General features: G+C 40.3%; 2 protein-coding genes across 2 annotated transcripts in view; one reads left to right on the plus strand and one right to left on the minus strand.

The window, feature by feature from the left end:
- Nucleotides 1-10,540: 10,540 nt before the first annotated feature.
- Nucleotides 10,541-34,969, minus strand: dera (deoxyribose-phosphate aldolase (putative)). The gene is made up of 9 exons (XM_088347266.1): nucleotides 34,831-34,969; nucleotides 31,390-31,487; nucleotides 27,466-27,613; nucleotides 25,804-25,899; nucleotides 21,868-22,002; nucleotides 20,128-20,256; nucleotides 12,758-12,870; nucleotides 11,015-11,164; nucleotides 10,541-10,947 (listed from the first exon to the last, which is right to left on the minus strand). The coding sequence occupies exons 1-9, from the start codon at nucleotides 34,859-34,861 to the stop codon at nucleotides 10,891-10,893; spliced, it is 957 nt and encodes a 318-aa protein (XP_088203392.1). The 5' UTR covers nucleotides 34,862-34,969; the 3' UTR covers nucleotides 10,541-10,890.
- A 16,710-nt stretch (nucleotides 34,970-51,679) lies between these two features.
- The window catches only part of hmga2 (high mobility group AT-hook 2), a 47,417-nt gene continuing 27,007 nt past the window's right edge, over nucleotides 51,680-72,089 (plus strand). The window contains exons 1-3 of the mRNA XM_088348123.1: nucleotides 51,680-52,060; nucleotides 56,979-57,065; nucleotides 58,798-58,848. Coding sequence (XP_088204249.1) covers nucleotides 51,959-52,060; nucleotides 56,979-57,065; nucleotides 58,798-58,848 — 240 coding nt within the window. The 5' untranslated portion in view covers nucleotides 51,680-51,958. The remainder of the gene's footprint in view (nucleotides 52,061-56,978; nucleotides 57,066-58,797; nucleotides 58,849-72,089) is intronic.

Genomic DNA, 72,089 nt, shown 5'->3' on the forward strand with positions numbered 1-72,089 from the left:
GTGCGTACTACAGCGACAAACCCAGCCATAAAGTTGCCTGCCCCATTTGTCACAACTTGAAACACAATAAGGCGACTCATCAAAAAAAAACATTGTATTAAGTATTAAGGATTGATGATCAGAATATATAACAGGCAAACACTTTCAAATTAAGTTTATTCTAAATCTACGTATAACATTCATTGCATGTATACGACATTGCTGTTTTCCATCTGTCATCAGTATGTACCTGTATTTACTCATCTTCATTCATGTAATGTTTGCGTTGCGTCGTCTGGTACAAGCCACGTGAAAGTTTTGTAGCGTCATCAATTTTGTTAGCTTCTTTTGAATTTTTCTTCTGGGGTTTTGGCTTGATTCCTAACCACTTCTCCATTTTTCTTGTGCTCTCTGTGCGTCTACTTTGGAAAATGATATGCAAATGCACGACCTTATTATAAATCGACTTCTAACATTCATCGCATATATGTATGTGACATCGCTTTTTTCCATCTGTTATCAGTATGTACCTGTATTTACTCATCTTCATTCATACAATGTTTGCTTTGCGTCGTCTGCTACAAGCCACGTGAACTCCTCTTTCCACGATCCTTTTATTGAACGTTTACGTTTTGTAGCGTCATCAATTTTGTTAGCTTCTTTTGAATCTTTTTTTCTGGGGCTGAGGTTTTGGCTTGATTCTTGGTAAGGATATGTAAGAGTGTGCGGTTTCCTCATGCGTGAGAAGATAAGCAAGACATTGTAGGTCAGCCTTTAAGCATATTTATTCCTCAACAGCAAGTAAACAAGAACACGGCTCCATTCAATACAACATGGCGATCAACAATTAGCAAAACGAAAAATAGTTCGTGCGTAATGACGTCACACAATGGACTTTTGGTAAGAGCGCTACTAAATTGATAAATCTTAACAATTCCTAACCACTTCTCCATTATTCTTGTGTTTTATTTGCGTCTACTTTGGAAAATGATATGCAAATGCACGACCTTATAACGTTCGGGATAGTCCGGAAGCAGAAAGTTATTCTATGCAGGCTTCTGATTGGCTGCCGAGTATGCAAATTGCCAAACGAACCGAAATTCCGAAACCGAACGAAGATTTTGAAATCGGAATAAAATATTTTATTTGTAGGGAATTTTTTTTTTAAAAAGTTTTGTTGTTTTTCTTGAAAAACTTGTCGGCCACCCGGGCGCGCCCCGGGCGCCTGGGCAGACGTTATTTCAGACACTGCGATGGGGCAGGGGTAGAGGTAAGATCATACCTAAAAAAATTCAGCCTGACCCGACCCGCGGGTATATAAACCCGAACCTGACGAATGAACTTGATTTGATAAACGAGCCCGGAGTAAACCCCAAGATTTAATTTCTTGCCAAAGTAAACACGAAGCTTTACTCCGGCCGTGCGTACTACAGCGAAAAGCTCTGCGTTTCAGCTGAACTACGCAGCTTGGGGTTTACTTGGGCCCGAGTCCCTCGAATTAAGTGTGCACTGCGAGTGCAGCGCCTACATGAAGGGTTTGGCACAGAAAACAGAAAAGAAAATCATACTCTGCAGATTACAACCTGAAAATAGTGTAAGATATGGGCAAAAATATTCATTGTTCAGAAACTTGATGACAAAAACCCACAGAACAAACCCTAAACACCCGGAAACGCCAGCCAAGCACCCAGAGCAATTTGATTGGGTGAACGATAGGACTTGGCGGATTTTTGATCCTTACACGATATTTGTAGTATTTGGCAGCGCAGCTACAACATTTTTTTTAAATTCAATCATCTTTTATTTATCTATTCAATCACTCATCCCGAACTTCGGGGAAGTTTAGACAAACATGGCAACACATGAGGAATGGAAAACTGACCGGGAAAAAAAATCCACCAATACAATGACAAGAAGACTAGAAACCTCTGTGATGAAGGTGATTTTAAAAGTATGTCGATTTCCCATCAGACGATCGCGTTCCTGCAAACATGCACAAAACTTCATCCTTCTTGTACAAAAGAATGATGATTGAACTTCTGTTTTTCTTTTTTAAGGGAAAAAACTATCACAACGCTGCTTCACTTCATCTACTCGGCATCTGGGGCCGTCTACACATTTCAATCGCCGGATACAGGAAGCAACACTAGGAAGTGGGGGGGCTTCCATGATGTGTGGACAAAGATCTACTCAAAGCCACTTCTGCCATCTGATGGTGATTTATCATATTGAAATCATTCCCAGAGGTTTGATACTTACTGATGAGCAAGTTATTGATGAAATAACACAAGACAAACATATTTTTACCTTTTGGTATTTAGTGACAATCAGTGTTCCCTCTAAGCAGCAATTGCGCACTACTCGCACATTCTCAGGGCACAAGAAAATCGAGCCAGCGCACAAAAATCAGGGCTCAAAATTATTAATCAAGAAGCGAATTAAGTCAAAGTTACAGTGCATGAAGGTCAAAATACACAGGTTCCCCTGACGTTGTGTCCTAAATGCGGTATTTTGAAGTCGAGTCGAAGTAGAACGAAGTTGAGTAAAGTTAGTAGAGTTTGTCGAGAACCGGCTTCTTCGGCTCGGCTCACTAAAATGAACCGGCTCTTTCGGGTCCTAAACAGCTCTTCGGGTTGTTTTTGCTTCTTTCATCCCAACATGACCAAATATGATGTAAAATTATGCACAAAAATGACTTAAAGGAAGTGGGGAATAGAACAAAAAAGAAAAAAATACCAAAATGAAAAAGTAGTGAAAAGCTGAGGAAAAAAAGAAACAAAAGGAAGAGAAAAAAAAGAAGGAAAAATTTACAAAAAAAGCCAGAAAAAAAGAAAAGAAAGAAATGTAGGAAAAAAGTAAATAGAGAGCAAAAAGAAAAAAGTAACAGCTCGGAAAAAATAAACACAATGAGATTTTTTTAAAGGAATTTTTAAAAAAGTAGAAAAAAAACACGGAAAAAAGGAGAAAAAGTTTGTGTTGCATTCAATTAATTTCCAATTCTATCGAGTGAATCTTGTTGCCAACATTGTATTTCCACTAAAAAATGTGATTAAGTACAGTTCTTTATCTTACAACCGACTCAATAAGCCCCAAAAAATTTTAACATTGTGCGACAAAATATATCAGGGAAAAAAAAGAACAGAAAAATAATTTTGCATTGCCGGAAACTCAGCAAAATGTAACGTGATGTCAAGTTTTGGACATGTTTGATCATGACTCAGTTGCCACACTTGGGATTGCCGTTGCTCACTGTTGTTTCAAGCGTTGCTCACCGACTTTGTGTGAACGCTCAGACCCGTAAGGAAAATTACAGGGAACATTGATGACAAGGGCAGCACGGCGGCACAGTTCATGTCATGGGAACCTGTCGTGGGTTCAAATCCAGCTCCAGACTTCCTGTGCGGAGTTTGTATGTTCTCCCCGTGCTTGCGTGGGTTTCCTTCGAGCACTCCGGTTTCCTCCCACATTCCAAAAACATGCATTTCAGGTGAATTGGCCGGTCCAAATTGTCCCTAGGTGTGAATGAGCGAATGAGTTGTCTGTCCCTGGCAACCAGTTCAGGGTGTCCCCTGCCCACTGCCCGGAGATGGCTGAGATGGGCTCCAGCCCCCCCGCGACCCTAATGAGGATAAGCGGTACGGCTGATGAGATGAGACATTGGTCACAATGCTTCTGAATAAGTTCAGTGACACAAAACAGGATTTCTGCAGAATACCCCGAGCGGCTGTGACCCCCCCCCCAACAAAACCATTAAATTGAACCTAATGAAGTAAAACGGCGTGAGTGCTTGTGTGTGAAAGGGGATCCGAGGAAATGGGCCAGGGAATCAATCAAGTAGGGTCCAGCCTCCTTTCTTATCAAGTGTCAGCGCGCTGACCGATGCTTCAGATTCCAGATGATCTACATGCCTTTATGTAAGTGCGACTAATCCATCAAGAAGCCGAGCGGTGGGAGCTCACTCCATCATTGCTACAGAAACCACACCTCACAGGGAGATTTTTGGAGGAGGGGGCACGGGTGGCCGTCGGGGTGGACCGAAAGGGAAAACAATTTCAAAGTTGTCAGTTTGCATCATTTATTTCCATCGTTCGGTCTCCATCGATCAGAAAAACGTCTGGATTCGGGTGAGGACGAGCTGAGCTTGGAGATAAAATGCAAATTTGGGTGGCCGCCATGACGCGCGGACAAAAACCAAGGTTTGTAACCCTTTTCATTGTCGAATTCAAGCACTTTTTAAGGACCTTTGATGATGACATTTTCATTTGGACAAAAACCAAGGTTCATAACCATTTTCATTGCGAAATTCAAGCACTTTTTAAGGACCTTTGAAGATGATATTTTCATTTGGACGAAAACCAAGGTTCATAACCATTTTCATTGAGAAATTCAAGCACTTTTTAAGGACCTTTAACGATGACATTTTCATTTGGACGAAAACCAAGGTTCATAACCATTTTTATTGAGAAATTCAAGCACTTTTTAAGGACCTTCGAAGATGACATTTTCATTTGGGCGGAAACCAAGGTTTCTAACTATTTTCATTGTCGAATTCAAGCACTTTTAAGGACCTTCCAAGATGACATTTTCATATGGACGAAAACCAAGGTTTGTAACCCTTTTCATTGAGAAATTCAAGCACTTTTTAAGGACCTTTGAAGATGACATTTTCATTTGGACGAAAACCAAGGTTTGTAACCCTTTTCATTGAGAAATTCAAGCACTTTTAAGGACCTTAAAAGATAACATTTTCATTTGGGCGAAAACCAAAGTTTGTCACCCTTTTTCGTTGTCGAATTCAAGCACTTTTAAGGACCTTTGAAGATGACATTTTCATTTGGACGAAAACCAAGGTTCATAACCATTTTCTTTGAGAAATTCAAGCACTTTTTAAGGACCTTCGAAGATGACATTTTCATTTGGACGAAAACCAAAGTTCGTAATCATTTTCATTGAGAAATTCAAGCACTTTTAAGGACCTTTGAAGATGACATTTTCATTTGGACGAAAACCAAGGTTCATAACCATTTTCATTGAGAAATTCAAGCACTTTTAAGGACCTTTGAAGATGACATTTTCATTTGGACGAAAACCAAGGTTCATAACCATTTTCATTGAGAAATTCAAGCACTATTAAGGACCTTTAAAGATGACATTTTCATTTGGACGAAAACCAATGGTTTTTAACCCTTTTCATTGAGAAATTCAAGCACTTTTAAGGACCTTTGAAGATTACATTTTCATTTGGACGAAAACCAAGGTTCATAACCATTTTCATTGAGAAATTCAAGCACTTTTAAGGAACTTTGAAGATGACATTTTCATTAGGACGAAAACAAAGGTTTGTCACCCTTTTTCGTTGTCGAATTCAAGCACTTTTTAAGGACCTTTAAAGATGACATTTTTATTTGGACGAAAACCAAGGTTCATAGCCATTTTCATTGTCGAATTCAAGCACTTTTAATGACCTTCGGAGATGACATTTTCATTTGGACGAAAACCAAGGTTCATAACCATTTTCTTTGAGAAATTCAAGCACTTTTTAAGGACCTTTGAAGATGACATTTTAATTTGGACGAAAACCAAGGTTCATAACCATTTTCTTTGAGAAATTCAAGCACTTTTTAAGGACCTTCGAAGATGACATTTTCATTTGGACGAAAACCAAAGTTCGTAATCATTTTCATTGAGAAATTCAAGCACTTTTAAGGACCTTTGAAGATGACATTTTCATTTGGACGAAAACCAAGGTTTGTAACCCTTTTCATTGTCGAATTCAAGCACTTTTTAAGGACCTTTGATGATGACATTTTCATTTGGACAAAAACCAAGGTTTGTAACCCTTTTCATCGAGAAATTCAAGCACTTTTAAAGGACCTTAAAAGATAACATTTTCGTTTGGACAAAAACCAAGGTTTGTCACCCTTTTTCGTTGTCGAATTCAAGCACTTTTAAGGACCTTTGAAGATGACATTTTCATTTGGACGAAAACACCAAGGTTTGTAACCCTTTTCATTGTTGAATTCAAGCACTTTTAAGGACCTTATAATATACATAGTTACAATTAAATTATATTGCATACGGCAACTGTTCCGCCTTTGAAAAACATATAGCTGTCTTGTGGTTAACATGTTAACTGTTTGTGGCTTAAATGAATTTTAGCGGCAAATTCAGATGTCATTTATGTTTTTCGGGCCTTAGAGTGTCGAAAATAACATTTGGATTAAAAGATTGAATGTACTATGCTTTGTAGCAATCTATATCATTAAAATGAGTCCAAATATGGCATTTTTTTTCCATACAGTACTTTCTTTTTTTTGTCTTGTGTGTGGGTTTTCTCAATGTTATCTGGTTGATTAACGGTAGTCGGGAAAAAACACAGCTACGGTGGGTGCTTTGCGAGTGGCGGCCAGGCTTTGGACATATTTCAAACTGCTCGTCATCGTTTTGTTTGACGCAACGTGGCTCGTTTTTCTCGTGTGCTTCTCTTTCAGCACTTCAAGGTCAAGTCTTCCGATATCTCGACGAGGGAAAAAGGAGAGAGAATTAAGTTTGTTTTTGGAGATCTTTGAAACTCACTCCTCGTTAATCCCTCACGCGCACTTCAGTTGGCTAATGAAATTAAGGAGACGCCTCCATGGCGGATTCACTGCACGTTGCAGGGGAAGGTTGAAGAGTTCGGGAAATAGATTTGATCGTGAGCCGCGTTTAATACATATATATTAAAAAAAACGTATTTATTTTTAAGAAAAAAAATTAAAAAGAACCATATTCAGGGATCAGAATGGAGATTTTCATTTTCAGCTGAAATAGCCAGCGTCCAGGAATAAACCAGGGCGGAAACCCCCTCCCAACCCCCCCCCCAAACCTGGGTTTTAGGCAATTAACTTGTCCAAAACCATGCTTATATTTATCATTTAAGTAACATTTTTAGAAGATTAAAATAATTTGCCCACATAACTGATTTTTTTGTAAATACTGCAAGATAAGTTCAAATGCAGTTCAGTCCCTGCAGCTTGTGCGACAATGCGGCCAATTTTTCTAACGGCCGCCAGGGTGCGCCAGAGCAATAAAGGAAAGAGTGAGACAGTCGGATTTTGAATTTGTTTGCTACGCAAGAGAAAAAGTGAAAAAGTCGGAATGCCTTTGGGGTTCAAAAACAGCGGAAATCCGCGGATCCGCGGAAAATTCTGATCCCTGCATATTTCACTGACTCTTGACCAGTTCTCACGAGACAAACATCTGGCAAACGATGGCGGCCATACTGGTTGGGTGTCAACTGGTATGTTTATCTTAATATTATTGTGATTGAAATTTAAGTCTTGGTTTTAGGGATAAACCAGAGAAAAATAATAAAATACCATTAATCTAGGGCAGGGGTCGGCAACCTATGACACGTGTGCCAGCATTGGCACGCGAGGGGTTAACCCAGGGGTGTCGAACTCATTTTAACTCGGGGGCCACACGATAGAACAAGCATTCTGTCAGGGGCCGTACTACTAGATTAAAGAGAAAGAAAAAGAGAGATAAAGAAATAAGAGAAAGAGGGAGGGAAAAGGAGAGGGCGGGACAAAGAAAGAAAAAGAGAGAGAGGGAGAGAGCGTGAGAAACAAAAGATAAAACGTCGTGAAAAGAATGGGAGAGGAAGAAAGAAATCCAAAGAGAAATAGAAAGACAGAAGGAGAGGAAAGAGAAAAGAAAGCGCGAAGGGTATGAAGAGAGAAAGAGAAAAGAGAGAAAAGGAAAAAGGGAAGTTAGAGCAAAAGAGGTTAAGAGACACAGAGAGAGAAGGAGACAAAGAGCAACAAAGGGAAAAAGAGAGACACAGAGAGTGAAAGAGACGGAGTGGGAGAAAAGAGGTGCAAAAGAGAGAGAGAGAGAGAGTGAGAGAAATAAATACAGTGTCTTTGTTCGAGGCACCAGGCTTTGGCAACATCAAGTTGACATATTTCAACCTGCAGCTTGTTTTTCCCTTGCGCTTCTCTGACTGTTGTCTCGCGGGCCGGATTCAATCCCTTAGCGGGCCTGATCTGGCCCGCGGGCCGCCTGTTTGACACCTGTGGGTTAACCAGTGGAACGCGAGCGCAGGGCAAAATAATAATGATTTTGAAAATACGCATTTTTACCTGAAATTTAGACATTTTCAGTTGAGCGCCGTGTCATTTAGAGGCTTTACGTTAGCGCCCCTCCTCCTCTGCTCCGTGTGTGTTTGCGCGGCGCCTCGTAGTGGAGAGATCCGTGTTTTAACCCAGCCAACAAAACACAACAAATCAAGACGGCTCCTACAATAAAAACATTGCATTCTTTTCAGCCGTCGTGGACAGACGAATGAGGCTTTGTGCAGAACATGACCGTGCAGTTTTGTGCATTAGATAGAGATAGATAGATACTTTATTCATCCCCGAAGGGAAATTCACACTTCCAACACTCTACCCCGTTGTTTATTAACAGATGAACATGATGCCCTAGGGGTGCTTGTAGCGGAGTGGATGACGTCACACGCTAGTCCAAAAGTTCGACATCCCTGCGGCAGATGGAAATCTTTTCTTTCTGTCCAGGGATACACCACCTCGTGTTAGCAAATCCGCCTCCTCTCCAATTCCCCCAGGCTTTCGTGGGTCTGAATAGCAGCGCTGAAGCCGGATAGCTCCGGGTAGCTTTGCCGGCTACAAATTAGCGTACGGAATGCTAAACGTGAGCCACGTTTCCGCAAAACACAGCAACTGCGCTCCCTGTGCGCTTCGATGTTTTCCACCAGCACTCAATGGTCTTATTTGGTCGTGAGTTCGCATTTACCATGATTACGGATGGTACCGAAGACTTATAACGCCGCTAGCCGCTTAGCTAGCTCCGGCTCTTCTTCCACGATAGGCCCCTTCATCACGCCGGCACGAGAATTCTTTAGGGCAAGGAGTTGATTCCTTGAATAAACGCATTTTTGTGTGCTAAAACCCATGTCCATAGGATAGAAGTAATCCATAGTGTAGTTGTCAAAACGGGAAGAAAAACACCAAATATAGAAGCAGACAATAAAACAAAAAAATCACAAAAAGTGAGAGATAACAGGGGAGCTGCTGGGAAGGCAGCATGAAGCATGAGTCTGACATGGCGGAGACATTAAAACGCGCAAAGTCCAGGTACGGCAAACAAACACAGACCCTGAAAACCTTTGTCACTGCTAAAAACACCACCTTGGAAGCAAGCTATCACATTGCTCACTGCATAGCAAAGCACAGAAAACCGTTTGCTGATGGCGAATTTTTTTAAGAAGCGTGTCTGTGCGTGCCTTCGGCTTTGCTGCTGTTATTTTAAGTTTTGATATTTTCTTCGAGAAGATATCATTGATGAATGGTATATTAGATGTCCATATCACTTGTTTTTTGATTGTAGTTCATTGTTGATGAAGAAAAGTTGATTCTTGTGGTAAAAAGTTGAAGTCAGTGTAACATTTCAGCTCTGTTGGATATAAAACACACTGAAAAAACACACTGGCACACTGATTTACAAACACATTTGAAAGTGCTGACCCCTGCTCTAGGGTTTTTTAAGGAATTCAATACAGGGTTCGAACACTTTTTCATAGTCAAATTCAAGGCCAATTTTCCAATATTCCAGTACCTTCAGAGGAAGAAATCCAGCACCGATCAAAAGAACGTTTTTTTTCCTTGTTGACTTTTATAATTAAAATAAAAATCGCTCTTTTGCTGCTACCACGTACTTTACGCTATTTTGAGCTTTTCCGAAATCTTTTTCAATGGGCTGCTATAAACTGACATGAATTCTGCCATTCTGCTTCAACAATGTTACACTTGTTTAAAGGTCGGTCCTTCAGCAAACCTCCGCACTTGCAAGGCAAGCATTTCTGACCCTGGCTCCCATTCTGTTCCTGACCTGTCCTGTATCCTGTATCTGGTATCCTGTATCGATTCCCTGTCCCTGGCCTCTCGATCGTCTCTGATTACCTGACTTGTTCCGATCTCCCGTCCCAGCTGCCCGACTTGTTTCCGTCCACTGACCACGCTCCGATCTCCGTCCTGGCTGCCCGACTTGTTTCTGCCCACCGACCACGCTCCAGTCTCCTGTCACATAAGTTTCTAAAGGTTTTGGGGAATAATGGAGTTTCATACCAAAGACAAAAAAGAACGTACTGTATGTCTAAAAAGCAACAAAAAAAAGACAAATTTGGACTCATTTTAATAATATTCAATGCTCTGAAGAGGAGTGCATTCAATCTTTCAACCGACTGCTGATCTTTTGCTTATTTTACTTTATATTTTGTGCGTGTTTTTTAGAGGATCAATGTTTAAATTGCTAAAAATACAATTGTAAGGTGTTGATATTTTTTTACATTTTATATAAAAAAAATGTTTAACACCGAAAAGTTAATATATTTACGTTTTATTTTATTGTTTTTCATTTTAAAGGGATTTTGTCTTGTTGTGTCTTTTAATCTGTTTGGTGTGTAAAGAGCTGTAAAAATACAAAAATTGTTTTGTATTTCACATTTTTGTTCGTAGATTCATATTTCACGTGTTTTTCAGGGATCCCCTGTAAAACATATACATTTACTAAATAATTTGTTATTTTATTGATAACATATCATTAAAAAATACAAAAAATCTGAGTCGAGCCAAAAAAGCCGGTTTTCTTAATAGAGCTGTCCTCTTGGGTGACTATACAGGACAACGCCATTTCGACAAACCACCAGAGCAGGCATGACGTCATTTTCAAGCACTTTTTAAAAAAAAAATCTTCATTTATTTGGATGGCTTCAGAGTCAGACTGCTAAATAACATGGCAACAATTTCAAGCATTTTCAAGGATTTTAAGCACCCTGGTCATTATGGTCAGAATATTGACAGACATGGCAGGTTTGTGTGTCACGTCATTTCAGGTCCATTATCTCCAGCATGTTCAGGCCATCGGAAGCTCATGGTAGGCTGGATACCGTCCGGTCACGTGATGATAAATCTGCAAAAACGACATTTATCGGAATATCATTTTTAGAGACTCCATTTTCGATCCCTGGAGCGCTCACCTGTCTTTCTATGTCGGCTAAGAGGCTGCTAGCTCCAAAGCGGAAGAGGTGAGGATTCAGCCATTCGTTGCCCAGCTCCTCTTTGATCAGAAGAAGCCACACCAAAGACTCCTTGGCTGTTCTGATGCCCCCTGCTGGCTTGAAACCCACCTGAGGGCCCGCAAAGAGCCGTGAATCACAAAAGACAGGAACCAGTGTTCCCTCTAAGCTGCACATTCTCAGCGCATAAGAAAATCGAGCCAGCGCACAAAAATCAGGGCTCAAAATTACTAATTAAGAAGCGAATTAAGTCAAAGTTACAGTGCATGAAGGTCAAAATACACGGGTTCCCCTGACGTTATGTCCTAAATGCGGTATTTTGAAGTCAAGTCGGAGTAGAACGAAGTTGAGTAAAGTTAGTAGAGTTTGTCGAGAACCGGCTTCTTCGGCTCGGCTCACTCAAACGAACTGGCTCTTTCGGGTCCTAAACGGCTCTTCGGGTTGTTTTTGCTTCTTTAATCCCAACATGACCAAATATTATGTAAAATGATGCACAAAATGACTTAAAGGAAGGAGGGAAATAGAACAAAAAAGAAAAAAAATACCAAAATGAAAAAGTTGTGAAAAGCTGAGAAAAAAAGAAACAAAAGGAAGAGAAAAAAGAAGGAAACATTTTAGAAAAAAGCCAGAAAAAAGAAAAGAAAGAAATGTAGGAAAAAAGGAAATAGAGAGCAAAAAGAAAAAAGTAACAGATCGGAAAAAATAAACACAATTAGATTTTTTTTAAAGGAATTTAAGTTTGTGTTGCATTCAAATCATTTCCGATTACATCAAGTGAATCTTGTCGCCAACATTGTACTTCCACTAAAAAAATTTGATTAAGTACTCTTCCGTATCTTGCAACCGACTCAATAAGCTCCCAAAAATGTTAATATTATGCGACAAAATAAATCAGGAAATAAAAAGAAATGGAAATCTTGTGAAAGAATTGTAAAAACAAACGACGTTTGTAGGCCGTACAACCTTTGCAATCGTACATGAGTCAATTCATTCAAAAGAGAAAAATCATTTTGCATTGGAAACTCAGCAAAATGTAACTTGATGTCAAGTTTTGGACATGTTTGATAATGATTTAGTTGCCACACTTGGGATTATGGTTGCTCATTGTTGTTTCAAGCGCTGCTCACCGACTTAGTGTGAACGCTCAGACCCGTAAGGAAAATGACAGGGAACATTGGTAAGCAACATTCTCCACAGCCCAGCCAGTGGATACCTTTTGCATTAAATGTAATTTGTATTTGATTGTACAAAATCCTTTATAGTCAAAGGTATAGAATCCTTCACCCCCCCAAAATTATTTGTCATGTTGTTTCAGAGTTCAAACTTAAAGCTGAGAAACTAAAAATATGTTCTAAGAATCGATCACATGTGAGGCACAATCGTATACCATTTAACTTCCTGTAGTAACAGACACTGATAAATACTGTATCCTCTACATTATGCGGTATACGAGGCAAACCGGGTTATTAGGCGCACTATCACATTTTTGGCCATTATCTTACAGAGGCGAGTCAGACTCCATTTTGCTCTCTCTTTAAATGTTCTTGCAACACCGAGCTACTGCCATGATACGCAAGATCTGCTTTGCAAACTTTCCATGAGTTTTTTTTATTTCTATTATTTGGATCCAGGCTGATGCTCCTAGTCTGGAATTACGGTAAATGAATCTAGTCAAAACCGTGTCCCGATTTGGACCCCCTTTACCTTGTGTCCCGTACGCAGGAAGTAGTCCCTGATGGCCCTGGCCATCACGATGGCAACAGGGTAAGTCGCATTGACTGATTCCTTTCCAGTTGACGTCTTGATGAAGTCGGAACCTGGCGAGAATTCAAGGGAAGACATTACAACACAAAAAAAACACGATTGATTCCTATCAAGACCAGGAAAATGAAAAAAATTATGGTAATTAAAGTCGTCTGGTGCAGTGTTTCTGGATTCAGAAGTGAGTCATGGACCCGTTTTCAGTGAGTAGACGGCGATAATGCCCTATTCGATCTCTTAGTCCTGTTGAGTCAATTGGCGCCGTGTTAAAGAGGGACCACATCTCATTTCACTATGATTTGGCTTGTTTCATTTCCTTTTTCTGCCAAGGGTCCCCAAAAAGTGAGTGATAAGCAGTGACAAAAAATATCGAGTCGAAGAAGGAAATGATTGCAAAATGTGAAAATATTGTACGAGAGTCTGCCGTTGAAGCACTATTATCAAAGCCCCAAAAATTCACAGATTTTTGCTTATTTGCACTGGCTCCCTGACAAGTTAAGATGTAATTGATGAAAATTTGTTTCTTACATACAAAGGTTTGCATGGACTTGCTATTGTAGGCTTATATGAGAGTATATACGGTACTTGAAGTCGTTTTAGTTTTGCTGGTCATTTAGTTTTTTAGTTTTTTAAAAAAAGGTGAATATATATTTTGCAACATTCATTGCAGCCTGGTCATCCTGGAAGGGAGGATTACCTCAGGTTTTGAGTTTTTCCTTGCCCTCATGTAGGTTTTAGATCAGGGGGATGCTGTAATAAGTCAAGCCGTGTTTATATGTGACGCTGCACAGACCACAGATTATTGCCAACAACAGACTATTATGACACAATCCCCTGATCTGAAACCTACATGAGGGCAAGGAAAAACTCAAAAACCTCAGGATGAGCCAAGTCAAGTCATGCTTATTTGTGACACCCTTAATCACAAAGAGTCTCAAAGGGCTGCACAGACCACAGATTATTGCAGACCACACTTTTGAGACACCATCCCCTGATCTAAAACCTACATGAGGGCAAGGGAAAACTCAAAAACCTCAAAAGGAGTCAAGTCATGTTTATTTGTGACACCCTTTATCACAAAGAGTCTCAAAGGGCTGCACAGACCACAGATTATTGCAAACCACAGACTATTATGAAACCATCCCCTGATCTAAAACCTACACGATGGCAATGAAAAACTCTAAAACCTCAACATGAGGAAAATGAAGTGACGTTGAGAAGAGACTGCACATGATGTAATCCCCCTTCCAGGAAGATAGGAACATATGGAAACTAGGGCTGAACAGACCACAGATTATTGCAAATGACAGACTACTATTACACCATCCCCTGATCTAAATCCTACACGAGGGCAAGGAAAAACTCAAAAACCTCAACATGAGGAAAATGAAGTGACGTTGAGAAGAGAGTGCACATGACGTAATCCCCCTTCCAGGATGATAGGAACATGTGGAAACTAGGGCTACACAAACCACAGACTATTGCAGACTACAGACTATTATGACACCATCACCTGATCTAAAACCTACATGAGGGCAATGAAAAACTCTAAAACCTCAACATGAGGAGAATATCCTTCTTATTGAATAAATGTGAGATATTTTTTCTCTCGGCTTCTCATTCGAGTAGAATGGTGGGTCCTTAAGTCAGTTGAGAAACAGTTCTATGGACAACGATCATGACTTTTGGAACGGGTCAATATGCTTTTTGTATTCTAGTTACAATCCTTACTTTTTTTTACACAAATTACTATTAATTATTCTTCCTGTTCTCCATTTAAATCCCAAATATCAGACACATGAGTGAAAAGTTTACTCTTGATACTCCGGTCAGACAGGAACAAATGTGACTGCTGATGCTAACAGAGGACAGCCGTACTCTCATCAATATAGTTCCTCATTTCTTTTCATCCTTCGCAGCCAATTATCAGCTTTCCCGATAAAAATAGAAGATGAAATGACACTCTTTTAATAAACGATCCACAAACTAAAGGGTGATAATCACTCCTTCTGCCTCCCCTGGAGTATAATGACTGTTCATTACTGAACGGAGCAAGATGAACATTTTCCAGTTCATTAAAGAGACGCTGTATTTCTTTGCATGCGGGTCTTTTTCTTCTTTTATAAAAAAAAAAAAAAAAAAAAAAAAAAAAAAAAAAAAAGCATTTCTCCCCCCTTCGACGTGACATACCGTATTTTCCGCACTATAAGGCGCACCCCGAAAAAATAGTTTTTGGTCCTATATTTGACATATATAAGACGCACCGGATTATAAGGCGCTACAATGGGGACGTGGACAAAACAGTCAGATAGTTCAGTCCAACTTCTTACCCCCTTAACATTCCCAAAGCTTGCAAAGAAGCAAATACGTGTCTCAGACATATACGGAAACAGTGTCCGTACGATGTCACTCAAATGCATCGTTCCAAATATCATCCGGAAGGTTAAAGTCTCGGGATTCAAGAAATGCCAACCATTCCTTAGTTTCTATTTTCTTTTTCGCTCGCAACTTTACTGTGCATATGACAATAAACACTTGGAATTGAGTTGAATTTAAAAATCGACACTCCATTCCATCCATTATCTGCACCGCTTATCACAGAACATCGAGTTTAGTCTGAAACAAGATACAGGGAAAATATATAGCCGGAGTAGCTCACCGAAGTTGTTGTGTTCAATAATAATGTGCAACCATGGTCCTCTTATATCCGTGAGTGTAAAAAATCCAGGAGAGTCAAATATTTACAAATACAATACAGAATATGATTGACACATCTTTTTCGGCCAATTGCAGGCTTTGTTTTGCCGCTTTAGCCTATGCCAGCCTGTAAATAATAAAAAGGATCCGCCCCCTTTACCTCCGAATAACTTTAGCCAATAGTGATCCATTCAAATGAGGATTGACACATTGGTTAGCCAATGAAACGCCGGTAAATAAATCCCAGCATACGCCGCGGACGACTTCGCCATCGGGGGAAAATCTAGTCGGCGGCTGCTGCATTGGTTGCAAGACTTTGCGACTTAATATTGATCCATATATAAGGCGCACTGTATTATAAGGCGCATGGTCAGCTTTTGAAAAAAATAAAGGCTTTTAGGTGCACCTTATAGTGCGGAAAATACGGTAATCCTTAAAGATTTGTCATGGGGTGTCTTAATTACCAGATAATGGATAACGGTTATTAAATACCGGCAGCGGTAATGAAGCTCCATTCATTTGTGCGTGATGGGGGGGAATGGGGGTTGTACTGGCGGAAGAAAATAGCTCGCGTCAGAGATTAATAGGTGAAATTATCATTCAATTTCAGGAATCTCATCCGCAATTCAGAGGAACAAGAGGAGATTAAGAAGGGAGAGCGACGACAAAAGCGATGGGTTTTAATAATGATCTCCTTAGTACACCTTCTTCATAGCCAAGTTTAAGCAATTCTTAAAGCAAACTTTTATCAATTTCTCCGGTACCATTAAAAGAAGAAACCAAGTGTGAATCACTATCGGACTACAGTGTTATTGCTACAGTGTTATTGTTACTGTTTACCTGACTGCCCATTTTGCACATCTGGTTAGCTACTCCTCTTGCACTCTTTGCACTACTGTAAAATACTATACATAGCTATAATTATTTAGTATATTATTAGTACTTCCAATACTTCAACTCAATACAACATTGTATTTATATCTGTACATTCAAGGAAACTGTGCGGGTCAGATGTATCGACATTTCGTTCTGTACTAGAATGACAATAAAGTAGATCTGAATCTGAATCATGTACAGTAATCCCTCGGTTATCACGGTTAATGGGGACCGAGACCACCCGCGAAAACTGAAAATCCGCAAAGTAGCGGCGCCCCTTCAAAAATACTTAAAAAAAACGTATACAGGTAAACAGTATACCCCCCCTCTATACAGTACACCATATAGAATACAGGTAGAGAGAGAGAGAGAGAGAGAGTGAAATTTATGTTATAACAAAAAAAAACTGTAAAATATGTTGTATGTACACGGAATAGGACTGCGGCGAAACCACTACGAAGCATTCAGTATGATTGTATTAACCGCTCTCAACCACAGCAGCCATCGTAGTTTAATTCGCTAGTTAACACTACCGGTTACATATTGAAAATATAAACAGTGAAAATGTGATATTTGATGAGTGTTTGTGAAGCGTTCTGGGAAACAACAGTTAAAAAAAGGGTCTGTGTTTATTTTAATGAAAGAGAAAGAGCTACCTTCTGACAATAACAACATACTTTAGCCAGCGGCATCGAACGGCTTTTACAACAAATACACAAAACCACACACAATTAGCCGTGTTTAGGTAGTACAAACAACCGCTCGCTTTTGGTATAATAAAGTCAAACTTGAGATGAAATGTGACAAGAGAATATACTTACGTCGTGTCGCCGAGTTCCTCCATGATAAACTAAGCGCCACATAAGAAGGGGGTGAGGTGGGAGGAGTTACAGGAGGAGGGGGTGAGCAAAGCGGTAACTCACCATGACTAAGCATTGTGTCAGGGCCTCCCCCTCCCCTTCACAATAAGAGTGTCCACACCGTATCCTCAGTTGACAAGCTCGCGCTCAATGGCGTCAAGTCAATAAATGCTTTTATTGAGATGGTAAGGTATATTTTTCAGACCCGCGAAGCTCTGAACCCGCAAAAGTGGAACCGCCAACTAGCGAGGTTCGACTGTATTTTGCAGGTCCACAAATATATATGAGAACCACTGTCAGAGCCATTATCCAAGGTGTGCAGGCCGTTACATCAGGCGTAGCAATGCAACAACATTTGACAGTAAAGCATGTGTGATGGTCTGGGGCTGCTTTGCCGCCTCAGGACCACGTTGGTGCCCTCAAACTCAAGCCCTCTTGGATCATGCAGCAGGGTAACAATCCCAAACACACCAGCAAGTCCACGTATGAATGGCTAAAAAAAATTAAAAAAAAATAAATGAAGGTTCTGGAAGGGCCACGTTAAAGTCCGGGAATAAAACCAATTGAGATGCTGTTAACGGGCAGCTTATGCCAGGAATTATTTTTTACATAGGGCCAGATAGGTTTTGAATTTTGGGAGGAGGCCTTAATAAATAGGATCAACATTTAAAAACAAGTCATGTGTTTTTATATAGCGCGTTATCACAAGGAGTCTCAAAGGGCTGCACAGACCACCGACTATTACAGACTACAGACTATTATGACACCATGCCCTGATCTAAAACCAACATGAGGGCAAGGAAAAACTCAAAAACCTCAGGATGAGTCCAAGTCAAGTCTAGATATGTTTATTTGTATAGCTCTTAATCATAAGGAGTCTCAAAGGGCAGCACAGACCACATACTATTGCGAACTACGGACTATTATGACACCATCCCCTGATCTAAAACCTACATGAGAGCAAGGAAAAACTCAAAAACCTCAAGTCAAGTCATGTTTATTTGTGACGCCCTTAATCACAAAGAGTCTCAAAGGGCTGCACAGACCACAGATTATTGCAAACCACAGACTATTATGACACCATCCCCTGATCTAAAACCTACACGGGGTAAGGAAAAACTCAAAAACCTCAGGATGAGTCAAGTCATGTTTATTTGTATAGCCCTTAATCACGGAGTCTCAAAGGGCTGCACAGACCACAGATTATTGCAAACCACAGACTATTATGACACCATCCCCTGATCTAAAACCTACATGAGGGCAAGGAAAAACTCAAAACCTCAACATGAGGAAAATAAAGAAACCTTGAGAAAGTCATTAGCTGGTATCTATTAACATGTACTCGTTAGCATTCACCCGTAGAGAAATTATTTATTTTTGAACTTTTTAAGGACACTACGCACTCCACTTTTAATGCATAATTCTTTTTAGCATAAAATTATAGTCAAGGAACACTGGGTTGTCTCTGTGATATTAAAAATGGTTTGATGATATGAAACCTTTGTGAGTGATAAATATGCGAAAAAAACACAGAAAGTACTTCTTCAATGCACTGTCCGTGTTAAATAAAAATGACAGTAGTACATAGCTTCCATTTTCAGTTGCAGGAAGTTCTTCCATTACAATTAACCACTAGGAAACGCTACCTTCATTTTTTGCATTGGCCCATAATAAATACTTCTACACATCTTTTTAATATGTAACATGCACCTGCCCTTTTGGCCGCGACCTGTAGGAGGACGATGACGCTTTATAGGCCATCGCCATACAAACTAATCCCAGCTGCCGTTAATCACGAGGGAAAAAGAAATGAAATAGCAAAGCAAAGCCACCGGGGAGCAGGGTCGGCCTTGTTTTTAAGCAGATTTGTTGAAAAACATGGAAATAACTTCAAGCATTTACAAGCACTTCCCCCACAATTTCAAGCACTTATACTCCTTGTAATTACATGGTAGAGGGATTCTGAAAAACTGAAGCATGGTTTGATTGAAAGTGGGAAAATGTAATCGACAACGTTTTTAGGATAAAATAAAAGTGTTGTTTTTTTTGTAATGGATTTTCAAATATCAACTTTTAGATTCTAAAAAAAATTATTTACCTTTTAATTGTAACGGAAAGTCGTGTAAAACACCTGATTGTGTAATATTTGACCACTAGATGTTGCTGTATTGAGTAGTGCAACTGAAAACGACTGTTATAGATTTTTTTGCTAAGGGTACCCCCAAAAACCTGTCTTTTTTCTTCTTTCCTTTTATTTTATTTCTCTTCCTTTTTTGCTTCTCTCCCTTTCTTCATTTCTTTTCTTTTCTTTTTTATAGTACTGTATTTGCGCTCTTTTTTCCTTTCTGTTTTCACTTTTTGTCCTAGCTTTTTCCCTTTGTTATTTTCATCTTTCTTTTTCTGCGGTCTATTTTTTTCCTGTCTTTTCTTAATTACTGTCGTTTTTCTTCCATCTTCTCATTTTCTTTGTTTTTACCTTTCCTTCTTTTTCTTAATTATTTACCTTTTTATTGTTTTCATTATTTTCTTTATTCTTTCTTTTCTTCTTTTTACTTTCCTATTTAATCTTCTTTTCATCTAGTTTTTCCTTTTACATTCTTTTTAGTTGTTCCTTTTTTTCTTCCTATTTTTTATCTTCCCCCTTCTTTCTTTTCATATTTATTTTTTTGACAATTTTAAAAACTAACCTTTTTTTCTCACTTTGCAAAAGACTGGGGGGGAAATGGTCACTTGGTGTCTCTGTATATTTGTATTCTTCCCTGTGCTTTGTAGCGCTCCTTTTCAGTTGCACCACTACACAATGCAGTGACAGCAAGTGGTCAAATAACACACACTGTCCCTTTAAGAATGACCTTCTGTGCATGTGCGTGTGGAACTGACCGGCCATCATGGCGACCAGACTGGCCTTGTAGACGTTTGTGAAGGTGCCCAGTTCGCCCACAGCCAAGATGGTCTTCATGTGGGCGTCGCCACAGGCCTCTCGGAACTGGCGGATCTCCTCGTACATATCTGTGGGAAAATATACCGTAAATTCCGGACTATAGAGCGTACCTGATTATAAGTCGCACCCACCACATTTTAAGAGGAAAACCGATTTTGCACATACACAAGCCGCACCTGTATATAAGCCGCATGCGCCCACATTTAAACACAAACACAAAATGAACCCAAACCCGACTTCAAGTACCGCGATTGAAACTAAATGTCCTTCAATAGAGTCCACAGTCCAAAAATCACAGCCGGCAAAATGAACGGAAAATGATACCGGTACTTAAGGTTTGATGCAGACCTGCAGAGTCCGGGTCCCGTTGAAAGTAATCCAAGGAAAAAAAGTGTATATTCCAACAGTAAGGGGGGGAAAAATATATCAGGTGAACACATTTACTCACGCGACTCCTTTTTCTTTCACCAACTTTTTACCCCCTCTTCTTTCCTTGTCTGTCCCTCACCTTTAGCGATCCCCAGTTAAACTCGGCACCCCGCGTTTGTTCCGCCCCTCATTTTTCGTTCACACGTGCAAAACATATCAGAATAAGTGTCTCAAATAAATACAAATAAATACATTACAAAAATATACAGTTGCAAATACATATTATACATGGGTTGCACATATTTACAAAGAAAGACGGTACACCGAGAAGAGAGTTTTCAAAGATTTAATAATAATAATATAGCTTTGACAGGGCAGTAAATGGTAGCAACAATCCGTTAGAAAAATGACATAAATTGGCCGCATCACTGAATAAGCCGCAGGGTTGAAAGTTTGGGAAAAAAGTAGCGGCTTATAGTCCGGAATTTACGGTAAATGGAAAAAGGATTATATTTCGTGAATTCCGGACTTTGGAGTGTGTCAGTATAATTGCCCATTTGAGGCTGACAGGAGCTTTATTACGTAGACACTTTGTTAGCTAGCTAGCTCATTTTCATAGCTCTCCCACACATCAGTGGTCTCTTTAGACCAAACAAGAACTAATACTGTTTCTTGAAAATTAAAACCAGAAATAAGTTTGGCTTATGTTTATTATAATCAATTGAATTACTTCCAGGTACATTGAATAGATTAATAATGCTTATGATTGATGATTTTTTGAGTTACTTGCCTTCAAGTTTAGTTCGATCTCAAAGTGTCTGTAATAAACCCAGCTGTTACTAAGCTTTGGGTGTTGTGCCATTTCATTGGTGGTTGTTTGCATCTATTTAGTCATTTATTTGTTTTTTAAATAACCCGAAGCAATTTGTACTTCAACACAGTTGGTTGTCCGCTCTTGTGTTTAAGGTTTTCAACCTGATAGCTGCTAACTCCCTGCGAACCCACTGATAAACCCCAGCCGATACCCGTCAACCCGGGACCCCTTCATCACCACCTTGAATTTACATAAACACAAGGTTTTCATTTTGTTATGTGTCGTCGTTGCAACATGACTGAAAATCAAAACTCAACATACAAACAAGGACACGGGACCCCAACAGGCAGCTGTGGAGATTCACGGGAAGAACCCGTGACCATCTACCTCTTGAAAATAACTGGACAAATAAGTAGCCTGCGGTGTTTCGAATCTAAAGAAAACGTAGCAGTTTATAGTCAGGAGCATTTACAAAAAGAAAATATCCTGTCTCTACCTTCCCAGTGTCCAGTCAGAGCAAGCGTCCTGTTGATAACTATGTCGATCTCCGTGGCGCCGTCCGCCACTGCCATGCGGACTTCCATCAGCCTCGTCTCTAAATGTGTCTGGCCTGCTGGGAAACCTGTAGCCACTGGAAGAAATAGTTTAGCGATTTGGATTTAGTGCTTAAAAAAAGTAGGGAAGGGTTCAAAAAAATTACGATTTTCCCAAGCTTTCAAGCCTGCGGCTTATGCAACTATGCGGTTAACTGATGCGTTTTTTCTAATGGCCACCAGGGAGCGCCCGAGCGGCAAAGGTAAGAGACAGGTGGAATATATGTGTCGAATAAGACGCAAGTTGAATGTAACTTTGCCTTTGTGCATGAATAAAACTGGCATGAACAATTTTTATGCGTGTTTATGTACACTTTGTGTGCTTATGTACGTTTTAGTGCATGTTTACGTACATTTTTATGCATATTTATGTACGCTTCATGTGCTTGTATACGTTTTTGTGTGTGTTTACGTACATTTTTGTGCGTGCTTACGTATGTTTTTGTGGGTGTTTACGTAGATATTCATGTGTGTTTATGTACGCTTCATGTGCTTATGTACATTTTGTGCGTGTTTGCGTACGTTTTAGTGCATATTTAGGTACGTTTTTGTGCGTGTTTATGTATATTTTTACGAATGTTAATGTACGCTTCATGTGCTTATGTATGATTTTGTTCGTATTTACATACGTTTATATGCATGTTTATGTACACTTCATGTGCTTACGTACGTTTTTGTGCGTGTTTGTGTAAGTTTTTGTGCATGCTTATGTACGTTATTGGGCGCGTTTGTTTTCCTGCGTGTTAACGTACGCTTTATGCATGTTTATGTACGCTTCGTGTGCTTATATATATTTTTGTGCATATTTACTTAAGTTTATAAGCGTGTTTATGTACACTTCATGTGCTTACGTACGTTTTTGTGCGTGTTTGTGTAGGTTTTTGTGTGTGATTACGTACGTTTTTGTATGTGTTTATGTTTGTTTTTGTGCATGCCTACATACGCTTTTGTGTGTGTCTGTATGCAAGTTTTTGTGTGTGTTAACATATGCTTTATGCAGGTTTATGTACGCTTCATGCGCTTATATACATTTTGTGCGTGTTTGCGTACGTTTTAGTGCATGTTAAGGTACATTTTTGTGCGTGTTTATGTATTTTTTATGCATGTCTATGTACGCTTCATGTGCTTATATATATTTTTGTGCATATTTACATACGTTTATATGCGTGTTTATGTACACTTCATGTGCTTACGTACGTTTTTGTGCGTGTTTGTGTAAGTTTTTGTGCGCCGTTGCGTACATTTTTGTGCGTGTTTACGTACACTTTTATACAGGATTATCTACGCTTCATGTGCTTATGTATGTTTTGTGCATGTTTACGTATGATGTTATCCATGTTTATGTACGCTTCATGTGCTTACATGTTTTTGTGCATATTTAAATTTGTATATACGCATGTTTCTGTACACTTTTTGTGCTTATGTACATTTTTGTGAGTGTTTGTGTAAGTTTTTGTGTGTGTTTGCGTACGTTTTTGAGCGTGCTTACGTACGTTTTTGTTCGTGTTTGTTTTTGTGCGTGCTTACGTACGCTTTTGTGCGTGTTTGTGTAAGTTTTTGTGTGTGTTTGCATACGTTTTTGAGCATGCTTGCGTACGTTTTTGAGCGTGTTTGTTTTTGTGCGTGCTTACATACACTTTTGTGCGTGTTCACGTACCATGATGCAGGATTATGTACGCTTCATGTGCTTATGTACGTTTTGTGCGTTTACGTACGTTTTTGTGCATGCTTGGGTATGTTTTTGTGCGTGTTTACGTACATTTTTTTTGCGTCAACATACATTTTTATGTATGTTTTTATTCATCTTACGTACATTTTACGTGTGTTTACAAACGTTTAACAAATGTTTTTGTGCATTTTAGGGCGGTAGTAGCTCAGGAGGTAGAGCGCTTGTCTTGGGATCAAGGCATCCCAGTTCGAATCCCGGCTCGTCCGTTTTACATGTCGAAGTGTCCTTGGGTAAGACACTGAACCCCTAATACCCCCAATAAGCAGGTGAGCGTCTTACATGGCTGCAATACAAGGCCGCTATTGGGAAATGTGGAGCACATTGTAAAGCGCTTTGGGAAGTCATTGACTTGAAAAGCGCTATAGAAATGCAGATCATTTCATTTCATATGTTTCATGCGTGTTTTTAAGTATGCTTTCTGCGTGTTTACAAACATGTTAATTGTTATTTTATTGTTTACTGTTTACTATTTCTTTTTGTTACACTTCAACTGTAGGTTAGATCTGTTGCTGTTGAAATGAAAGAAATATTACAAAGTTCTATAACACAACCAATCTCTATTTAACTGACTCGAATACCGCTCAGAAAATTTCAAATTCTTTGTCATACAACAACTTTTTTTTAACGGGAATACTTACTTACCTTGGTAACATGTTACTTTTACTATATAATAATTCAATTATTAACTCTTTAATGAAGAAGTAGTGAGCAACCGTGACTAATTACTTCATTAAAGTAACGTTCCCAATTCTGCACTTAACACATTCAATGAGAATCTTTTTCCTCATTGTTCGGGAACAAATGTGCTGTGTTTAGAAAAGATCCCTTGTAATCAGAAAATCTAGCCAGCGCACAAAAATGAGGGCTCAAAATTACTAATTAAGAAGCGACTTAAGTCAAACTTACAGTGCATAAAGGTAAAAATACACGGGTTCCCCTGACGTTGTGTCCTAAATGCGGTATTTTGAAGTCAATGTCGAAAGAAGTTGAAAAGTAAAGTCAGTAGAGTTTGTCGAGAACCGGCTTCTTCGGCTTGGCTCACTAAAAGGAACCGGCTCTTTCAGGTCCCAAACGGCTCTTCGGGTTGTTTTTGCTTCTTTAATCCCAACATGACCAAATATTATGTAAAATTATGCACAAAATGACTTCAAGCTCGGAAAAAATAAACACAATGAGATTTTTTTTATGGAAATTTTAAAAAAAGTAGAAAAACCACGGAAAAAAAGAAGTTTGTGTTGCATTCAAATAATTTCCAATGATATCGAGTGAATCTTGTTAATGAAATGAAATGATCTGCATTTCTATAGCGCTTTTCAAGTCAATGACTTCCCAAAACGCTTTACAATGTGCTCCACATTTCCCAATAGCGGCCTTGCAGCCATGTAAGGCGCTAACCTGCTTATTGGGGGCATTAGGGGTTCAGTGTCTTACCCAAGGACACTTCGACATGTAACACGGATGAGCCGGGATTCGAACTGGGATCCCTTGATCCCAAGACGAGCACTCTACCTCCTGAGCTACTGCCGCCCCAACATTGTACTTCCACTAAAAAATGTGATTAAGTACAGTTCTGTATCTTGCAACCGACTAAATAAGCCCCCAAAAATGTTAATATTATGCGACAAAATATATCAGGACATAAAAAGAAATGGATATCTTGTGAAAGAATTGTAAGAACAAACGACATTTGTAGGCCGTACAACCTTTGCAATAGTACATGAGTCAATTCATTCAAAAGAGAAAAATACTTTTGCATTGCCGGAAACTCAGCAAAATGTTACTTGATGTCAGGTTATGGACATGTTTGATAATTAATTATCTTGCCACACTTGGGATTACGGTGGCTCACTGTTGTTTCAAGCGTTGCTCGCCGACTTTGAGTGAACGCTCAAACCCCTGGAAAATTACAGGGAACATTGCTTGTGATTATAATATGAAGGGTTATAATGTCGGCTAAATCATACTGAAAAACTACAGTAAACAAATGATTTTAAGTTGTTATTCTTTTATGATTGGGCGAAGAAACAAAAAGTCACCGCTTTAAAGTAAAATGGCATTTGGTATCAAAACATTTAGAATTTCCTTTTTATTTTGTTGTGTCGCAGCTTACCGGATGCAACCGGAAGATTGGCGTTTGCCGCTTTCAGAGATTTGACGGCGTCGGCCACGCGTGACGGATACACGCAAACTGCGCCGGTTGTCACTCCTGCAGAAATAGAGGAGAGGGTAGAGAACGATTTGAGCTGGTCTGTGTCTCCCCCTGCAGGCTGGAAGCAGAACTGATGCGCTTGATCAGTGGTGTTTTTAGCTGGTCCTTACTTCAGGACCCAAATCAAGTAGGGCACACAAAAAATCGCCTTTTTACCTTCCTATTTCTTTACTTTTCCCTCTTTTTTTCTTGGTTTTTATCTCAAGTTAGTTTTTTTCTAGTTCTTTTTATTCAGGTTTTTTATTCTTTTTTTAATGTTCTTTCTTTTTTATTGTTGTCAGTTTTTCTTTGTTCTCTCTCTGTCTCTTTCATTTTTTTTTCTGTCTTTCTCTTTCTCTCAGTCTCTTTCTTTCACTTTTTCTATTCTACTTTCTTTTTTTCTATTTCTGTCTTTTTCTGTCTCCTTTATTTCTCTCTGTCTTTCTCTTTATCACTTTCTATCTTGTTTTATCTCTTTTTACTTTCATCTTTTTCTGAGTGTTTCTCTTTTCTTTCACTTTTTCCATTCTACTTTCTTTCTTTCTATTTCTGTCTTTTTCTGTCTCCTTTATTTCTCTCTGTCTTTCTCTTTATCACTTTCTATCTTGTTTTATCTCTTTTTACTTCCATCTTTTTCTCTGTGTTTCTCTTTTCTTTCCCTCCGTTTCTTTCTTCATCACGTTTTCTATCCGGCTTTATTTCTCTCTTTTTATTCCTCTTGTCTTTTTCTTGCTATTTCTTCCTGTTTTTCTTTCTCTCTCTTTTTATCACATTTTCTGTCTTGCTTTCCTTCTCGTACTTTTCTTTTTTTTTATCTCTTTCTATCCATCTTTTTCTCAGTCTGTCTCTCTTGGTCTCTTTTTCTGTCTTTTTCCCCACTTTCTCTTGCTTTCTCTATCATTCTTCATTTTTTGTCTTTCTTTCCGTCTAATCTCCGGCCCAGTGAGAGTGTTTTTCCTAGCATGCGGCTCCCGGGCTAAAATGAGTTGGACAGTCCTGCATAACACACAGGGTTGGGTAGGGTTACTTTAACTGGATTACTTTGAATTACTTTTGGATTACTCCAATATCAAATATGCTAATAAAAGACAAAATAAACTAATCATGAGTAAAATGACTAAATTTTGTGCAGGCTTGGGGAGTAACAAAATACATGGAACGGCAAAAATGATGTTTGCAAGCTGTTTGGATTTATTTTCATTTTCTGTCGCATTTTATGTTCGTTTTCCCGGAGATCAAGGAGCTCAAAGCCAGGAGAGAAAGCTTACCACGTGTAGTGAGTCATCATTGTATTCATATTTTGATTCTTTTGTCTTTTATTAGCATATTTGGTATTGGAGTCATCCAAAAGTCATTGAAAGTAATCAAGTTAAAGGAACCCTACCCAACCCTGATAACACACCACAGCACATACACACCTTGAGCAAATACGTTTAAGCCTACTTTACAGTTATTCAAACTAAACATGTCAGTAAAACTACAAACCAAAGAAAGTGAAATGTTTATAAGATTTACCTTAAGTAACCCATTGCAAACTACACAGTGTCCCTTTAAATAATACATAAAAACTAACAATTGTTACACCTTTATCATGCATGTGGATTTCCTTGAGGAGCTCATACTGGATGGGCTGTGTTGCCTTCATGCACAGCCGGTGGACATTGGACGGCGTGTCGTCTCCTGCGAGCGTGGTCAAGTCGATGCACGTGACGGCCTTCAGCAGCCAAGCCGCCTGCGAAAAGAAAATGAAGTTATTAAAGAGGAAGATGCTTTCCTTAGCTAACAAACTTGGACCTCTCCACCTGCTAAACCCGCTCAGAAGAACATGTGGGTCTTTGGCACTCCCTAGTGGCTACCTGGCACATTTAAACAATGTTTTATAATGAAAGATACAGTACAGTGGAACCTCGGTTTTCAAACGCCTCTCAGTTCGAACAAATCGGGTGTCCGACCAAAAATTTAGAGAAATTCTTGCTTCGCTGTTCGGTCCAAAAAAAAAACGGAGTTCGAACGCCGGTAATGCGTGAGTGCGTACGCTAGAGTGCGATGCTAAGCGGCGTACGGGTGTTTTAGCCCCTTATTATGCCTCCGAAGAAAGAAAGTGCAAGCAGCAAATTTGCTAAAGGTGAAAAAAGAAAAGTAGTGCGTACAACTATTGCATTTAAGAGAGAAATAATAGCCAAATATGAAGGAGGTATGCGAGCGCCTTCTGCTGACCACCACAAAGGTAAGAAATCCCATTTATAAGATTACGATAATGCGAATGTACGATTAGCCTGGGTTAGCTTTATGTTTACATTAAACATTCAAGGTAAACATTCAGGGTGTTGGAACGGAGCCCCCTTTCCAATGAACCGCTCACCACTTGTTGTGGAGACCCGGGTGCTAAGTGACTCGTAAAAGACCTGATTTTTTTTATTTTTACACGTTCATGTTTAATGCGAACGTACGATTAGCCTGGGTTAGCTTTATGCTTACGTTAAACATTCAAGGTAAACATTTAGGGTGTTGGAACGGATTAAAACGATTTACATTATTTTTAATGGGAAAAATGATTTCCGTGATCGAACAATTCGGTTTTCGAACAGGGTTCTGGAACCGATTATGGTCGAGAAGCGAGGTTCCACTGCATATGGTTTCTGTAGCATTGAACTGGAAGGTAACTGTAGTTTTCCATAAGGTCCACATGATGGCGGCAGAGTATCATGTCAAGTAGATGGGGTCATTAATTTATACAGTCAGTCATGTTTATTTGTGACACCCTTTATCTCAAGGAGTCTCAAAGGGCTGAACAGACTACAGATTATTGTAAACTACTTTTTCTCTCTCTTTCTCTTTCCCCCCCTCTCTCTTTTCTCCCTTTCTTCTCCTCTTTCTGTCTCTTTTCCATTCCCTCTCTCCCTTTCTCTTTCTTTCTCTATTTGCTTCTTTGTCTTGCCTTGTCTTCCCTATATTCGTTTTCTCTTCCCTCTCTTTCGCTCTCTTTTTTATTTCTCTGTGTCTCACCCCTTTCCCCGCTTTCTCGTTTTTACTTCTCTTTTTCTCAATATCTCTTCTTTCTTTTTCTTGTCGTTTTTTCCCTCTTTAGTGGTTTACTCTCAGTTTCTCTGTTTTCCCCTGTTTCTCTAAAATATATTTTTTTTTAAATCACAATTTACAGAAATTGTTTGTAAAAAAATAAAAAATAAAGTACAGGACTTTAATTTCTAATTTAATACTTGAGCCTGTAAATTTTTGAGTGATAAAAAAATAAAGGTTTCCTATTTGATTAATGGTCAGCGACAAGGGCAGCAAAATTTGGGGGGGAAAAAAAATTTGATTTTTGATACCAGTATTGCAATTTCGATGTGATTTTCGGTTATTAAAGAAAATTACATTCTCTGTGCTAGTTTTGTTTTTTGCAATTAGAGATCCCTCGGTTTTTGCGGTTAATGCGGTCCGGAACGATGCGCAAAATGTGGAAATCCGTGAAGTCAGGTTGCACCTTCATAAAAGCCCCCAAAGGGTTAAACTTGCCTCCAGATGACGTCATTATAAGAAAGATATTTAGAGAGCGGCTGGCTAGCTGCATGCTAGCATCGGGTGTCCTCGAATTGAGCCAGGTCCACGCATTGATTGAAATACAAGAGTCACGAATTGCAGCACTAGGTCATCCATTTCATGGTTCATGGACCCGGCGTTGGCATGATACAGGGTCCAGAGCGGTGGCTTAGCAGAGTTGTTAGCCTAGCCTTACCATTAGGCAGAACCTGCAGCCTATTTATTGAGTTCTCTCTTGAAAGCAGAAGTTGCAGGTTTCCTGTTAACCTATACAACGCCACAAAACAAGAACTGAAAACAGCTGACAAGCAGCAAGCAGAAGTTGCAGTTTCATGTTGACCTATACAACGCCTCAAAAAAAGAACTGAAAACAGTTGACAAGCAGCAAGCAGAAGTTGCAGTTTCACGTTGACCTATACAACGAACTGAAAAAAGATGGCGAGCAGAAAGCAGAAGTTGCGGTTTCATGTTGACCTATACAACGCTTAAAAAACGAACTGAAAACAGTGTACAAGCAGCAAGCAGAAGTTGCAGTTTCATGTTGACCTATGCAACGCCTCAAAAAAAGAACTGAAAACAGTTGACAAGCAGCAAACAGAAGTTGCAGTTTTATGAAGACCTATGCAACGCTTAAAAAACAAACTGAAAAAAGATGGCAAGCATAAAGCAGAATTTGCAGTTTCATGTTAATCTATACAACGCTTAAAAAATGAACTGAAAACAGTGGACAAGCAGAAAGCAGAAGTCGCGGTTTCCTGTTGACCTATACAACGCCTCAAAAAAAGAACTGAAAACAGTTGACAAGCAGCAAGCAGAAGTTGCAGTTTCACGTTGACCTATACAACACTTAAAAAACGAACTGAAAAAAGATGGCGAGCAGAAAGCAGAAGTTGCGGTTTCCCATTGACCTATACAACGCCTCAAAAAAAGAACTGAAAACAGTTGACAAGCGGCAAGCAGAAGTTGCAGTTTCATGTTAATAATAATAATAATAATAATAATTTCCTTGTATTGTCATTCTGTGTAACAATGTACACAGAACGAAATGTCGATTGCACCTGACCCGTTGTAGCGAGCCGATGCAGCCGCAGCCAACAGAGGGCGCCGCCGACCACTTTTTAAGTCTTAGGAATGACTCGGCCGGGGCGCGAACCACCGACCTCCCAGTCTCAAAGCGGGCGCCTTACCATCTAGGCTACTGAGTTGACCTATACAACACTTAAAAAACGAACTGAAAACAGATGGCGAGCAGAAAGCAGAAGTCGCGGTTTCCTGTTGACCTATACAACGCCTCAAAAAAAGAACTGAAAACAGTTGACAAGCAGCAAGCAGAAGTTGCAGTTTCACGTTGACCTATACAACACTCAAAAAACGGACTGAAAACAGATGGCGAGCAGAAAGCAGAAGATGCGGTTTCCTGTTGACCTATACAACGCCTCAAAAAAAGAACTGAAAACAGTTGACAAGCGGCAAGCAGAAGTTGCAGTTTCACGTTGACCTATACAACACTAAAACAACGAACTGAAAAAAGATGGCGAACCTATACAACGCCTCAAAAAAGGTCTAAGTCTCTTACTTCAAAATGTCATAGACTACTGCTAAGATTATCTGATTTTAGACTTGTATTGCGGTGGTCTCCAGAATATATTCTGCCGATAAAACCTTCTCGAGAAGCAGTTCATCTCCAGCATCTTAATTTACTAACATTCTCCTTACTCGAAATTCAACAAACACCCAAATGACAAGATCAGAATCCATGATCCTTCTTCATTATGTTGAAAGAAGGTGTCTGGTGACAATAGTCGACAATGGAATTGATGGTTAAACTATTTCTATTATGGACTTTTTTGTTGACAACGCCGACAAGTCGTTACGGCTCTACCAAGTCGGACTTTTGCTTCGAAAACGGCTTCATGAGGGATTATATTTACAATTTTTCCTTTCAAACAAATGCAAAAATGCGTTTACCTGCCACTGTTTCTTGGGCAGTTGAAGTCCTTGAATGCGTTGTGCTCGCCGATGCACGGCTTGAGTGTTCACTCTCACGTTTGAGATCCACTCCAGATCTGATGAACAAAGGGCGAAAAAAATCAATAAAAATTTTAAGAATTTTTCCCAGGTATGACAAAATGAAAACAAATCTTTATGAAATGTTATATTTTTTTTAGTAAAAAAAAAAAAACAATACAGGTGACTTATACAAGCCTTAAATATACTTGAACAAACCCTAAACATACAAAATATAGCACTGAAGCAACTTACCAACAAATTCAACTTATTACATACGATCGTCCGGAACGTCTTGTTTGTAAGGAAGGCAGCATCTGTATATGGTAATTTGTAACTACCGTAAATTCCGGACTATGAGCCGCTACTTTTTTCCCCAAACGTTCAATCCTGCGGCCTATTCAGTGATGCGGCCAATTTTTGTAATTCGAGTACAAAAGGTAAGATTTAGACCGGTGGAATATATGCGCCGAGGAAGACTGCAACTTCACTAAAACTGGCCGCATGCAAAAGGCAACTTTTTCGCAAGTCTGCCAGTGGATCCCGACAGCGCGGGGCAGCATCAAAAAATCCACCATTACCAACGGGTTCCGAAAAGCCGTGACGGAGAGGAGGGCAAAGAATCAGGAGTGGCTGGAACGTGGGACGACGTCTATATGACAAAGTTTCTTTCCGTCACTGGGGAAGACGACTTTGATGGCTTTAGTTCTAAGGAGGAAGATGAGGACGGTTTACCCTGATTTTTACAAGTACGGTATGTTTTTTTAACGTTTACTGTGTTGCGAGCGTGTTGCTACCATTAACTGCCCGGATGAAAGTTATATTCATCTCATCTCTCATCTCATTAGCCGTACCGCTTATCCTCATTAGGGTCGCGGGGGGGCTGGAGCCCATCCCAGCCATCTCCGGGCAGTGGGCAGGGGACACCCTGAACTGGTTGCCAGCCAATCGCAAAGTTATATTATTATTATTAAAGCTTTGAAAACTCTCTCGGTGTACTGTCTTTCTTTGTAAATATGTGTAGCCCATGTATAAAATGTATTTGCAACTGAATATTTTTGTAATGTATTATTTTAGAGACTTATTCTGATGTGTTTTGCACGGGCGAATCAAAAAGAAGGGGCGAAAACAATGGGGGCTGACGGGAAGTGGATTAAAGGCGAGACATGTTCCTGGACGCGGCGGACAATAGTGGATATATATCTTTCCCACCCTTACCTTTGGAAATATACACTTTTTTCCTTGGATTACTTTCAACGGGACCCGGACTCTGCAGGTCTGCATCAAATCTTAAGTACCGGTATCATTTTCCGTTCATTTTGGTGGCTGTGAATTTTAGACTGTGTTCTTTAATGAAGGACATTCAGTTTCAATCGCGGGACTCAAAGTCGGGTTTGGGTGAATTTTGTGTTTGTGCTGCATTTTTTAATGTGGGCGCATGCGGCTTATATACAAGTGCGGCTTGTGTGAGTACAAAATCAGTTTTCCTCTTAAAATGTGGTGGGTGCAGCTTATAATCAGGTGCGCTTTATAGTCCGGAATTTACGGTAGTTACTTTTGGAGTAACAAACTACTTATTGGTGTCAGTTATCTTAGGGGGGCAATTGCAACCAGTTACAAAAGTTGTAAAAAAGATAACAAACATACACCCTTGGCCAAATTCGATTTCTGATTGGGGGCGGGTCTTGCAACTGGTTACAAAACTTCGCAGTTGGGATTGAGCTTCTAACAAAACAACAAAAAACAATATTCTATGAAATCTAGACTTGATTTGACTCATTCTGAGATTGAGTTTTTCCTTGCCCTCATGTAGGTTTTAGATCAGGGGATGGTGTCATAATAGTTTGTAGTTTGCAATAAGCTGTGGACTGTGCAGCCCTTTGAGACTCCTTGTGATCAAGGGCGTCACAAATAAACATGACTTGACTTGACTGAGGTTTTTGAGTTTTTCCTTGCCCTCATGTAGGTTTTAGATCAGGGGATGGAGTCATAATAGTCTGTGGTTCGCAATAATCTGTGGTCTGTGCAGCCTTTTGAGACTCCTTGTGATGAATGGCGTCACAAATAAACTTGACTTGACTCATCCTGAGGTTTTTGAGTTTTTCTTTGACCTCATGTAGGTTTTAGATCAGGGTATGGTGTCATAATAGTCTTTAGTTTGCAATAATCTGTGGTCTGTGAGACTCCTTCTGATGAAGCGTGTCACAAATAAACATGACTTGACTCATTCTGAGGTTTTTGAGTTTTCCCTTGCCCTCATGTAGGTTTTAGATCAGGGGACAGTGTCAAAATAGTCTGTGGTTTGCAATAATCTGTGGTCTGTGCAGCCCTTTGAGACTCGTTGTGATTAAGGGCGTCATAAATAGACATAACTTCACTGGACTCATCCTGAGGGTCTTTAGTTTTTCCTTGCCCTCATGTCGGTTTTAGATCAGGGGATGGTGTCATATTAGTCTGTAGTTTGCAATAAGCTGTGGACTGTGCAGCCCTTAGAGACTCCTTGTGATAAAGGGCTATACAAATATACATGACTTGACTCACCCTGAGATTTTTGAGTTTTTCCTTGCCCTCATGTAGGTTTTAGATCAGGGGATGGTGTCATAATAATCTGTGGTCTGTGCAGCCCTTTGAGACTCTTTGTGATTAATAGCTATACAAATAATCGGGACTTGACTTATCCTGAGGTTTTTGAGTTTTCCCTTGCCCTCATGTAGGTTTTAGATCAGGGGATGCTGTCATAATAGTCTGGAGTTTGCAGTAGTCTGTGGTCTGTCAAGCTCTTAGAGACTCTTTGTGATTAAGGGTATCACAAATAAATAAATGAACAGAAAACAATTAATTTGCGAGTAACTCAGTTAATTAGATAAATGAGGTAACTAGTACATGTAACTAATAACAGCTGTCCAGTAAACTACGTTCTATGGTTAACGCTAGTTAACGTTTGTTCTACTGTATTCTTTTGCGACATGTTCTACTTTATTCTCGTGCAACATTTTAAATTGTATTTCCTTGTGTGAAATAGACTTTTAAGATACATTTAATTTAAATAATAAAACCTTATTTTGACGCTTTAGAAAGCAGTGAGAAATGCAGAGTGCTGAGTCATGCGTTATTAATTACTAGGTCACGTGACAACTTTGTCACGTTATTTGGGGTTTTATTATAATTTTACACCGATTTTCAAGTTTTCCTGTACCCTTAATTGATTTTTAAACGTTCCACATTTCTCGTCCAAAGAAGTAGAGGAGAAAAAAAGTTTTGTTTTCATTGCACAAGAGGTTTGCACAACGGAATGATGCGTTTTACAGGTCGTTTACCTCGAAAGTGTTACTTATTAAGCAGCGACCCAAATGACATTTTTAAAGCCAGAAACATGAATTTAAACTTAATTTTGGAACTTACCGAGAGGGATTCCCGGGTTTCTAGCAGACATAATGAAAAATTGTATTTTTACGTGCAAGAAATTGTCCTCGACGTTTGCACAGCGAAATTGACAGTCTGCTTTTCCTGGTCAAAACCGGAAGTACCGGAAGTGGAAAAGCCTTCAAAGTAAAATCTAACATAACAACGCTTGTTAAAATGGGTAGAGTATTACTCTTCAAGTAGTAATTATTTACTAAAATACAAGTTTCAATTTTGAGAAAGCAAGCCTTATTTATTATGTTGTAATTACAATTTTGATTTAAATGTATTCAGTGATTCGCTCGTAATGTGTGAGTTGTTCCTACAGAGGGAGCTCTCAACTTCTATATCGGTGTTTTTTCCAATCTTTTTAAGCTCAGGCACACATTTTTCCCCATTAAAGGTACAGTGTGTGATATTTGACCGCTGGAGTTTCTGTACGGAGTTGTGCAACCAAAAACGAGTGCTAAATGCACAAGGAAGAATACAAACTATGGACATGCAAAGTAACCAAGAGAAAACATTAATTTTTCTCCATTTTTCAACTAGCGTTTCAAAAAGAACGTAAAAAAAGGAAAAAGTAATAGGGAAAGAAAAGAAAGAGGAAAAGGGAGAAAAAGAGAAGGAAAAACATGATAAGAGTAAAAGATAAAAAAGAAAAAGGAAAGAAATGGGAAAAGGGGAAAACATTAGGAGAGAAAAAACAGAAAAGCGGGGGAAACAAAAAAGGAAGGACGAAAGGAAAAAGGAAACAAAACACATTAAAATTCCTAAAATGAGCAAAAATTCTCTTACATTAAAACAATTTTCTTGTGTGTGAAAGAATTCAAACTGTGTGCAAAAGAAAGTAAAGGAGAAAAAAAGACTGAGTGTAGCAAGATGGCGGCCAAACATGTCAGCTCCCTCTAGATGAGCATCATCCGCCATTTTTGTGTTGGGTGGATTATTTAGTCTTGTTTATTTTTAAGAGTTTTAATCTATAAAAGGTGAAACATGGTGATATGCTGCCACCTACTGATATGGATGAATATTACAATTATCTGGCTGATCACTGGGAGAAAGCAAAGAGACTGAACAATTACTTTCCTGCAGCGTGACCTGACACACTGTCAGGACCAGAACGGAAACAGGACCCAATTGCGTGGCGTTTACCACAAGTTTTTTTGAAATAGAGAGGAAGGACTGCGCCCACGATCCGGTGTTCGCTGGACGCGGGAAGCAAGTCGCTTTTGGACTCAGACTGTGATTCCGAACAGGCGGTGTCAGGGACAGAAAAGCGGTTCGGTTGCCGGGGCTGGGAAAGCAAAGCGTAGTCGGGGTCGGAAACGGGTCGTAAGCCAGGACGGGAGTAGACGTAGTCAGGGACAAAAAGAGGTCGTAAGCCGGGACGGGAGAGCAGACGTGGTCGGGGACTAAACGGGTCGTAGCTGGAGACAAACGGGAGCAAAAACGGGACAGGTGGGAGTCAGGGTCGAAAAAGGCTTGCCTTGTTCACACAGAGGTTCGCAGACGGACTGACAACAGGAGATTGACACCACTGGGTTAAAAAAGGGGCAGGGAGCCAATCAGAATCCAAATTGTAATCAGTATTCCTGTTCCCTTTGGATTTTTTGTTTTCTGCTGTCGGAGATGGATGGAAAAACTATAAAACTTTAAACCGAGTATTTAAAAAAAGGGAAAGGGTTTAGGAATGTCCCTCGATGACTTTACTCGAAGTTATGCGGTGACTCAGTGAGGAAAGCTACCAAATGGATGTGAGTCAGGGCTGAGTCAGTCTCCATCACGTCTTAAAACCTCATATCAACATTCTATACATTATATATATATATATTATATACATACATATATATATACATATATATATATATATATATATATATATATATATATATATATACATAACACAGAAGCGTCCTATGCAATCTCCTTTTGCATGTATCCAATATCTTCTGCAGAACACAATACACGAAACGTTGATATCAAAGACAATAAAAACAATCCAATTCAAAATCTGTGAAGCAGTGAACAAGCGATAACCGAAACAAGAAGTAACGGAGGGTGTCAGAATTGTAAAAAATAAAAATCCTTGTCGAATATCATTACAATCTGAAAAACTAAACATTGCATTATACACATTTTTGGCCATTTGGAGACTACCTGATTACAGCCCTAAACACTTTGCAACCGTGTGTTATACTTTGACCAATTTTTAGACATAGGGAAAGAGTTGTAAATGTTTGACCTTACTTTCCAGAAGTCAATCACTGATGGTGCACACTTGCGCGTGATAATTGCATGTATAAATAGGTCCCAGGTTGCATTCGCGCACGTTTACTTTCAGCTCTTATTTCAATACAGTCCGTAGTATTGCGTAAAATGACGTTGGGAATTTTATCGGCTAACCAATGTGTCAGTTCGCATTTGAATTGGTCTCTATTGGCTCAAATATTTTCAAAGCTGAATTAGGTCATAACGTTGTTTTTGAAACAGGCCCCCATTGGCTAAGAACTGTGAAAAAAAACTTCTCAAAGATCAGAGGCTGACAGTCGTATTGGAAATCATCTGACGGGTTTGTTTATTTTTAAAGGGGAGTTATGGAGCGCAACAGACAGATTACAACAAGGATAGTCAAACTATGCAGGAATACTTTTAGGCGGACTTTTTTTTTTTAATCTGCCAGGATTACTGTGGGGGCAGCACGGCAGCGCAGTGGTTAGCGCTTGTGCGGCACAGTTCATGTCATGGGAACCTGTCGTGGGTTCAAATCCAGCTCCAGACTTCCTGTGCGGAGTTTGTATGTTCTCCCCGTGCTTGCGTGGGTTTCCTCCGGGCACTCCGGTTTCCTCCCACATTCCAAAAACATGCATTTCAGGTGAATTGGCCGGTCCAAATTGTCCCTAGGTCTGAATGAGCGAATGAGTTGTCTGTCCCTGTGTGCCCTGCGATTGGCTGGCAACCAGTTCAGGGTGTCCCCTGCCCACTGCCTGGAGATGGCTGGGATGGGCTCCAGCCCCCCGCGACCCTAATGAGGATAAGCGGTACGGCTAATGAGATGAGATGAGATGAGGATTACTGTGTGTTTTGGAGTCAATATTTTACACAGTTGGATTCACTGGATTGTCCTGACTGTAACCACACCCTGTGAAGGATTTTATACATTTGACTATAAAGGATTTTATACGATTGACTACAAATTACATGTAATGCAAAATGTATTCACTGACTGGGCTGTTGTTCAATGTCAGGGCACCCTGGTGGAAAATGTTGTTTACAGGAACGGCGGGAACGGGACGTAAAGCTGATGAGATAATCAGCACATCCAGACGCAGAAAAGGCCCTGATAACGTAGAAACGCTCGGTGTTGTTTTGAGTATTCCGGACATCGCGACGCCCAGGGGGGGGCTTCCTTGGCACGCCCATGGGAAGAGTCGGCACGCCATTATGCGGGGAGAAGATGGCCAATAGGAGACAGCTAAAGGACTTGAGAAAAAGGCTTCCCACAGACGCCAACGACACTAATTCGTCCGTTTTCGATGGAGTACACTTCGTTAAATGGTTGATGAAATTAAATCCGCCCCCGTGTGAAAATGTCGGCTTTCTTGTTCATCTTTTCCCTCAAGAAACGAGTGCGCATATATTGTTGGGTGAATGTATGTAGTGTTGGTTAATGGAGTCAGATAACTCATTCATTAATACTAATAGTTGGTAAACGGTACATTTTGATATTTAATTCCCAACACATGTTTGCGGGGAATCGTGCTATGAGTAGAATTTTGCAGAATTTTGTTCGTTTCTTCTCTGACATTGGTGAAGGAACATCATGGTCATCCTCAGCGAGAAGACGTTGTCCTTCAAAATGCAGAAGCAGGAGCTGAAGGAACCGGTCCGCTCTGTTTAATTGAGTTAAAAGTAGTCAACGGGGGGGCGTCCTACTCCCACACCCCAGGAAACCTTGTCGGAAAACGCTTGAAATCCGAGAGCAGATAGAAATAGGAATTCTTAAACAACCCAAAGTGTTTGGCAGATGGGATCTAAATGCATGACATATGTGCCGCTGCTTGGAGAGAAGCCGGTAGGGACATGTCTGAAACTGAGAAAACAGAGACAGGACCCAATTGCGTTCGTTTTACTCAGTTTTTATTAAGAAGGAGAGCAGTGCTTGCTTCCACGATCCGATGATTGTCGGTCTCGGGTGGAGCAAGGGCAGAAACAGGTCCAGAAAAGAGGTCAGCAACAGGTATCAGGTTGGAAACAGGGCAAAAACAGGTCGATGGCCGGGGCGGAGGAGCAAAATCAGAAACGGGTCCAGAAAGAGGTCGGCAACAGGTTTCAGGTAGGAAACAGGGCGAAAACAGGTCGATGGCCGGGGCGGAGGAGCAAAAACAGAAACGGGTCCAGAAAAGAGGTCGGCAACAGGTATCATGTAGGACACAGGAAGAAAACAGGTCGATGGCCGGGGCGGAGGAGCAAAAACAGAAACGGGTCCAGAAAAGAGGTCAGCAACAGGTATCAGGTTGGAAACAGGGCAAAAACAGGTCGATGGCCGGGGCGGAGGAGAAAAAAACAGAAAAGGGTCCAGAAAAGAGGTCAGCAACAGGTATCAGGTAGGAAACAGGGCGAAAACAGGTCAATGGCCGGGGCGGAGGAGCAAAAACAGAAAAGGGACCAGAAAAGAGGTCGGCAACAGCTATCAGGTTGGAAACAGGGCAAAAACAGGTCGATGGCCGGGGCGGAGGAGCAAAATCAGAAACGGGTCCAGAAAGAGGTCGGCAACAGGTATCAGGTAGGAAACAGGGCGAAAACAGGTCGATGGCCGGGGCGGAGGACCAAAAACAGAAACGGGTCCAGAAAAGAGGTCGGCAACAGGTATCAGGTAGGAAACAGGGCGAAAACAGGTCGATGGCCGGGGCGGAGGAGCAAAAACAGAAACGGGTCCAGAAAAGCGGTCAGCAACAGGTATCAGGTTGGAAACAGGGCAAAAACAGGTCGATGGCCGGGGCGGAGAAGAAAAAAACAGAAAAGGGTCCAGAAAAGAGGTCAGCAACAGGTATCAGGTAGGAAACAGGGCGAAAACAGGTCAATGGCCGGGGCGGAGGAGCAAAAACAGAAAAGGGTCCAGAAAAGAGGTCGGCAACAGGTATCAGGTAGGAAACAGGGCAAAAACAGGTCGATGGCCGGGGCGGAGGAGCAAAATCAGAAACAGGTCCAGAAAAGAGGTCAGCAACAGGTATCAGGTTGGAAACAGGGCAAAAACAGGTCGATGGCCGGGGCGGAGGAGCAAAATCAGAAACGGGTCCAGAAAGAGGTCGGCAACAGGTATCAGAAAGCAAACAGGGCGAAAACAGGTCGATGGCCGGGGCGGAGGAGCAAAAACAGAAACGGGTCCAGAAAAGAGGTCGGCAACAGGTATCAGGTAGGAAACAGGAAGAAAACAGGTCGATGGCCGGGGCGGAGGAGCAAAAACAGAAACGGGTCCAGAAAAGAGGTCAGCAACAGGTATCAGGTTGGAAACAGGGCAAAAACAGGTCGATGGCCGGGGCGGAGGGGAAAAAAACAGAAAAGGGTCCAGAAAAGAGGTCAGCAACAGGTATCAGGTAGGAAACAGGGCGAAAACAGGTCAATGGGCGGGGCGGAGGAGCAAGAACAGAAAAGGGTCCAGAAAAGAGGTCGGCAACAGGTATCAGGTAGGAAACAGGGCGAAAACAGGGCGATGGCCGGGGCGGAGGAGCAAAAAAAGAAACGGGTCCAGAAAAGAGGTCAGCAACAGGTATCAGGTTGGAAACAGGGCAAAAACAGGTCGATGGCCGGGGCGGAGGAGAAAAAAACAGAAAAGGGTCCAGAAAAGAGGTCAGCAACAGGTATCAGGTAGGAAACAGGGCGAAAACAGGGCGATGGCCGGGGCGGAGGAGCAAAAAAAAGAAACGGGTCCAGAAGAGAGGTCGGCAACAGGTATCAGAAAGCAAACAGGGCGAACACAGGTCGCTGGCCGGGGCGGAGGAGCAAATACAGAAACGGGTCTATAAAAGAGGTCGGCAACAGGTATCAGGCAGGAAAAAGGGTGAAAACAGGTCGATGGCCAGGACGGAGGAGCAAAGGCAGAAACGGGTCCAGAAAAGAGGTCGGCAACAGGTATCAGGCAGGAAACAGGGCGAAAACAGGGCGATGGGCGGGGCCGAGGAGCAAAGACAGAAACGGGTCCATAAAAGAGGTCGGCAGCAGGTATCAGGCAGGAAACAGGTCGATGGCTGGGGCGAAGGAGCAAAAACAGAAACGGGTCCAGAAAAGAGGTCAGCAACAGGTATCAGGCAGGAAACAGTGTCGGAGAGTACAAAAGCTTGCCTAGCTGAGAGCATAGGTTCGCAGACGGTCTGACCTCTGTCACAGACCAGGAACGGAGACAGGACCCAATAACATTCATTTTACTCAGTTTTTATTAAGAAGGAGAACAGGGCTTGCATCCACGATCCGATGATCGTCGGTCACGGGTAGCAGATAGCAGGAATGTAGAAGTGGCACTTCCGTGTCGAGCGAGGATAGTCGTTGACAGCGAGAAAAACAGGTCGATGGCTAGGGCGGAGGAGCAAGGGCAGAAACGGGTCCAGAAAAGAGGTCGGCAACAGGTATCTGGCAGGAAACAGGGCCCTGTTGGTCCCCGCCGTGTGGTGCCAGGTTCTGTCACGGTTGCCAGGGCGCCCATTGGACCCGCCCATGGACACCAGCTGAAACGCATTGACAGATTGCTCCCTGTGACTACTTCAACGCTGTCCTGTGAGTCGCCTTTTGTCGGAGCGTCTGCGAAAGTCCTGCTAAACTCTGTTGTGATACGTCAAACCCTGTGAATCCCCGTTTTTCCCTGTGTTTTGCTCCTGTTTTGTTCTCTCCGACCTGTTTGCTTTTTGACCACTTCCTCGTTCCGATCAATCTACTCCCGCAACCAACGATCCCCGGATCGAGCGTGCGCTCAATCCTCTTCTCCCCAATAGACTGTGAGCAACGTTACGCGAGTGGGTTCTGCTTCCTGTTTCCTGTCCTGGTACCTGACATGTGAAGCGCATTGTAAAGCGCTTTGGGACTTGTAAACTTGAAAAAGCGCGATATAAATGCAGACCGTTTACATTTTACGACTGAAAACAGACGCTAGGCAGGGGTCACATCACTGCCTGAGATGTATTTATTTAGTTCACAGGTGTCAAACAGGCGGCCCGCGGGCCAGATCCGGCCCGCTAAGGGATTTAATCCGGCCCGCGAGACAACGCCCAGAGAAGCGCAAGAGGAAAACAAGCTGCAGGTTGAAATATGTCAACTTGATGTTGCCAAAGCCTTGAACAAAGACACTGTACTTGTATTTCTTTCTCTCTCTCTCTCTCTTTTCCACCCCTTTTCTCCCACTCTGTCTCTTTCACTCTCTGTGTCTCTCTTTTTCTCTTCCTTTGTTGCTCTGTCTCTTTCTCTCTCTGTCTTTTTAACTTCTTTTGCTCCAACTCCCTTTTTTCCTTTTCTCTTTCTCTCTTCCTATTCTTCTTCGCGCCAGGTGCCTCGAACAAAGACACTGTACTTTATTTTTCTCTCTCTCTCTCTCTCTCTCTCTCTCACTATCTCTTTTGTCTCTCTCTCTCTCTCACTATCTCTTTTGTATCTCATGCTCTCTCTCTCTCACTTTCTTTTTCACCCCTTTTTTCCCACTCTGTCTCTGTCTCTTTCACTCTCTGTGTCTCTCTTTTTTTCTTTCTTTGTTGCTCTTTGTCTCTTTTCTCTTTCTCTCTTCCTACCCTTTGCGCTTTCTTCCCTCTTTTCTCTCCTTCTGTGTTTCTATTTCTCTTTGGATTTCTTTCTTCCTCTCCCTTTCTTTCCCCCTCTCTCACGACTTCTCTTTTTATCTCTTGTATTTCTCACGCTCTCTCCCTTTCTCTCCTTTTCCCTCCCTCTTTCTCTTATTTCTTTGTCTCACTTTTTCTTTATCTTTAATCTACTAGTCCGGCCCCCGACAGAATGTTTGTTCTATCGTGTGGCCCCCGAGTTCAAATGAGTTTGACACCCCTGATTTAGTTCAAGCAGCATTCCATGACACGAAGGCTCACCCGAGTGCAATAAAATATTTACACGGGGTCAGGCTGCTTGTGCGCAGCAGCAAACCACCCTGAAGGTAAGGTGAAGGAGCCCATCGATCCCATTGGTCGGCTGCCGCTGCCACTCGGTCTGCAGGGGTGGGCCCCTGCACGGAAAACGGCCCCTGATTCGCTGGAGTCGGAGGTTCCGGTTTTTATGAATGAATACTTTCGACCAATGAAGCGTCTTCTCTCAGGGGAGTCGTTGTCTGCACGGGAGTCAGGAGTTACGCCAGGAACCGTTTCGATAGCATCACGGCTATTTTGAGTTCATTCCCCTACTTTTACCCGCAGAGGCCGGGCTGTGAAAGCATTTAGCGGGGACGACGGGATCGTGGGAAAAGTTTAGTCTTTTTTGTTTTTGGCTACCGTATTTTCCGCACTATAAGGCGCACCCCGAAAAAATAGTTTTTGGTCCTATATTTTCCATACATAAGGCGCACCGGATTATAAGGCGCTACAATGGGAACGTCGACAAAACAGTCAGATAGTTCAGTCCAACTTATTACCCCCTTAACATTCCCAAAGCTAGCAAAGACACAAATACGTGTCGAGAACACTTGCGGATGCGGTGTCCGTACGATGTCACTCAAATGCATCGTTCCATCATTCGGAAGGTTAAAGTCTTGGGATACAAGAAATGCCAACCATTCCTTAGTATCTATTTTCTTTTTCGCTCGCAACTTTACCGTGCGTATGACAATAAAGACTTGGAATTGAGTTTAATTTAAAAATAGACACTCCATTCCATCCATTATCTGCACCGCTTATCACAGAAACATCGAGTTCAGTCTGAAACAAGATACAGGGACAATATAAAACCCGGAGTAGCTCACCGAAGTCGATGTGTTCATAATAATGTGCAGCCAATATCCTCTTTTATCCGTGAGGGTAGTAAATCCAGGAGAATACAATATTTACAAATACAGAATAGAAAAAAATGCTTTCTCTATGCCGTCAGCCACGTGCTATACGCATTCATCTTTTTCGGCCAATTGCAGGCTTTGTTTTGCCGTTCAAGCCAATGCCAGCCTGTAAATGATAAAAAGGATCCGCCCCTTGACCTCCGAATAACTTTAGCCAATAGTGATCGATTCAACTGATGATTGACACATCTTTTTCGGCCAATTGCAGGCTTTGTTTGCCGTTCAAGCCAATGCCAGCCTGTAAATGATAAAAAGGATCCGCCCCTTGACCTCCGAATAATTTTAGCCAATAGTGATCGATTCAAATGATGATTGACACATTGGTTAGCCAATGAAATGCCGGTAAATAAATCCCAGCATACACCGCGTACTACTTGGCGTTCGGGGAAAAATCTAGTCGGCGGCTGCAAGTTAGTTTGAAAACTTTGCAATTTTAAAATTGATCCATAAATAAGGCGCACTGTATTATAAGGCGCATGGTCAGCTTTTGAAAAAAATAAAGGCTTTTAGGTGCGCCTTATAGTGCGGAAAATACGGTAATTGAGCTATCTTGCCAGAAAGCTTTGAAAAAGGCAGCGTGAAAAGATCGTGTTTCTTTGATGGATTTGTGTCAGAGACACAAAAGGTCACACCAACAGACCCGCTTTTTGCTATACGTCGATAAGGAATCTTTTATATGGAAGCTCGTTCCTCGAGATATGTTCACCCAAAACCCACAGAACAAACTGTAAACACCCAAACGGCCAGCCAAGCACACAGAGCAATTTGCTTGGGTGAGCGATAGGGGTGGGCGTAGGTTTGCACACAGCGCACTTCCGTCTGCAGCGTAGGTACATACGCCAGTATCCTACTTTGCAGTATTTTATGACATTTTTAGAAAAGAACTCTGCTTGCACCTTGTTTTGAAACCATTATTTATGGAAAAGATGAAGGTTAAAATGAGGCTAAACGTTCTTCAGTAATTGCAGGAGGGGGACAAGTATAAAGGGGCATTCTTCAATCATACTTTATCAATTTTATCAACTCATCTACCATTACACAGTATCCTGGATGCAGAGCCGGAGCTAAAGCTAAGCGGCTAGTCTTTGGTACCGTCCGTAATCCGTAAGCGTTTCCTTTTAAAGTATTTCCGATCGTTGTAGCCGATATTTTCTTTCAGTGCTGCGAGCAAGCTTTCGAAAAATGTACAAAACCAATAAAATGTTTGTGTATACCGGGGGTATCGAGCTCATTCGTGCTCGGGGCCCGCGCGGTAGAAGAAAAAAATATTTGTGGGGCCGGACTCGTCGATTAAGTAGAAAAAGAAAGACCTTAAGAAGAGAGAGAGGACAATAGTGCGAATGAGAGAAAATGAGAGGGTAGAGAGAGAGGGTAACAAAGAATAGAATAGAATATACCTTTATCGTCATTGTTACAAAATGGGTTAACGAAATTGGGCATGGCACTCCAGTTCACACATTCACAGTGAGGTAAAAAAGCCAAGAAGATAAAGGAGCAGAGAAGATAAGGTTATAAAACAAGGAGGATAAGGTTATAGTTATAATTTACACAAAATTTACACAAGAAATGGTGGCATGTAGGATGTTACATACAGTTTTGGTATCGTAATTTCAGTTGGTATCGTAAGGGCCTTTTCCAGCAGCTGCCCTATTGTTTTATTGTCTGCTCCTATCTTCGGTGTTTTTTCTTCCCGTTTTGACAACTACACTATGGATTACTTCTATCCTATGGACATGGGTTTTAGCGCACAAAAATGCGTGTATTCAAGGAATTTCAACTCCTTGCCCTGAAGAATTCTCGTGCCGGCGTGATGAAGGGGCCTATCGTGGAAGAAGAGCCGGAGCTAGCGAAGCGGCTAGCGGCGTTATAAGCCTTCGGTACCATCCGTAATCATGGTTGATGCGAACTCACGACCAAATAAGATCATCGAGTGCTGGTGGAAAACATCGAAGCGCACAGGGAGCGCAGTTGCTGTGTTTTGCGGAAACGTGGCTCACCTTTAGCATTCCGGACGCTAACGTGTAGCCACCCGGAGCTATCTGGCTTCAACGCTGCTATACAGGGACACGAAAGCCGGGGGGAATCGGAGAGGAGGCTATTGCTGACAGGAGGTGGTGTATCCCTGGATTTTCACAAAGAAAAGATTTCCATCTGCCGCAGGGATGTCGAACTTTTGGACTAGCGTGACGTCATCCACTCCGCTACAAGCACCCCTAGGGCATCATGTTCATCTGTAAATAAACAACGGGGTAGACTGCTGGAAGTGTGATTTTCCCTACGGGGATGAATAAAGTATCTATCTATCTATCTATCTAATCATGGGAAATGTGAACTCTATACCAAATAAGACAGACGAACTGATTGTGCTGGTGAAAAACATCAAAGCGTGCAGGGAGTGCAGTATGCTGTGTTTTACGGAAACGTGGCTCACATCTAGCATCCCAGACGCTAACGTGGAGCTACCAGGCGCTAACCGGAGCTATCCGAAGCTACCCGGCTTAAGCGCTGTTAGGGCAGACAGAGACACAAAAGCCTGCGGGAAGTTGGTTTGGCCCATCACCACTCTTCTTTTCTTATGCGGTAAAATTAATACAGATTAGCGCAAATTATATGAGGCAGGAACGATGGAGGGTGGAAAGGTGCTGGATAGAGTCGAAAAAGAAACACGTTAAAACTTATCAATTCATTTCACTACAGTACTACAGAAATACTACAGATATACAACAAACATTTTTATGTGGAAATACTAATAAAAACAACAGCGGTAGTACAAAAATATAAAAAAATAGTACTACAGTAATACTACAAAAATACAATAATCATAAAGCTAATGTAATAATACAAAAATACTCATAAAATACTACAGATACAGTACTATGATATAAAAAACTACTAGAGAAGTATTACTACAAAAATGCTACTACAAGAGGTTTACAACCGAAATACAGCAAATTACACCTACAGCGATGTTGAAAAAATTCTACACAAATATCACAAAAATACTACAAAAATAAAACTTCAGTAACACTGTAATACAAAAATACTACAGAAATTCAACAAACATTCTTATGTGGAAACACTACAGAATACAAAAAATTAGTACTACTAATACTACAAAAATACTATAATCATAAAACTACAGTAATAATACAAAAATACTCATAAAATACTACAGATACAGTACTGTAAAATAAAAAACTACTAGAGAAGTATTACTACAAAAATGCTACTACAAGAGGTTTACAACCGAAATACAGCAAATTACACCTACAGCGATATTACAAAAATTCTAAACAAATATCACAAAAATACTACAAAAATAAAACTTCAGTAACACTGTACTAAAAAAATACTACAGAAATTCTACAGAAATACAACAAACATTCTTATGTGGAAACACTACAAAATACAAAAAAATAGTACGACTAATACTACAAAAATACTATAATCATAAAGCTACAGTAATAATACAAAAATACTTATAAAATACTACAGATACAGTACTATACTATAAAAAACTACTAGAGAAGAAGTACTACAAAAATGCTACTAAAAGAGGTTTACAACCGAAATAACGCAAATTACACCTACAGCGAATTTACAAAAATTCTACACAAATATCACAAAAATACTACAAAAATAAAACTTCAGTAACACTGTACTACAAAAATACTACAGAAATTCAACAAACATTCTTATGTGGAAACACTACAAAATACAAAAAAATAGTACTACTAATACTACAAAAATACTATAATCATAAAACTACAGTAATAATACAAAACATACTCATAAAATACTACAGATACAGTACTATAATATAAAAAACTACTAGAAAAGTATTACTTCAAAAATGCTACTACAAGAGGTTTACAACCGAAATACAGCAAATTACACCTACAGCGATATTACAAAAATTCTAAACAAATATCACAAAAATACTACAAAAATAAAACTTCAGTAACACTGTACTAAAAAAATACTACAGAAATTCTACAGAAATACAACAAACATTCTTATGTGGAAACACTACAAAATACAAAAAAATAGTACGACTAATACTACAAAAATACTATGATCATTAAGCTACAGTAATAATACAAAAACACTCATAAAATACTAGAGATACAGTACTATAATATAAAAAACTACTAGAGAAGAAGTACTACAAAAATGCTACTAAAAGAGGTTTTTCAACAGAAATACTGCAAATTACACCTACAGCGATGCCACGAAATTCTATACAAATATCAACCAAATAGTACAAAAATAAAACTTCAGTAACACTGTACTACAGAAATACTGCAGAAATTCTACAGAAATACAACAAACATTCTTATGTGGAAATACTACAAAATACAAAAAATAGTACGACTAATACTACAAAAATACTATAATCATAAAGCTACAGTAATAATACAAAAATACTACAGATACAGTACTATAATATAAAAAAACTACTAGAGAAGTAGTACTACAAAAATGCAAGTACTACTAAAAAAAGAGGTTTACATCAGAAATACTGCAATTGACACTATGAAAATTCTCCTATGGAAATATCACAAAAAAAATACAAAAGTCAAACTACAGGAAAACTGTACTACGGAAATACTACATAAATACTACAGATACAGTATACAACAAAAAAATCTATTTTCGAAATACAACAAGAGTACTACAGAAATACTAAAAAAAACTACTATGGAAATAATATATAAAAATTACTTCAGAAATAGTACAAAAACAGAAGTACAGTAACAGCTAAAAAGCTACAGAACTTCAATAAAAATCTGACTTCAGAAATACTATAAATAACCAACAGTAATACTTCAAAAACTAAATAACAAATAAAGTGCTTAAAACAGGGCCCAAATATACTATTTAAATATAATCATAAATATACATAATATAAATATATATATATATATATATATATATATATATATATATATATATAAAAATATAATTTAAATATACTATATTAGTATGTCACATGCGGCCCCTGACTCCAAATACTTGCCCACCCCTGGAGTAGAACATGGAATGAGTTCTACTAGGTATGTCAAGAACCGGAACAGGATCAGGACCCAAACGCGTGACGTTCTCACACAAGCCTTTTATTTTACGGGAAATGGGGAGTCATGCACGTTAGGCGTGGAAAGACAGGAAGCCAGAGACCAACAAGATCGATTCCAATTGCCCGAGTTGATATCGGACGGATGGGGTTGATACCGGACAGGACGGGACAGACAGGATAGATAATGAAACAAGATATCAAAAATAAACAGGACAAACTAGACGGGAACGAAAACTGGAGAGAATAATAAACAGGACAAAAATAGACGGGAACGAAACTGAAAACTGATTAAACAGGACAAAAAGAAACGGGAACAATACCAGGCAGGGAATCTATCTATCTACCTTGTTCATATCCCTCAAGAGGGGTGACTGACAGCAAGACAAACACATACAAAAACAAAGAAAATAAAAAAGGGAAAAAGTAGCAAAAAACACACACAAAATGTTTTGGACCATGGCCAACCGCCCGAACACCCGAACAAGTTAGGCACCCCGGCACCTAGTCTGTCATGCTTTCGTCCCGCCAGATGAAACGGGAAACGAAAAAGCGGCCATGTCACTCGGGTCAGGGTGACACAACACACTCTTCTTCAAGAGCAGGGCCCGACAGCTTTCACTGGTTTACCCCTGCCGCATCATACGGGTGCCCTGCGCATCCTTTAGAACACGTCCAAACATCTCACTATCCTGGGAATACCAACAGGAAAACAGGACCGAGTCAAAACCCACGTCTTGCGGGGCAGCGGTTCGTTGACAGACTGACAAAGGGAGAGTGAAAGCACTGAGCTTAAAAAGACGGAAAGCCAATCTGTCAATAAGCTGCAGATGGCGCCCTAGTAACCGTGACAAGGTAAGCAAATGATTAAGTAATAGGGGCCCCCAAATCTAATGTTGCTTAAGGCAGGGGTGTCAAACTCATTTAAACCCGGGGGCCACACAATAGAACAAACACTCTGTTGGGGGCCAGACTAGTAGACTAAAGAGAAAGAAAAAGAGATAAAGGAATAAGAGTAAAAGGGAGGGAAAAGGAGAGAGGGTGGGACAAAGAAAGAAAATGAGAGAGAGGGAGAGAGCGTGAGAAACAAAAGATAAAAAGTCGTGAGAGAGGGGTAAAAGAAAGGGAGAGGAAGAAAGAAATCCAAAGAGAAATGGAAAGACAGAAAGAGAGAAAAGAAAGCGCAAAGGGTAGGAAGAGAGAAAGAGATAAGAGAGAAAAGGAAAAAAGGAAGTTAGAGCAAAGGAGGTTAAAAGACACAGAGAGAGAAAGAGACAAAGAGCAACAAAAGGAGAGAGAGAGAGAGAAAGAGAAAGAGAAAGAGAAAGAGAAAGAGAAAGAGAAAGAGAGAGAGAGAGAGAGAGAGAGAGAGAGATACAAGTACAGATGTCTTAGATTCATGTCAAACTCATTTTAACTCGGGGGCCACACGAACAAACATTCTGTCGGGGGCCGGACTTGTAGATTAAAGAGAAAGAAAAAGAGAGATAAAGAAATAAGAGAAAGAGGGAGGGAAAAGAAAAAGAGCGACGGAGAGAGCGTGAGAAACAAAAGATAAAAAGTCGTGAGAGAGGGGGAAAAGAAAGGGATCGGGAGAAAGAAATCCAAAGAGAAATAGAAAGACAGAAGGAGAGAAACGAGAAAAGAAAGCGCGAAGGGTATGAAGAGAGAAAGATAAAAGAGAGAAAAGGAAAAAAGGAAGTTAGAGTGAAAGAGGTTAAAAGACACACAGAGAGAAAGAGACAAAGAGCAACAAAGGAAGATGAAGAGAGACACAGAGAGTGAAAGAGACAGAGTGGGAGAAAAGGGGTGGAAAAGAAAGAGAGAGAGAGAGAGAAAAGGAAAAAGGAAGTTACAGCAAAAGAGGTTAAAAGACACAGAGAGAGAAAGAGGAAAAGACACAGAGAGTGAGATACAGAGTGGGAGAAAAGGGGTGGAAAAGAAAGAGAGAGAGAGAGAAAGAGTAAGAGAGAGAGAGGGGGGGGGAGTCAGAGCAAAAGATGTTAAAAGACAAAGAGAGAGAAAGAGACAAAGAGCAACAAAGGAAGAGGAAAGAGAAACACAGAGAGTGAAAGAGACAGAGTGGGAGAAAAGGGGTGGAAAAGAAAGAGAGAAAGAAAGAAAGAAAGAAAGAACGAAAGAGAGAGAAATAAATACAGTGTCTTTGTAAGTACAGTAAGTACAGCGTCTTTGTGAGAGGCACCAGGCTTTGGCAACATCAAGTTGACATATTTCAACCTGCAGCTTGTTTTTCTCTTGCGCTTCTCTGAGTGTTTTCTCGCGGGCCGGATTCAATCCCTTAGCGGGCCTGATCTGGCCCGCGGGCCGACTGTTTGACACCTGTGGGTCAGTCCTGTGTGAGTAAATAGGTGCCGGGTTTTGTTCGTAAAATTTAATATCGTTTAAAAGGCGGAATTGCCATTATTAACAAAAACAATTGACTGAGGTTGCCAGGTATGTCATTAGTCCGTTTTCGTCATTCCTGACACAGACATGCAGTATTTGTACTTTGTTCACCGCCACACAGGATTGCTGCCGCCATTGCAGGCCACCATTGAGAAAGTAAAGCAACTTCTCTTCTCAATGGCCGCCGTTCTCCATTCAAACGTGCGAAAATGTGAATTTAATTCATAAATGCCGCCTGGCCCCTCGCCAGGAATCCATCCTCCATTCTCCCCCTCCTCCTCTCTTCCCTCCTCCCATCGCCCCCCGCGCTTCTGCGTCCACTCACGGAAGAGGTGATTTCGTCTTTTTCCCTCCCTTTTTAAAAAAAACACGAAAAAAACAAAAACTTACCCTCTTTAGCCATTTTGTCCTTCCCGTGTGCCGCGGTCCCTTGTAACCCGGACTAAGTCACCTCTTTTCCGGCGTCGCGGACTCGGGCGTCCCGCTTCGGCCCCCCGGATTTCGACAGGCACCCTAACTTCCGGGTTTTTCCCTCATTAAATTACTTTAATTATATACTCACCTGGAGGAATTAAATCCATTTTTTGGGAACTTTTTCTTCTTTTTCACCGACAATCATGAGCGGACGCGGGGACGAAGCTGGTGAGGGCTCCCAGGAGCCCGCATGTGCCGCGGAGCCCCAAAAGAGGAAACCGGGGAGACCGAGAAAACTCCAAAAAGTCAGTATGAATTCGCTTCTATATTCTTAAAATTAAAACAAAAACTTAAATACAACGTATCTCACATTTTAATCAATTTCTTATTCTTCATAGTTTCTTCTAACCCACTTTGTAAAAATCGACTGAAAATATAGATGCTTGGGTTACGTCTTTTAAATCATCTCTATTTACTGTAAAGTGAAACTTAAACCCTCAAAAACAAAACAAAGCGTTAAAAAGACTTCTTAAATAACTTTTAGGGTCCAAATTCGAATCACATTAGACGAGGCAAACGCAACACTGACGATCAGTGGGACTCCATTTGCGACATGCTGGCTTTTTAAAGCAAAAATCAATTTTCTACTTTAATTTTAAATGATTTTTAGCTTATATTCAACAGAAATACCATGTTTTGGGGAGAAGGGGGGGCATGTACATTTGCAAATGATGCTTTTGTAAGAGAAAAAAGAGACGAGGGGAAGGAATGTGTCAATGTGAGTGTTTTAAGTCATTTACAAATTTGCTAAAACATTGTTACAATTCTTAATTTTGGATGAAAACCGGTTATTGTGAATAACTTCAAATTGGGGAAATAGCGGCTTTACGTTTCAAATCACGGTTTCCTAAAAAAAAGATAGATAGATAGATAGAGAGCAAGAGAGAGAGAGAGATAGAGAGAAAGATAGAGCGAGAGAGAGAAAGATAGAGACAAAAAGAGATATATAGAAAGAGAGAGAGGGAAAGTTAAGAGAGAGAGATAGAAAGAGATAGAGATAAAGAGAGAGAGAAAGAGAGAGAGAGATAGAAAGATAGAGAGCAAGAGAGAGAGAAAAATAGATAGAGAGAGAGAGCAAGCGAGAGAGAGAGAAAGATAGATAGATAGAAGAGAGACAGCAAGAGAGAGAAAGATAGATAGATAGATAGATAGATAGATGAAGAGAAAGAGAGAGAAAGATTTAAAGATAGATAGAGAGAAAGAGAGAGAAAGATAGATAGAGAGAGAAAGGAAGAGAGAGAAAGATAGAGAAAGAGCAAGAAAGATAGATGGAGAGAGAAAGTGAGCAAGAGAGAAAAAGATGGATAGATAGATAGATAACTTTATTCATCCCCGTAGGGAAATTCACAGTTCCAGCAGTATCCTTGCGTTGAAAAATAAAATAATACAATAAAAGATATAGTTTAATGTGGCTTTTACTCCCCCGGGTGGAGTTAAAGAGCCTCATGGCATAAAGAAGAAATGATCTCAGTCTGTCTGTAAGGTTTAAACGGAGTGTTCGGAATTATTAAACAATAAAAACAACAACTCTGTTTCGCAATTTTTAACTCTTGGTTCAAAATCTAACTTGAACAAGTGAAATTTGGGTAAACAGCAGTTTTGGGTTTCAAATGAAGGCTTTCAACAGGACCCAATTGCGTAACGTCAAGGAGTGTGATGGAACCTTACCCTGTTCTACAAATCTTAACTCTGGATTAAAACCTTACCTTAAACAATTCAAAGTTGGGGAAAAGCAGGTTGTGTTTTGAAATTTGACTGGTATCGCGTGGATGGATAAGTGTGAAGTACATCATGATATCAATTTGAGAGTGCTTTAGTAGATAGTTCCATGTCGAAGTGTCCTTGGGCAAGACACTGAATCCCTAATGCGCCCAATAAGCAGGCAGGCCTTGCATGGCGGACTCCCTATTGGTGTGTGAGTGTGTGTGTGAATGGGTACTGACAAAATTAAGTACTCACTAAAACTAGCACAGAAAATGCCCATTTCTTTTCAAACCTAAAATCGTATCGAAATTGTAATACTGGTTCCCGGCTCCTCCGTGTTATATGTCGAAGTGTCCTTGGGAAAGACGCTGAATGCCTAATACCCCCAATATGCAGGTAGGCGCCTTGCATGGCTGACTCCCTATTGGCTGACTCCCTATTGGTGTGTTAGTGTGTGTGTGAATGGGTACTGACAAAATTAAGTACTCACAAAAACTAGCACAGAAAATGCCAATTTATTTTCAAACTGAAAATCGCATCGAAATTGCAACACTGGTTCCCGGCTCCTCCGTGTTATATGTCGAAGTGTCCTTGGGCAAGACACTGAATCCCTAATGCCCAAAATAAGCAGGTACGCGCCTTGCATGGCTAACTCCCTATTGGTGTGTGAGTGTGTGTATGAATGGGTAAGTGTGAAGCAGATTGTAAAGCGCTTTGGGAGGTCTTCAATGACTTGAAAACCGCTATAGAAATGAAGACCATTTACCATTTAGCATCTTGATTATCCTCAAAACGTTTGGAGGCTGACTCCCTATTGGTGTGTGAGTGCGTGTGAATGGGTAAGTGTGAATCAGATTGTAAAGCGCTTTGGGAGGTCTTCAATGACTTGAAAACCGCTATAGAAATGAAGACCATTTACCATTTACCATCTTGATTATCCTCAAAACGTTTGGAGGCTGACTCCCTATTGGTGTGAGAGTGTGTGTGAATGGGTAAGTGTGAAGCAGATTGCAAAGCGCTTCGGGAGGTCTTCATTGACTTGAAAAGCGCTGTAGAAATGAAGACCATTTACCATTTAGCATCTTGATTATCCTCAAAACGTTTGGAAGCTGACTCCCTATTGGTGTGTGAGTGTGTGTGTGAATGGATAAGTGTGAAGCAGATTGTAAAGCGCTTTGGGAGGTCTTCATTGACTTGAAAAGCGCTATAGAAATGAAGACCATTTATCATTTAGCATCTTGATTATCCTCAAAATGTTTGGAGGCTGACTTCCTGACTTGAAAAGCGCTATAGAAATGCAGACTATTTACTGTGAGGTTGAATCAGATCCATTTTTAAAAATCTTACACATTATGACGTTTTTGAACAAGTAGGTAAAATTAACTTTTGCAGGAATGCACACATGAAACGCAGTCGGTGTTTGAAATCGAATCACTGAATAAAGACAATTCTGTACTGTTCAAATTAAATTGAGATTCAGGTAAAAATGTTTGCAGCCTGTAATGCATTAATACATAAATATGCAAATACAGTATTGGAATCACTTGTTACCTTTTACACACATTGATAATGGGTTTATCATTTCTTCCTCATGCCATGAGGCTCTTTTACTCCACCCGGGGGAGTAAAAGCCCACATTAAACCACACCCCCACATTGCATATTACCAGTGTGTATTTGATGTAGCACTATTTAAATACTCTATATCAGCACGTTATATTGGGTATTTTTGTATTCTATATCTTATATTTTATTATTGTTTTATTTTCAACACAAGGATACTGCTGGAAGTGTAAATAAAGTATCTATCTCTCTATCTATCTCGTACAGGACTGGTCATGAAACTGAAATAGAAAAAAAAAGAGAATTATTAAAACATTATTAATCAATCTTGAAAAGATGTCGTCCAACACCCTAAACCAAGTGCATTACGGGTGTTCCTTGACTATATGTTTATGCTAAAAAGGATTATACATTAAAAGTGGAGTATGTAGTTAGAGGTGTCCTTGAAAAGTTTGAAAATAAATAATTTCTCTATGGGTGGATGCTAACGAGTACATGCTAATAGATAGCAGCTATCTCAAGGTTTCTTCATTTTCCTCATGTTGAGGTTTTGAGTTTTTCCTTGCTCTCATGTAGGTTTCAGATCAGGGGTTGTTGTAGTCTGTAGCTTGCAATAGTATGTGGTCTGTGCAGCCCTTTGAGACTGTCCCTTCTCAAGGTTTCTTTATTTACCTCATCTTGAGGTTTTGAAGTTTTCCTTGCCCTCATGTAGGTTTCAGATCAGGGGATGTTGTAGTCTGTAGCTTGCAATAGTATGTGGTCTGTGCAGCCCATTAAGACTGTCCCTTCTCAAGGTTTCTTCATTTTCTTCACGTTGAGGTTTTTGAGTTTTTCCTTGCCCTCATGTAGGTTTTAGATCAGGGGATGGTGTCATAAAAGTCTGTGGTTTGCAATATTCCTTGGTCTGTGCCGCCCTTTGAGATTCTTTGTAAATGAAGGCTATACAAATTAACATGACTTAACTTGACTTGACCTCATGTGCGGTCCTTGTCAAGGTTTCTTCATTTTCTTATGTTGAGGTTTTTGAGTTTTTCCTTGCTCTCATGTGGGTTTTAGATCAGGGGATGGTGTCATAAATGTCTGTGGTTTGCAATAGTCTTTGGTCTCTGCAGCCCTTTAAGACTCCTTGTAAATAAGGGCTATACAAATAAACATGACTTGACTCATCTTGAGGTTTTTGAGTTTTTCCTTGCCCTCATGTAGGTTTTAGATCAGGGGATGGTGTCATAAAAGTCTTTGGTTTGCAATATTCCTTGGTCTGTGCCGCCCTTTGAGATTCTTTGTAAATGAAGGCTATACAAATTAACATGACTTGACTCGACTTGACCTCATGTGCGGTCCTTGTCAAGGTTTCTTCATTTTCTTATGTTGAGGTTTTTGAGTTTTTCCTTGCTCTCATGTGGGTTTTAGATCAGGGGATGGTGTCATAAAAGTCTGCGGTTTGCAATAATCTGTGCTCTGTGCAGCCCTTTGAGACTGTCCCCTCTCAAGGTTTCTTTATTTACATCATGTTGAGGTTTTTGAGTTTTTCCTTGCCCTCATGCAGGTTTTAGATCAGGGGATGGTGTCATAATAGTCTCTGTGTTTAGCCCTTTGAGACTCTTTGTGATTAAGGGCTATACAAAAAAACACGACATCACTGTAAACTAAGTAAAGGTGCACAAAAAAACTACAAACGCTGTGTGCGGGTCTCTTGGAACCATAAAGTTCTGACCAAATGGAGGACCACCCCCGGCAAATGAGAGTACGCTTGAAAAGGAACTCGCACAAGGGGTTGCCCAGTGTGTGTGGTGTGAGTTGGGGTGGTGTGCAAGGAGGGGGGAAGGGGTTTGTGGGCTCACAGCTTTTGTTTCCTGTTCTCCACACCCTTGTCATCTTACCCCCTTCTTTCCTCCAGGAGCCGAGCGGGGAGCCCGTCCCCAAGCGACCGAGGGGCCGCCCCAAAGGAAGTAAGAACAAGGGTCCTTCTAAAGCCGCCCAGAAGGTGGGTTCCAACACCTGAAGGACACTCATCCAGGATATGAGACATGTATCATTTTTTATACTGAAAAAAACGTTACTGTTTTTTTGAACATCGCAAACGTGTCAAAGGATATAAAATTAAAGAACGTCATAATTATAGTTTTAATGGTTAAGGAACCTAAATGACTTCCATCCATCCATCCATTATCTGCACCGCTTATCCACAGTAGGGTCGCGGGGGTGCTGGAGCTCATCCCAGCTATCTTCAGGCAGTGGGCCGTGCTGCCCATATAAGTAAACATCTCATCTCATTAGCTTTACAGCTTATCCTTATTAGGGTCGCGGGGGGGGCTGGAGCCCATCCCAGCCATCTCCCGGCAGTGGGCAGGGGACACCCTGAACTGGTTGCCAGCCAATCGCAGGGCACACAGGGACAGACAACTCACTCGCTCAGTCACACCTAGGGACAATTTGGACCGGCCAAGTAAACATACATATAGAAATTAACCAGACCTTTTTAAAAAAGAAAAAAAAAGCGTTGCCTAATATTGTGATGTTAGAACAATCTGTCAGGACCAGAACGGAGACCGGACCCACTTGCGTTGTGTTTCTCTCAAGTTTTATTGGAAGAAAGAGAAAGGGTTGCGCCCACGATCTGGGGATTGCTGGACACGGGAAGCAGGTCGCTCTGAACGTGGAAGTGGGACTTCCGTGGCGAGCAATGGCGGTATCAGGAACAGAAAACGGGTCAGTAGCCGGGCAGAAGAGCAAAAACGTGGTCAGGATCCAAAACGGGTCGTAAGACGGGATGGGAGAGCAGAAGTGGTCAGGATCAAAAACAGGTCGAAGCTGGGGGACAGACAGGAGCAAAAAACAGGTGGGAGTCAAGGTCGAAAAAAGCTTGCCTAGTGTAAACTGAGGTTCGTAGACGGACTGACAAAAGGCGACAGACAGTAATGGATTTAAATAGGGACAGGGAGCCAATCAGAGTCCGAGGCAGTTGGCGCCAAAGGAGCGGGCGCAGGTCATTCACATCAGTAATCATGACATAATCTATGAATCTGGAATCAGATCCCAGTCGATTTGTGTCCTGTTTCTGAAATCGTGTTTCCCGTTGGTATTTCCTGTCCGGTATTGTTCCCGTTGAGTTTGTCCTGTTTAATATCGGTTTCCAGTTTCGTTCTCGTCCATTTTTGTCCTGTTTATTATTCTCTCCAGTTTTCGTTCCCATCTAGTTCGTCCTGTTTAATTTTGATATCCTGTTTCAATATCAATCCTGTCTGTCCCGTCCTGTCCGATATGTGCTCGGGCAATTGGTATCGATCTCGTCGGCCTCTGGCTTCCTGTCTTTCCACGCCAGACCGCTGCCTAACGTGCATGACTCCCAATTTCCCGTGAAATTAAAGCTTGTGTGAGAAACGTCATGCATTTGGGTCCTGTTCCTGTTCCGGTTCTTGACACTTACTGCCAAGCACTATCAAACACGCATAATGATTAATTAAATAGGGTATTATCTTTCCCTTTGACTATCAGATGTCCATTTTAAAAATGTAACAGCTCCAACTGAGACTCCTGTATAACAAACTAGTGGATCGTGTATTGAAATAGGACCCCAAAATGCAAAAAAACTGCACTTTGACAAACAATTTATATCGGAGTTTCAGATTGATAAGTAGTATTGCGATACTCCAGCTTTGTATGAGATTTTTATTTAATTGCACATCTCTCATGATCTCAAATTCTGTTTCCTACAGAAAGCCGAGGCCACCGGGGAGAAAAGACGCAGGGGGAGACCCAGGAAATGGGTAGGTGTCCATTGCTGCGTACTAAAAGTAAAATGTCATTTTCAAAATGATCAGTCCATGTTGAATATTGTGCTTCACAAGGGTAATTTGAGCTTACTGTTAATTTTTCACAATAATTACTATTAGAGTTATGAGAGGTGAAGTAGCTCAATACGTGAATAAGTTTGTTATTGTGCCTCTGGGAGGTTTTAGAAAGGTTATTCCTATTTATATTCAGACAGTGAAAATGTTTAAATCTAAGCTTAAAACACACTTCTATTCTATAGCTTATGAATAACTTATATTTTATGTTGACAATATCTGTGTATTATTTGCCCTCATGTAGGTTTTAGATCAGGGGATGGTGTCATAATAGTCTGTAGTTTGCAATAGTCTTTGATTTGTGCAGCCCTTTGAGACTCTTTGTGATTAAGGGCTATACAAATTAACATGACCTGACTTGACTTAACTTAGAGTGGTCCTGTTAGTGAGTGAAATATCAAATCTAAAAACTTTAAAATCAATTTTGACGCTGAAAGATCTTCTATCAGCTGAATCGATATGTCTTAAAAATAATTAGATAGTGTTTTGGAATCTCCCGGTAAAAAGTGGCTCGGAAAGGATCAGACTTGTTGTCAATTCACGTTTCTTTGTGACGCCCTTAATCACAAAGAGTCTCAAAGGGCTGCACAGATCAAAGACTATTGCAAACTACAGACTATTATGACACCATCCCCTGATCTAAAACCTACATGAAGGCAAATGATACACAAATATTTTCAACATAAAATATAGGTTATTCATATGCTATTGAACAGAAGTGTGTTTTAAGCTTAGATTGAAACATTTCCACTGAGGTTGCAGATCCAATCTCAGGGGGAAGAGCATTCCACAGCACCGGGGCCCGAATGGAGAACGCTATCGAACCTGCGGATTTCTTCTTGGCTCTCGGTATCACTAGAACACCGGCATTTTCAGAGCGAAGGCTCCGGACCGGAACATAGGGGGACATTAAATCTGGAAGATATGAGGGAGTAAGTCCATGCATGATTTTGTATACACCTGGTACATACAAAATCATGCAAAATCTAGGGACAATTTGGACCAATCAACTTGCCATGCATGTTTTTTGTAATGTGGGAGGAAACCAGAGTGCCCGGAGGAAACCCACACAGACATGGGGGTGAAAAGCCCCTGAAAATTTAATGAAACAACCAATCAGATCATCATATTATCAAAGTCCATCCAATCAACAAAAAAATGCATTTAATTTAAAAATAGATTAAAACAATTAGCATGAATTAGTGTTTTAAGAAACAATAAAATGAAAATAGTATAAATCAAATAAACCAAAAGAACCATAAAATCACATCTTAAGCTAATAGGGAGCCAATGCAGGTTAGCTCAAATGGGGGTCATGTGATCAAACTTTTTTGTCTTAGTTAAAAGCCTCGCTGCAGCATGTTGTACCAGCTGAAGGCTCTTGATTTTGGACTTCGGGAGACCGGAGAGTAGGGCATTACAGTCATCGAGACGGGATGAATTATAATCTCCACATCCGACTGAGAATGTAGACATATTCTTCATGTGTGTTTGAAGGGACAGATTGGGGTCAAATATGAAACCTAAATTTTTAACTGAGTCACTCTGGGTGATACTACATTTTTCAATGTTCAGAGCAGTTTTTTAAAACAAGTCACGGCATTTAGATGGACTTGTCAACTTTCATCTATTCACTTAACCTCTCTCAGGTTTGTGTTCCATTCATACCACGTTTTAACTGCCGATAGATGGAAACGTTTGAGAAGGAAACCAAGGAACTTTAAGTCAATGATATTATGACCTCGTGTTGACTTCCTCTCATTGAAAAGACTTCTGTTAGCCAGCAGGATGTGTTGGCTTGCTGCCTGCTTTTAATAGATCTTGCAGAATGACTTCTGGGGTCATTAAATAGGATTATGTCACCTCAGTGCTTCACCTAAATGTGCTCATGAAGACCAGAACCCCCAACTAACCCATCCCCCAAAAGGTTGCCGTTATCAGTCAAAGAAAATGTTTACCTTTGTGTCTGACCAGAGGAAAACTGAAAAAAGGCATTTGACAGCTTGAAGGCCTCTGTGTTTATCAGCGCCAAAGTGACAGGCATGATTGATAGCCCAAGGAAATGTAGTCAGAGGTGCCACCAGGAAATGTGTGCAAGGATCGGCTGTTTGCGTGTTCATGTGATTCCACATCTATTTTTTTTCCTCCACTGCTCTGTGTCCTGAGTCTTAATGGGAAAGCTGTATTCGCCAAACCCTGTTTTGTTACAAGCCAGAAACGGACACAGGACCCAAAAGCGTTCGTTTTTACTCACTTTTATTATCGAAATAGAGAGCAGTGCTTGCTTCAACGATCCGATGATCGTTAAGACACGGGTAGCTGATGGCAGGAACGCGGAAGTGGCTCTTCCATGTCGAGCGAGGATAGTCGTAGGCAGCGGGAAAAATGGTGGATAGCTGGGACGGGGGAGAAAGGGCGGTAACGAGTCCAGAAAAGAGGTCGGCAACAGGTATCAGGCAGGAAACAGGTCGATGGCCGGGACGGAAGAGCAGGGCAGAAACAGGTCCAGAAACAGGTCGGCAACAGGTATCAGACAGGAGAAAACGGGGCAGGAGAATGTCTGAAGGTACAGAGCTTGCCTGGCTGAACGCGTAGGTTCGCAGGACGGTCTGACAGCTTCCTCCTGGAAGCCGGGGGGTTTAAAAGGAGTCAGGGAACCAATCAGCGCTCAGGGCTGTTAGCGACAACGGGGCAGTCGCAGGTGCCTCGAATCAGCATTCACGACATGTTTATCGTAAAGAAAGGTAAAAACCTGCTGTCTTGTAGAGAGACTGTACACAGAAAAGTATGCAACCGGACAGCTGCCTGTGAAAATGTTTACGTAAGCGAAGTGAGGAAGTTCATTACCAAGCAACAGTCCCAGCAAATCAGTTTCTCAACACAGCTGCAAGGACACCGATGGACCGTTGGACTGGACTGATAGCAACCGGTTGAAGTTTGCCGCTATGCTTTGTATCTCGTGTAGTTTCTGTTGGTGTCTGCATGTCCCAGGTACATGCACCTCCACCTTAACGCCCACGCATCGACCTTGACATCAACTAACAGACTGTCTGCTCTTTAGATAACCACTTGAAAACTAAAAGGAATTTCCTTTGAGTAGATGGGTGTATATACAAATAGCCAACGTAGGCCACTGACGTATTTTTCATAAAATGAAATAAAACTTAAAAAAGAAAACTTAAATTCTAATTTGCTGATTCAGACCACATTGTTTGATGTCTGAAAATCTGTCACGTGTGACGCTGCACTACCCCAAAAATAATATCCAGCTCTCTTTGAGGGTTGCACAGTGTTCTCGTTTGCCCGCTTCCCTGCGTCCTAGACGCATCCTTTTTGCTGGGGACGCATAGTCTCAAATCAACGTGCGTCCCTGGGACGCAACTTTTTTGACACCAAATTGTCATTATTACCCGATTAAAATTTATTTAAACAAAGATTTACCGCACTCCAAACTTTTCGTCAGGCAGATCCGGAAGATGTTGTTTTGGTCTCGCGGTTCGAGTTTTGGTCTGCACGCCAATCTCGAGTTGTGTAGTGAAAAGTCCGTCTCTTTTTAGAGAACCGGCTTTTTCAGCTCAACTCATTCAAGAGAGCCGGCTCTCAAACGGCTCACTTGCTTTGATGCATTATATTACGAATAATGATGTTGTATAAAGAAGTCAAGAAAAAAAGGAAGTATAAAAGGAGAAAATGAAAAAAAGACAGGTTTGTCGTTATCCCTTTAATCGGTATATTACCAACTATAATTTGATGCAGAAAATGAATTAATAGTTTGATGATTAAAACTGAATGAATATATAGATTTTTATTATATATTTGTCACCGATTTACAATTTCAACCTCGATAACACTAAATTTTGGGGAGCCATAGATCTCTGTTGGGACCCATAGATTTTGGAGCATGCGAGTCCCCGGGAAATCTGGAGCTATTCCTAGCTGACTAATCAGTCAGCTATGCAAGACATTACATATTCAGTAACCGAAGGATATATTAGTCACAACACATTTTTAACATGGAAATTCATTCCAAAACCGAGCATGACTCATACAGTTGCCAAATAAATGTTTAACATAGTCAGACTTTGATGCGCCGCAGTCCTGACTCACTCCAGACCAATGTTCTGTGTAAGCTCCGCGCGTGCGCAATGGCGCACTGCTCGCACATTCTCGGCGCACAAGAAAATCTAGCCAGCGCACAAAAATCAGGGCTCGAAATTGCTAATTAAGAAGCGAATTATGTCAAAGTTACAGTGCATGAAGGTAAAAATGCATGGGTTCCCCTGACGTTGTGTTCTAAATGCGGTATTTTGAAGTCAATGTCGAACGAAGTTGAGTAAAGTCAGTAGAGTTTTTCGAGAACCGGCTTCTTCAGCTCGGCTCACTTAAGAGAACCGGCTCTTTCAGGTCCCAAAAGGCACATCAGGTTGTTTTTGCTTCTTTAATCGCTACACGACCAAATATTATGTAAAATTGTGCACAAAATGACTTAAATGAAGGGGGGAAAATAGATCAAAAAAGAAAAAAATACGAAAATGAAAAAGTAGTGAAAAACTGAGAAAAAAAGAAACAAAAGGAAGAGAAAAAAGAAGGAAAAATTGAGAAAAAAAGCCAGAAAAAAAGAAAAGAAAGAAACAAAGAAAAAAAGGAAATAGAGAACAAAAATAAAAAAGGAACAGATAGGAAAAAATAAACACAATGAGATTTTTTTAAAGGAATTTAAAAGAAATGGAAAAAAAAACAGGGAAGAAGAAGAAAAAGTCTGTGTTGCATTCAAATAATTTCCAATGATACCAAGTCAATCTTGTTGCCAACATTGTACATCCACTAAAAAAATGTGATTGAATACAGTTCTGTATCTTGCAACCGACGAAATAAGCCCCCAAAATGTTAGTATTATGCGACAAAAGATACCAGGAAAAAAAAGAAATGGAAATCTTGTGAAAGAATTGTTGTAAGAACAAATGACGTTTGTAGGCCGTACAACCTTTGCAAAAATACATTAGTCAATTCATTTAAAAATGAAAACTAATTTTGCATTGCCGGAAATTCAGCAAAAATGTAACTTGATGTCAAGTTTTGGACATGTTTGATCATAATGTAGTTGCCACACTTGGGATTGCCGTTGCTCACTGTTGTTTCAAATGAAATGAAATGAAATGATCTGCATTTATATAGCGCTTTTCAAGTCAATGACTTCCCAAAGCGCTTTACAATGTGCTCCACATTTCCCAATAGCGGCCTTGCAGCCATGTAAGGCGCTAACCTGCTTATTGGGGGTATTAGGGGTTCAGTGTCTTACCCAAGGACACTTCGACATGTAACACGGACGAGCCGGGATTCGAACTGGGATCCCTTGATCCCTAGACGAGCGCTCTACCTCCTGAGCTACTGCCGCCCCAAGCGTTCCTCACCGACTTTGTGTGAATGCTCAGACCCGTGGAAAATTACAGGGAACATTGCTCCAGGAAAACATCTCTCCAGGAAAACACAGAGAACTGGCATTGAATCCTCCCTAAGATTTTCAACAGCTGTTTAACATTTGACACTCACAATAGAACGTTTACCCCTTCTTCACACCGATTGTCTTTAAGGGTTTTCCTTAACTCCTGGCCAAATGCCAGGAAGTGCTGCTCATCCTCTCTCCTTCTTCCTCACGTCTTTGAATGCTTGGCACTTGCCACTGAGGTCCGACCCAAAGCCAAGAGCACTAAAGCCATTCTGTTTGGGAGTTTCCACCCTCTTCACACTCCATCTACTCCCCCTCAGCCGCACTCGCGCCACGGCACTTGCGCTTCCTCTCCCATTCAGTCGGTCATTTCCGCAGGGTCCCATGTGGGGCGTATTAGTCTCACAGTAGCCTCCATTGAGAGTCTGTGCAGTCCCAGAAAATTGGAGATGGGTACGAGTGTGAGGAAGAGTGCGTCCTGGGTGTGAGTAACTTCAGATGTGACTGCAGAGAATCCGACACAAAGAAGCAGCTGTGCGTGGAAGGAAGCGGGATTCCGAGAGGAACTGGCGCACGGGCGGAAAGGGAAGCTCTGCACAAGCCAGAGAAATGATGGAGAGAATACTCACAGAGCATTTCCTACTTGGCAGAACTCATTACAAGGCTGTCCGCGTACTAAAAAACCTGAGACAGAAGGTCATGGTCCTCGGAAGAAAACGTCTGACTCGTTTCCCGAATCCAAGCATGAGTCGAGGTCAGGGTTGGGTAGGGTTACTTTAACTGGATTACTTTCAATTACTTTTGGATTACTCCAATACCAAATATGCTAATAAAAGACAAAAGAAACTAAATATGAGTAAAATGACTCAATTTTGTGCAGGCTTGGGGAGTAACGGAATACATGGAAGGGCAAAAATGATGTTGCAAGCTGTTTGGATTTATTCTCATTTTGTTTCTGTCTCATTTTATGTTAGTTTTGCGGAGATCAAAGAGATCAAAGCCAGGAGAGAAAGCTTACCACGTGTTGTGAGTCATCATTTTATTCCTATTTAGTTTCTTTTGTCTATTATTTGCATATTTGGTAGTGGAGTCATCCAAAAGTCATTGAAAGTAATCCAGTTAAAGTAGCCCTACCCAACCCTGGTCGCATTTTATGTTAGTTTTGCCGGAGATCAAAGCCAGGAGAGAAAGCTTACCACGTGTTTTGAGTCATCATTTTATTCCTATTTAGTTTCTTTTGTCTTTTATTAGCATATTTGGTAGTGGAGTCATCCAAAAGTCATTGAAAGTAATCCAGTTAAAGTAGCCCTACCCAACCCTGGTCGCATTTTATGTTAGTTTTGCCGGAGATCAAAGAGATCAAAGCCAGGAGAGAAAGCTTACCACGTGTTGTGAGTCATCATTTTATTGATATTTAGTTTCTTTTGTCTTTTATTAGATTATTTGGTATTGGAGTAATCCAAAAGTCATTGAAAGTAATCCAGTTAAAGTAGCCCTACCCAACCCTGGTCGCATTTTATGTTAGTTTTGCCGGAGATCAAAGAGATCAAAGCCAGGAGAGAAAGCTTACCACGTGTTGTGAGTCATCATTTTATTGATATTTAGTTTATTTTGTCTTTTATTAGATTATTTGGTATTGGAGTAATCCAAAAGTCATTGAAAGTAATCCAGTTAAAGTAGCCCTACCCAACCCTGGTCGCATTTTATGTTAGTTTTGCCGGAGATCAAAGAGATCAAAGCCAGGAGAGAAAGCTTACCACGTGTTGTCAATCATCATTTTATTCATATTTAGTTTCTTTTGTCTTTTATTAGCATATTTGGTATTGGAATAATCCAAAAGTAATTAAAAGTAATTCAGTTAAAGTAACCCTACCCAACCCTGGTCGCATTTTATGTTAGTTTTGCCGGAGATCAAAGAGATCAAAGCCAGGAGAGAAAGCTTACCACGAGTTGTGAGTCATCATTTTATTGATATTTAGTTTCTTTTGTCTTTTATTAGATTATTTGGTATTGGAGTAATCCAAAAGTCATTGAAAGTAATCCAGTTAAAGTAACCCTACCCAACCCTGGTCGAGGTTCAATCACCCGCCAATCTGCTAATTTTTTTCCTGTTAATTTAGTGAAAGTAGACAACCAAATCGAAGAAAAAGCCTATTTTTTATGAAATATGTAGAGAAGAGGAAAATATTCAAGAGAAACATGTTCCTCAATAAAAATATATCACTAAAAACAATAGAAGCAATCAGTCACCAAGTGTACGTTTAGTTTGACGACCTCTAGTCCTTCAGAACCGGATTTGAGATGAAGTGTTTGAGGAGTATGTTAGGAGCAGGGTTGGGTAGGGTTACTTTAACTGGATTACTTTCAATTACTTTTGGATTACTCCACTACCAAATATGCTAATAAAAGACAAAAGAAACTAAATAGGAATAAAATGATGACTCACAACACGTGGTAAGCTTTCTCTCCTGGCTTTGATCTCTTTGATCTCCGCAAAACTAACATCAAATGAGACAGAAACAAAATGAGAATAAATCCAAACAGCTTGCCAACATCATTTTTGCCGTTCCATGTATTCCGTTACTCCCCAAGCCTGCACAAAATTTAGTCATTTTATTCATATATGGTTTATTTTGTCTTTTATTAGCATATTTGGTATTGGAGTAATCCAAAAGTAATTGAATGTAATCCAGTTAAAGTAACCCTACCCAACCCTGGTTAGGAGTGACAAGAACGATTAGATCGAGAAATGAAATTGTGAGAGAGATAAGTGGAGTAGTAGTGGAACTGATAAGAGAGTACTCGGTTGGTTTGGACACATGAAGAGGATGGATGAGGAGCAAATGTTGAAGATGATCTACAGAGCAAAAGAAAATGGAAGGAGACCAAGAGGAAGGCCACGATTGACGTGGATGGATGGTGTTATGAGTGCATTGCAGGAAAGAGGTCGAAATATAGTGGAAGGTAGAGCTCTTGTTGGTGATAGGAATGGGTGGAGAGGTCTGGTAAAAGGATAGTGGGATGTTTGGGCGCGTTTTAAGGGATGGATAGGCCACCCGTATGATGCGGCAGGGGTAAACCAGCGAAAACTGTCGGGACCTGCTGTTGAACAGTGTGTTGTGACATGGCCGCTTTTTTGTGTCCCGTTTCATCTGGAGGGACGAAAGCATGACCAACTTGGGTGCCAAGGTGCTTAACTTGGCATTTGGGTTGGCCATGGTCCCAAAACTTTTGTCTATGTTTTTTTTGCTACTTTTTCCCTTTTTAATTTTCTTTGTTTTCGTATGTGTTTTTCTTGCTGTCGCTCACCCCTCTCGAGGGATATGACCGGGGTAGATAGATCGATTCACTCAACTTAATGAAAAAAATCTGTTTATTTACTAAAATTTCTTTTGTTAGTACAGTGGAACCTCGGTTTTCGAACGCCTCTCAGTTCGAACCAATCGGTTTTCGACCAAAAATTTAGAGAAATTCTTGCTTCGCTTTTCGTTCAAAAAAATCGGAGTTTGAACGCCGGTACGCTAGGGGCGACGCTGAGCGGCGTACGAGTGTAGATTGCCCCCACCCCTCGTGAAGAACTGTTGTCACGGCAACGCGCACTCCTTTTCTGTTTTCGTTTTTCAAAAGCGGTGAAGGGAGTGTTTTAACCCCTAATTATGCCTCGGAAGAAGGTCGGTGCAAGCAGCAAAGTTGCTACAGGTGAAAAAAGAGGAGTAGTGCGTACAACTATTGCATTTAAGAAAGAAATAATAGCAAAATATGAAGAAGGTGTGCGAGTTTCCCTTCTTTCAGGAATACAGCATTGCTTCTGCCGACCGGTAAGAAATCCTATTCATAATTCTTTTCTTTATCCTTTAACCGCTCACCACTTGTTGTGGAGACCCGGGTGCTAAATGACGTGTAAACGACCTGATTTTTTTTATTTTTACACGTTCACGGAAAGATTACGCTAACGCGAACGTAAGATTAGCCTGGGTTAGCTTTACGTTAAATATTCAAGATAAACATTCGGGGTGTTGGAACGGATTAAAACAATTTTACATTACTTTTAATGGGAAAAAAACAGCTTCGGTGACCGTACAAATCGGTTTTCGTACAAAGAAATGGAACGGATTATGGTCGTGAACCGAGGTTCCACTGTACTACACTTTACTAAATGTTAGACTGGGAATTTCACTGTGTAAATGTAACAGCATGCCAGAACCCCTGTCTACATTTTTTGGAAATAGCTGGCTAGCACAAGGGCTGCTTGTGCACGCAGACGTGAAATGTTTCTCTCCGCGTCAACATGTGTGTCAGTAGGTCGGCCCAGGCTGCACAGTGTGTCAATTCTTGTGAGGATTTTACTTTTAAATGAGACATAACCGGTGAAATGAAGCACCAAAGCCAGGTACTGTCTTTGCCAATGCATACTAAGGGACTCTTTATGACTATTTACAAAGCTATTCATTGTATAGAAATGACTTTTGAAAGCTTCTTGTTCATTCAGTCGCAGTGTTCTCTGTGTTTTTTAAGAATAGCGGAAGTACACAGTAAAACGAATTCAGTGCGGGCAATGTGCTTACAATTTCACCCGATTAGCAAACCACACTTATCCATTTGCCTGTATAAAAATTGGCCTGGGAGTGTTTAGTGAGCAACAGTTGTAAAAAAGCCTGGGGTGTCTTAGCCAGGGTTGGGTAGGGTTACTTTAACTGGATTACTTTCAATTACTTTTGGATTACTCCAATACCAAATATGCTAATAAAAGACAAAAGAAACTCAATATGTTTAAAATGACTCAATTTTGTGCAGGCTTGGGGAGTAACGGAATACACGGAACGGCAAAAATGATGTTGGCAAGCTGGATTTATTTTCATTTTGTTTCCGTCGCATTTTATGTTAGTTTTGCCGGAGATCAAAGAGATAGAAGCCAGGAGAGAAGGCTTACCATGTGTTGTGAGTCATCATTTTATTCCTATTTAGTTTCTTTTGTCTTTTATTAGCATATTTGGTATTGGAGTCATCCAAAAATAATTGAAAGTAATCAAGCTAAAGTAACCCTACCCAACCCTGAACATATTATAACAACAAAATTGGATGTGGCACTCCAGTTTCACATTTAACAGTGAGGATAAAAGGGTTACTTTAACTTGATTACTTTCAATCAAATTACTTAATTTTGTGGAGGCTTGAGGAGTAACGGAATACATGAAACGGCAAAAATGATGTTGGATTTATTTTCATTTTGTTTCTGTCGCATTTTATGTTAGTTTTGCCGGAGATCAAAGAGATCAAAGCCAGGAGAGAAAGCTTACCACGTGTTGTGAGTCATCATTTTATTCATTTGTAGTTTCTTTTGTCTTTTATTAGCACATTTGGTATTGGAGTAATCCAAAAGTCATTGAAAGTAATCCAGTTAAAGTAACCCTACCCAACCCTGATTATAACCTTATCTTCTTTGTTCCTTTAGCTTCTTTGTTTTCTTTTATCCTCACTATTAAATGTGAAACTGGAGTGCCATGTCCAATTTCGTTGTTATAATAATTTCAGGGTTGGGTAGGGTTACTTTAACTTGATTACTTTGAATTACTTTTGGATTACTCCAATACCAAATATGCTAATAAAAGACAAAAGAAACTCAATATGTTTAAAATGACTAAATTTTGTGCAGGCTTGGGGAGTAACGGAATACATGGAACGGCAAAAAGGATGTTGGCAAGCTGTTTGGATTTATTTTCATTTTGTTTCTGTCGCATTTTATGTTAGTTTTGCCAGAAATTAAAGAGATCAAAGCCAGGAGAGAAAGCTTACAATGTGTTGTAAGTCGTCATTTTATTCATATTTAGTTTCTTTTGTCTTTTATTAGCATATTTGGTATTGGAGTAATCCAAAAGTAATTGAAAGTAATCCAGTTAAAGTAATCCTAACCAACCCAGGTCGCATTTGATGTTAGTTTTGCCGGAGATCAAAGAGATCAAAGCCAGGAGAGAAAGCTTACCACGTGTTGTGAGTCATCATTTTATTTATATTTTGTTTCTTTTGTATTTTATTAGCATATTTGGTATTGGAGTCATCCAAAAGTCATTGAAAGTAATCCAGTTAAAGTAACCCTACCCAACCCTGGTCTTAGCCCACTCATTATACAAGAAAAAGACCGGGTTTAGTTTTGTTTTAGTATTATTTGAATGAATGAATAAAAACTTTATTCGAACATTAAAACAAAAAAACAGAACAAAAACAATAACTCAACAACAAAATAGTGTTACATAATATGTTCGAAAAAGGGTAGTAACAAGCAAATTGCTTACATTCCCTACCCCTTCATCTTCCTTCTTAAATACACCAATGATATAAAAACAATGGAAATAATATTAATAATAACATTCATGATATAACAATAGCAACAATAACACAAAGTTAACCATAGTTCTAGACGCACTATTCCCAATCTCTCGTATCATTCATTTTCTTCATCTCTGTATTCCGCCAGTAATTTAGTATTTGTATTTAAATTTAAACATGTGAATAGTTGGACATTGTTTGATCTTGTCTTGCAAATTGTTCCAAAGTTTGACTCCACACACAGACACACACATACTTTTCCTGGTGGTTCTCACCTTTGGGATAATGAATTTACTAAAGCCCCTTAAGTTATAATTTCCCTCTTTCCGAATGGATGATTTCTGGATGTTTTTGGCACTATGTTTTTGTTGACCTTAAATAGCAGCTGTGCAGTGAAAATGTTGACTAAATCATCCAATCTTAATAATTTGGACTGCAGGAATAAAATATGAGTATGATCTCGATATTCTACCCTGTGTATGGTTCTAATGGCACGTTTTTGGAGGATAAAAAGTGAACTTTTGTAATGATTGCCCCAGACTTCTGCACAATATGTTAAGTATGGCAGAACTAGAGAACAATATAATAAATACAATGCATTATAGTTTAAAATGAATTTTATTAATTATTGAAATGCTTTTAGATACTTTAGTTTGTATGTGTCTGATGTGTGTTTTCCAATTTAATTTATTGTCTATCATGACCCCTAAAGAGATAATTTCTGATACAGCGTCTATTGCAGCACCATCCATTTTTACTTCTTAAATCTTGATTTGCCTTGCGATGACCAAAGAATATTACTTTCGTTTTATTTAAATTTAGAGATAATTTATTTATATCCATCCATACTTTTAGGTTAATTAATTAACGATTAATACAGGTTACCAAATCCATATAGTTATCATTTGAATAGTAAATGTTAGTGTCGTCTGCAAATATTACTATTTTCAATAGTTTTGAAACATTAAAAATATCGTTCATATATATATTGAATAACTTTGGACCCAGGATAGAGCCCTGTGGTACTCCAGATGACAGATGACAACTCTAAGATTTTCACATATTGCTTCCTCCACGTCAAATAATAAGCCACGGCCATGATGCCATATCTTTCCAGTTTTTTAATAGTATATTATGATTAATGGTATCAAATGCTTTTTTTAAGTCGATAAACACCCCAACTGTGTATCTCCTTTTTTCTATGCTATGGGTGATTTCTTCTACTGAATCTTGAATGGAGTACGCTTGAGTTATTTTTAGATGGGTGCATCTAGACCGCACTACTTCCCTCGGGGCATGTGTAAGAGAGCGGGAAAGAGAGTCCCCAGAGATCACACACACTGAAAGAAGTTTTTGAGTGGGGCGGGATGTTGGAATGGGGGTGTTGGTG

The sequence above is a fragment of the Urocampus carinirostris genome, chromosome 11 (assembly GCF_059441175.1).
Source record: "Urocampus carinirostris isolate Australia breed hairy pipefish chromosome 11, RoL_Ucar_1.0, whole genome shotgun sequence".
NCBI lineage: Eukaryota > Metazoa > Chordata > Actinopteri > Syngnathiformes > Syngnathidae > Urocampus > Urocampus carinirostris.

What these genes read in the sequence shown, in the direction of transcription:
- dera (XM_088347266.1), bottom strand. Translation starts at nt 34,861, where the DNA reads ATGTCTGCTAGAAACCCGGGAATCCCTCTCG. An exon ending in AAACCCGGGAATCCCTCTCG is followed by an intron (nt 31,488 to 34,830) that starts GTAAGTTCCAAA and finishes TTTGTTCATCAG; the next exon opens with ATCTGGAGTGGATCTCAAAC. An exon ending in TAGCCGACATAGAAAGACAG is followed by an intron (nt 10,948 to 11,014) that starts GTGAGCGCTCCA and finishes TCGTTTTTGCAG; the next exon opens with ATTTATCATCACGTGACCGG.